This window comes from Mirounga angustirostris, unplaced genomic scaffold (genome assembly GCF_029215605.1).
Source record: "Mirounga angustirostris isolate CCGP_5_RB_7025 unplaced genomic scaffold, mMirAng1.0.hap1 SCAF_4, whole genome shotgun sequence".
Classification (NCBI taxonomy): domain Eukaryota; kingdom Metazoa; phylum Chordata; class Mammalia; order Carnivora; family Phocidae; genus Mirounga; species Mirounga angustirostris.
In genome coordinates this window covers 184,437,363-184,509,451 of record NW_026991712.1, presented here as the reverse complement: position 1 = coordinate 184,509,451, position 72,089 = coordinate 184,437,363, and the positions used below count along the sequence as shown (strand labels likewise).

Below are 72,089 nucleotides of genomic sequence, written 5' to 3'. Positions count from 1 at the left end.
AAATCAACATCTTGATTTTTTTCATTTTGAGGAAAAAACAGTTACAGTTGATATCTTACTGAATTCTGCTTACAATTATGTTCATGTAATATAGCTCTCTCAGCTGTGGCTGAATTACATGAATAGACTTTTACCCCACAAATCTTTTATCTAATAGTCTACTAGTGATATTTTGTAATAACATGGTCATGTCAATGATATTGTAGAATATTTTGGGAAGAGTTTAAAAGGAAAATGCTAAGCATTTGAAATAGTATTAGCATATGGTGTTCATCAAATGATCATTCATTGACTTTTAACGATTAGAACACTAGACTAGAGGTTTAGAGTAAAAATATTCTCTTTGTACCAAACCTAACTTGTTTTAAATTGTCTCCAGTAAGAGAGAAGGTTAAGGTCAATTTTTTTTTTTTTACATCTCTCACAGTCTATTTAATTTGGATGCACTTCCCAGGGAGTATAATTAGCTGATTAGTTTTTAATTTAAAAAAACTAAACATAATATCTAAAATGTTAGACTTATATCACATTGACCCAAATTGTCCCTTTGCACTTGCCCATTTTTCTGTGTAAGAAGAAGCTGTCCTTGGAATAAGAACAAGGAGAGGCTCTGGCTCAGAAACTGTAGAATCACAGACACTGCTTCTCTAAAGACATTGTTCCTTTTCCTCCTGTCTAACAATACCACAAGTTGTGTGTAAGCAGGAACATGCTGGACAAGGGCCTTACAGCCTTCCCAAATTTATGTTTGAATATTATTGAATCCTGCAGAGGAGGATACACATTTTGGTGTTTATTCTTCTTGATTATAGATGCTTTTGCGTTTCTATGTTGTTTATAAAGAAATACTTTTAAGTGAGACACTTTCTGAATCACCCTCTTAGTTCTAGAGCATTTACTTTTGTCTATTCATGATATAAATGTGACTATGCACTTTTTTTTTTTTATAGCTAAGTGTGCAATAAAGAATACACGACAATGGAAGAATTGCATTTCTTAGAGGTCATTTGTTAGTATGCCACTTTATGATTTGGAACCATCCAGGCACAGATATATATTTATATATCCAATAGCCTTTGTGGGTTACTGCAAAATATCCATGCTGGTGAGAGCTGAGATTCATTCATGAAGGGCACCACAGCCCAAGGGACTCTCTCTCCATTGAGCTTCCAACTGTAGCAGCCATTTGAAAAATTGCACAGAAAAAGATTTCTTTACAACTTCCATTTTTCCCTTCTGTAGTTAGGGATACTCCTCTCCCTTCCTAGATTTTCCCCTTAAAAAAAAAAAAGAGAGAGAGAGATAAAAGAAAAAACATATGTGCAGTATACTCAGCCTGTGAGGCTACCTTTTTCTTAGTACGAGTCTTAGAGAGGCTATTTGTATAGTTGCTTATTTTTAAATTGAACCACTTTTCATTGATCTCATTCTCCCTTAAGAAACTTTGATGCTATTTGGTGATTATTGTATTTCCATCAATATAATAGCATCAATAGCCCATTTCTGGAACTTAGAACTATTAGAAACTTTTTAGTGTCCAATAGGCGCATTAACTGAATACGTGGATGTTTGCAAGACAGTGTTTTTCAGGTTTCTTTTAAACGTGAATCTGATTTTATCTTCAAAGTTTAGCATTACGTTCCCCTCCCAGTAAATGCTGTATTTCCTATTAGTTGGCCAGTAGGGTGCGCTCTAGTCCCTTGCCAGATAAATAAATTAATAAATTAATAAATTAATCAAAATATTAATGTAAACCCTTCATTAAGAGATTTCATAAATCTATTCCATTCCTTCACTGCCACCAACACAGATGAGGTCTGTTGATATAGACACAAGCGAATCGCTCAGCACACATAGCATATATGGAGAGCAAAACTGTACCATTAAAAGAAAAATTTGAGAGGTTTACTTCTTTGGATTTAGTTCCGAAATAATTTGCTATTATCTTACCAGATCGATCCCTCGGTGACAGGTTTTTTCTTTTATTCTGGGTAGAATGAGAATAGGAAATCTGATGCAGTGAAGAAGAGCCCAGGCTCTGGGCTTACGTCCTAACTTTCTCACCAGCTGAGTGATTCAAGCACTTACTTCACCTTTTGTAAGACAGTGATAATAATGGTACTTACTCCACAAGGTCCTGGACCAGAGAAATGAGATTGTACGTGGGAAAGTGTTTAGGACATAGCCTGGCCCCAGTCGGGGTTCAAGAACAATATCTGTTTTTGTCATTATTGCAATGTTCTCACTGTGATTGCCGGTAATATACTCGTTGAGAGATTTTTGAACACCTTTCTTTGCAAGATTCCAAAATTCTCTACTGCTTATTAGTATGCATGATTTAATTTGTCTGGGAGGTTTTTTCGTTAAATTCCAGGAGCATAAACGATTTATAAGATAAAATGTCTTACTTGATCAGTATTTCCATTTAACAGGCTATAAAACCTTAAGCCAAAGAAGAGGATCTGCCATAGTGAAATTTCAGGCACTAGTAATCCTTGGGGAAATACGCTAGGGGTGGGAAGAATCTCAGCATCTCTGAAGGGAAGGTAACAAGTAGCCACAAATCTATGAGTACCTTCTTGTAAACCCATACTCATAAACATCCATAGGCATGTATCCTTTTTTTTAAAAAGATTTTATTTATTTGAGAGAGAATGAGCATACGAGTGGGGGGCGGGGCAGAGGGAGAGGGAGAAGCAGACTCCCCACTGAGCAGGGAGGCAGATGTGGGGCTCCATCCTAGGATCCTGAGATCATGACCTGAGCTGAAGGCAGACGCTTAACCATCTAAGCCACCCAGGTGCCCTGGCATGTGTCCTTTTGAAAAATAGATTTAGTTTGTACATAAACTTAAAGTCCCTGCAGAACTTCTAAATATGAACGGCTTTACTGTTTTCTCTGTAATGCAAGGACAAGGGGATATACCCAGTGATTAGGTATAGTAGCATTGTGAGAACTCAGTGAATGCCAACACTTCTCGCGGTTCTACCTTTATTCATTCATTCACCAATCAATATTTATTGAACTACTATGTGCCAATCCATGCTAAGTACTGGATAGTGAGCCAGAGAAATGTTCAGAGAATGTGGGGTGGTGGGGATTATAGACAAGCACACAGGAAACCTAATTGATATAAAAATGCAAAAGAGTCTTCATAGCAAGACTGTAGATTCTTCCTCCTTAAAAAATTTCGAGACTCGGGGCACCTGGGTGGCTCAGTCGTTGGGCATCTGCCTTCGGCTCAGGTCATGGTCCCAGGGTCCTGGGATCGAGCCCCACATCGGGCTCCCTGCTCCGCAGGAAGCCTGCTTCTCCCTCTCCCACTCCCCCTGCTTGTGTTCCCTCTCTCGCTGTGTCTCTCTCTGTCAAATAAATTAAAAAAAAAAAAAAACAAAAAACTTCGAGACTCAAATAGACTCTTTGAACCCATATTTTCACTAGCTCTACACTAAGGAAATAAGTAAAGCTTTCCACTCAAGTTGTTTGATGCGGTGTCGTTCATAATAGTGAACAACTGACCTGTTAATAGGATGATCAGCACGTAAAATATCGAGTATCTATTCAGCTATTAAAAATGACGCTTATGCAGATTTTGTAATTAGGAATAATAATCACTAATAACAGCTAAAGCTTTTATAGCATTTACTAGGAAGTGGGCTCTGTTCTAGGGCTTTACCTATATGAGTTAATTAAACCTTCACACAACCCTGTGAAGTCCATGCTGTTACTATGCCCAGTTTATGACTGAGGTGAAGTAATATGCCCAAGGTTACAAAGCTGGTCACTGTGGGTTTAAACTGAGGCAGTTACTTTCAAGCACCACAAATTCTTCCATTATCCTGCTTGGTGTAAAAAGTGGAATATGAAATTGAAAATATGGAATACCTATCCTCATGTTATCAGGACAGAAAAATCCAACTCAAATTCATTTAAAAAAAAAAAGGGAATTCAGTGCCTCAGTCATGGACAAGTCTAAGGGTGTGTGGCTCTATGCACTGCTTTATTCAGGTGCTCAATGTCATCCACATCAGGGCTTTCTCTCACTTTTGGCTTTGTTCTATTTTGTAGTGACTTCATCTTGAGGTTCTTCAGTGGCATCATGGCTGCCAGTGTCTCTGAGGCAAGATGGCTGCCAGCAAACTCTGGATCATTTAATTAAAAAAAAAAAAAAGAGCTTATTTAATGGTTCGAACAAAAACCCTGGGCCTGAGTCTCATTAGTTCAAACAGAGGGGCAGGGAATGAGTGTTCTGAGTGGCCAAGCCTGAGCGTGAGCCCCCCGTGGGAACCATGGGTAGAATCAGCTCCACCTGAAGAACATCAACTTGAGCCAGAGGAGGTGGTGGTCTCCTCCTGTCAGATTGGACAATTGACCAGGAGAAAAGGGAAATGGATGTTTTTGGTATACAGAGAGTCCGCAACAACAATTTTCTTGTCTATCAGATAAACATTTAGCACAGTAACTTACAAATACCTCGAAGTTTTCTGTTCTTTGACCTCGATGACTCTACACTGTCACACATTTTTGGCGTCCCTCCTCAGTCCTCCTCAGCCTTCTAGTCTTCTCTTCCTAAGATGCTTCCCTGCAGTCATCCTCTGGAGCTCTCTTTATTTGTTTCTAACTTAGCCATCTCATTCAATTCCTGAACTTTTATTATCACCTCTATATGAATTGTGCCAAAATCTACTTGTAGCCCTATCTTCTTTCCTGACTTTTAATTCCACACTTTTGGTTTCTTACAAATGCTTCCCCCTTGGATATTTGTTGCAGATTGGCTTCCTTGGGAGGCAGGCTTTGGGATGGAGGATAATTTATTAGAGTTTGCTTTTGGAATCTATTGAAGGGAGGAAGAAGGAGCAGATTTGGGCAGAAGGAGAAGTTGAGCTGTGAAGCAGGCCCAAGATAGGCCTTAGCTGATCTTGTGGAAAGCTTTGGAGCTGGACTGGCCCTCCAGAGGTGTCCCAACTTGGGCAAGGGAGCTGTGTCTTTATTCCTTCCACCCCCTTTGGCCAGTCATTGGATGTGGGTTGCCCTTGGGAGGAAGAGTAATTTTGGGCAAAGCAGGGTTTTTTTGTTCACCTGAGACACTCTCTAAGGAGGGTTGACAGGTAAGGACTATTTTCTGGCATCAATCATAGAAGTATGGGGTCTAATCCCAGAGGTAGGACTTTCAGCCCTCAAGGGGGATCTGGATAGCTCATTATAGCTTCCTTTGGTTCTCTCTGGCTGTTGGTTTATTCTCCTTCACTCTATTCTGGTAATTTTGTTGACATTTTTACTTAGCTATTTTGAGGCTATGTTATTAGGTGCATATAAGTTTAGAATTGTTAAACCTGTCTGGTAAATTGAACATTCTCTTAATATATAATGAGCCTCTACTAGTAATAGCTTTTGCTTTAAAGTTTGTTTTGTTTGGTATTGCTGTAGTCACACTGGCTTTATTTAGTTTGTACTTTGGTGAATCTTTTTTCAAAATTTTCTTTTTCATCTTTGAGTTTCCTTTAGTTTTAGGTGTGTCTTGTAAAAAGCACAGAGCTAGTTTTGTTTTGTTTTTTTTAATTTGTCTTCTAACTGGAGAGTTTAGTTCACTTTTATCTATTGTGATTACTGATATATTTACTGATAATTATCATTTTTTTAAAAAAATTTTATTTATTTATTTGACAGAGAGAGAGACAGTGAGAGAGGGAACACAAGCAGGGGGAGTGGGAGAGGGAGAAGCAGGCTCCCCGCTGAGCAGGGAGCCTGATGCGGGGCTTGATCCCAGGACCCTGAAGGCAGACACTTAATGACTGAGCCACCCAGGCGCCCCAATTATCATTTATTTTTATCACATAACTCTGTACCTTCTATTTGGCTCTAAGGAATTTCTTTTTTCTTCTTTCTTGTTTCTTGGGTAGTTGTTACATTATTATTATCTTTTCTTTCTGTTTTTAAAGGCTTTCTTTTTATTTTTAAAGATTTTACTCATTTATTTGAGAGAGAGAGAGAGCGAGTGAGCATGCACGAGCACGTGGAGGGAGGGGCAGAAGAAAATGGAGGGGGAGAAGCAGAGTCCCCGCTGAGCAGGGCTTGATCCCAGGACCCTGAGATCATGACATGAGCCAAAGGCAGATTTTTTTTTTTAAAGATTTTATTTATTTATTTGACAGAGAGATAGAGAGCACAAGTAGGCAGAGTGGCAGGCAGAGGGAGAGGGAGAAGCAGGCTCTCCGCTGAGCAGGGAGCCCGATGCAGGCTTTGATCCAGGACCCTGGGATCATGACCTGAGCCGAAGGCAGACGCTTAACTGACTGAGCCACCCAGGCACCCCTAAAGCCTTTCTTTTTGTTGGTGCATTGCAGTTTACTTATAATTGGTCTGTGGAAGTTCTTTCATTTATATCTGAGGATTGCTGTATTTCATTAGTTCTAGAAAATTGTCAGGTATTATTTCTGTTACCTCTATTGTACATTCCCTGTTCTTTTTTCTCCTTCTATAACTTTGATTAGATGAGTAATAGACCTTCTTACTTTGTCCTTTGTGTATCTTAACTCTTTTGTACTTTCTGTTTTTGTCTCTCTGTGTTGGATTTCGTGTAATTTTTTCATATCTATCTTCCAGTTTGTTATTACTTTCCATCTGTATCTGCTACTTTAACATTAATTGACTTTATAATATCAATTATTATATTTATCATTTTTCAATGTTTTCTTTGGTTGATCTTAAATATGGTTGGTCATTTTTGATAATCTCTTTTCTTTGGTGATATCTTCTTTTATTTCTTTATTTTTTAATATTTTTAAAATTTATTTGAGAGAGAGAGCATGAGAGGGGAAGGGTCAGAGGGAGAAGCAGACTCCCTGCTGAGCAGGGAGCCTGATGCGGGACTCGATCCTGGAGTCCCAGGATCATGACCTGAGCTGAAGGCAGTCACTTAACCGACTGAGCCACCCAGGCACCCTCTTCTTTTATTTTGTATAGTAAATATTATAGTAAACATAATATTTTATATTGGTACCTAATAATTCTAATATCTGCAGTTTTGTGGGTCTACTCCTGATGTTTGTTTTTTTCTGCTTAGTTTGACTTTTACTAACTTATTTACTCATGCATTTTGTGCTTTTTGATTTGAAGCTTATATTTTTTGAAGCTTTATCTGTGGGAATTCAAAGATTGGTCTTTGTTTATGCTAGACACCAAGAGGCACTACCGAGCCAGGATTACTTGAATAAACTGAATTTTTGGCTAAGGGTTTTTTGGACTCCCACACAGATAATGTGGGTTCTGACATGTATGAGGATGGGCTAATGGCAAAGAAATTTTCAGGGGAATTTTTTTTTTCTTTCCATCACAGCCAGATAGGCAAGTTAGTATCCTCTCCATCTCTCTCTTCAGAACAAACATTTTCCTAATCCATCTACTGGAAGTGTCACCTTTTAGGGTCCCAACTTCTTGTAGTCTTTTCTACGGCTTCCTGCTCTATGCAGATACCTGGCTTTGTCTCCCAAATCCCACAGACTCAACCCATTAAAACCCAAGGCCAGGAGTCAGCAAACTTTTTCTGCATAAATATTTCAGGCTTTGCAGGTCATCTGGTCTCTGTTGCAACTACTCATGTCTGCCATTATAGCCTGAAATCAGCCATTGACAATACATAAATGAATGGATGTGGCTGTGTTCCAATAAAACTTTATTTACAGAAGCAGATGGCTAGCTAGATGTGGCCCGTGGGCTGTAGTTTGCTGACCCCCTGCTCGTGGCCATCAGGAGTTGGCAGATGGCAACTTCATCATTTTCTTACCCATTTGGAGTCATGCTTTTTCCTATGTCAGGTCTCTGAGGATTTCACCTACTATTTTGCCAGTTCAGTCATGTATTTATAAAGATGTTTTCAAATATTTTGCTTGCAGTTGAGTTGCTCTGCAACTGGGAGAGTTTCTCTGGATATCTAGTCCACCTTATTCCTGCAATGAAAGTCAGATTCCTCTTGTCAGTACAAATTTTCTCAGATTTTCAAACTGCTCAGAGACCTTTAATAACCACAGTTGCCTAACATATTAAGTTTAGACTTCTCAGATGGATGTTTAAGGCTTTTTGGTCTTTGTCTTTAGCCTATCTTTTCCAGTTCTTAGCTCACCTTACTTCACACTTTCAGCCAAATTAGAAAACTCACACTTTCCTAGAGAAGCTTTCTGTTTATTGCTTCTCTTCCATGGTCATGCTGTTCCCTGCACTATCCTTACATGTTTCATTCCTGGTGTTCCCCATAGCAATAGTAACTGGTTAAAAGATGACTCCATTTCATCTCAGATACCATCTTCTCTGTTGTCATCTCAATTGGACACATTCCTTCCCTCATCCAGTGTTCTGCTTTATATTCCAGTTATTTGTAAAACTGTTTTGAGCACCCCTGCTAGACTGTAAGCTCATGGAAGACAGAGAGATTCCCTTATCCAGCTCTGTAGACTTCTCTCCTTTCCGTGCAGAGCACCTAGCATAATATTTTGAATATAGCGGGTACTTAAATATTTGCAAAATGAACGAATACATAACATTTTTTTGTCATTGGGAAAACTCAATATTTTATTGTAAAGTTCACATCATTTTTCAGAGGTGGATCCTTAGGCTTATCAATTGCTTATTGTAGCCGTTGCATTCCCTCAGAAATAGAATTACCACTGTGTTTATGTCCTACAACCCACGCAGAATCTCTTTCTATGGTGTCTGAGGTTATTGCCAACACAGTAATGACACCACCCAAAGATAAATACTGTTAACAGTGTATATATTGTTAACATTTCCCACTGTCAATAAGCACTCTTTCACGATATGATATTCTCACAGCTACTTAGTAATCCATCATACGGATATAGCATGATTCATGCCTGACCAGTTCCAATTGTTAAGCTTTTTACATAATATTACAAATAATGTTATAAGCAACTGCCTTGTATGTAATTTTTCTACCTCTCCCCTTATTTCCTCAGGATAAATGCTATCAAGTAGAGGAAATACTGAATCAAAGGGATCGAACGTCTTTAAAAACTTTTGACTCCTAAATTACAACCAGATTATAGGACCAGTTGGGACACCCACCAGCAGTACAGTGCTCATTTAATGATAACACTCTCCAACTTTGGAATTTTTGATTAGTTTTAGTGTTTTTTCTTTGTTTATTTGTTTTTGAGGGTCAATTTATTAGGCAAACTTTTTTTTTTTTAAAGATTTTATTTATTTATTTGAGAGAGAGAGAATGAGAGAGAACACATGAGAGGGGATAGGGTCAGAGGACGAAGCAGACTCCCTGCCGAGCAGGGAGCCCGATGCGGGACTCGATCCCGGGACTCCAGGATCATGACCTGAGCCGAAGGCAGTCGCTTAACCAACTGAGCCACCCAGGCGCCCAAGCAAACTTTTATTTTAGGAAAATGTACCTTTCTCTTATTGATACTGAAGTTGAGAATATATGTGTGTGTGTGTGTGTATGCACACATAAACATACATACATACACATGTTGATTGGCCCTTATACTTCTTTTGTGACTTACTTGTTTATTTATCTTTTCTCTTGTGGTATTGCCTTATTCTTATGACTTACATATGAAGGAATTAATTCATTGTCTATCACATACGTTACAAATATTTCCCCTACTTAGTATATGTCTCTTTTTGTTGTGGTGGTTTATGGCAATTCTTTGCCTTAATTTTTTTTACTTTGACATAGTTTCAGATTTACAGAAAAGTTTCAAGATTAGTATAAAGAATTCTCAGATACCTTCACCCAGAGTCCTCATATGTTAACATTTTTTTACATTTATCTTATTCTTTTCTTCCTGTTTTTCTCTATATAATTTTTATTTGAACCATTTACAGATAAGTTGCAGATGCGAAGCTGGCATTTTAAACAATAGCCATAAAGATTTTAAAAATAGACTTTATTTTTTAGGACAGTTTTAGATTTAGAGAAAAATTGAGAAAGCAGTCCATAATTCTTATATACTCTGCACCCAGTTTCTCCCATGTTGACATTACTTACAATTAATGAGCCCATATTGATACATTATTATCAGCTAAAGTCCATTGTTTATTTAGATTTCCTTAGTTTTTACCTGATGTCCTTTTTCTGTTCCAGGAGCCCATCCACGGAAGCAGATAACAGTAGTTGTCACGTCTCCCTTAGGCTCCTCTTGGCTCTGACAATTTCAGACTTCTCTTGTTATTGATGACCTTGACAGTTTTGAGGATGACTGACTGGTCAGGTATGTGGTCCAATGTCCCTGTGTTGGAATTTATCTAATGTCTTTCTCATGATGTTACTGGTTTGAAAGAGGAAGACCATACAGAGGTAAAGTGCCATTTTTATCACATCATATAAGGGTATATGCTATTAACATGATTTGTCACTGTTGATGTTGACCTTGACCTGAGGAATACAGAGTTATTTCAGGCCTCTATAAACATAATCAGTGGCACTTAGTTCAGGTCAACTCTTCTGAAAAAAATTTGGATGTTCAATTATTTTTGAATCATCGTGAAAATTGTACAATAGCCAGAAAGCTCATTGCAATTCATGGTCCTGACTATGTTGATTGGGAATTCCCTAACTGTAAGGTTAATTTTATACAGCATGTTTTTGGTGAAACTATGAACTAGGAGTTAATGTTACAGCAGAAAGTCTTAAGATCATTTCTTTAAACATTTAGCATATTTGGACGGCAGAGATTTTTGCACGCATCCATATGAAGCTAAGAACATCTGTATGTCTGTATTCCAGATGTAGCCTTTGATTTTCTAGAATTGTTTTTGCAAAGGAACATATCTTATCTAAGAAATGATTTAGCTGTCTTGTTTTCATTCTTTTTGTGTCCATTCACTGAATAAACCTTTTGAATATTTGAGCAGTTAAATTCCCCACATCCTACATTTCAACATTTCCAGGAGCCAATAAGAAAGCTTAGTAAAGTGAATTTGGATGATTTATTTGTACAAAAAGAATGAATTTCCTCTTAGTTGTACATCCGACACCCACACGATACCTCATCTATGATGCTGGGAAGGAACATTTTCAGAAGAAATTTGATGCCCAATTAGTGTGTTTTAATTCGGTCAGTGGAATTTCCATCTCGCTCTGATGTGTATTCTGGAGGGCAGAGCAGCACGAAGTTAGACAGTTTATTAGTTTGTGAGATGGGGCCAGTAGGTACAAAGAACATTTCACAGAAGCAGGATTTTATAGATTCTGAGTACCACCTCGTCCCCCTGCAAACCCCACCTCCTGTTTTTGGTAGCTACAGGATGAATGGGGCCAGAGAAAGCACGTGCTGCTTATTTTGGGATTGAACACACAAAAATAGATTGTAGATAGATGTCTTCTAAGGAAATCAGAAATTTACAGATACAATGATATCTAGCAGAGAGGTAGATGTTTCCTTGTTCTAAGATATAAGGCACAGTATTTCACTTCAGATAAACACGTTTTGCGAAAATAACAAGCATGCTTTTAAAGTTTTATTGTTCCATATATGTAGGGGCAGGAGGAGAGCGAGCGAGAGAGAGGACAAACTTGTTCACCTTTCACAGCTTCCCCGTGTTGGGTGCATTCAGATACTGACACCACCACAGAAAAGTCTAAGATAAAATCAGCCTGTTTTAAAAGTAAAGTTTTCACTGAAGGTTTTACTTCCTATTATCCTGGAAAACCAAGGAGATTCCAGATGTAAAGGATCCTGGCCAAAAAGCTCTATTTTTTATTTTTTGGAATGTATCTTTTTAGTCCATGTCAGGCAGGCACATAGTTGTTTTCTGCCCTTTGTTGTTCTATCTTATACACGTGAAAACGCTCTTAGCTGATAGTGTTCATGTTCTTTGCTCCTCTAAGAACCGTGCTCCCTTCCTGGGTCCTGTCCCTACAGGGTCATCACACTGTCGAGTAAGGTGCACACTTGGTTATCTCTCAATTATGCATTCTTTGTTTAGGCAACAAGTTAGCGCTTACTATTTAGATTTCCTATTTTTCATGAAGGTGTAATAATACAATCTCAAACGATTGTGGGATGTTACATTTGAATAGGAAGGTCTAAATGTGTTTCTAATGACCATTCTTGACTTCAGGTGATGAGGAATTAATTCATTATCCTTAGGAGAGAGGGGTAACTGTGTGCCCATAAAACTTAAATCTTGACTTCTGCTAATGCCCAATTCTGACTGTATTTCATCATGACTACTAAGATACAATCGAACAAGCCCTAGGCAGAGAGGTTTACTGTGAAAACATTCAGTCCTTCCAGGAACAGGACCAGAAATTTCTCCATATGTCTGTAGATTCTGAACCTCAGGATGTCTGTGAACATTTTACTGTCTTCCATTCTACCCTCGAGTTTGTTTCCCAGCCATGGAAAATGCCCATGAGAAAGAATTGTGCAATGCTAACTGTTAGTCACTTTATATTTCCTGAATATTCCCTATTTAATTTTCCTGGTAGCTGGCAATAACATCTAGGATTTAAATTGCTGAAGGGAATTCAGGAAAACCCACATAAATGTCTAAGATGAGGTTTGGCAAGCTCTGTGTCTTGGTGACATAACAATGTCATAACTAGAGATTTCATCCAACAGAAGAGGCAGGAAATCCCTGCTGCTGCTGGACACCCACTTAAGCTCTTGAGTCTGAGGATCATCGTTTGTTAAAAATGGATTCTACACAGTTTTTAATTTGATTATCAGGCTGTTGGAATAAAAATTTGGACCTGGAGTGTAGAGGCAATGAGATTTCTTTAAAAATGGGCAACTTGAAGGGACTTGTGAGAAAGACAAAAGAAAACGTAGTAGATTTTCTGTAAGTGGGGGCAACAGCTTCTTCATGAAAAGCCCAGCCTGCTCCCTCCGGGTGGGGCCTGAGCTCCGGGGAGGGCCCGCCAAGCCGACCCTGGCGATCAGACGGATGACGCCCTTCCCAGGCAGCCTTTTCTCACACCCTAGAACCCAAAGGACATGATTTTTAATTTAATATGGCATTTTACAAATTGAGGTATTATATTTATCTTGACCACTTCGAGGAGAATGGTCTGACATGTTCTGAATTTTATCCCATCCTCCTTGTTGTTTCATGCTTTATGAAGTTTTGATTACTTCAAGGTACCTTTGCCTTTTATTCATTTTTTTTGTTCTTGTGGTTTGGATCTATGAATGTGATCCAACGTCTGCTCTAAAATTTGATAACTTTTTATTGGGAAGACCCGTATACCTGCAAAGGAAGTTTATCGTTCTCCTCCTTACTGTTCTCCATTTATACCTGCTAATTCCATTGTACTTACTGTATCATCCTGGGCTACTTCCTTGTCTGTTCTTTGATACTTAATTCTGTATCTTTAAAAGTAAAGTTTTCACTCGGTAATTGTTGAGGTCACCAGTTACCATTACATATGGCTATTGGCTACATCTCACCATTTAAGACGTTTTTATTACATTTACTGGATCATGAATTGTGTGTTATGGTTTTATTGTTTAATGGTCTACCGTTATGTGGTGATTTTATCTGCCAATTGTTCTTGCTGTGGCATTGGTTTAATCCAACACTATGGCAATCCCCTCGGCTTTCTTAAATTTCTACAGGCGTCTTAGAATGTAGACCATCTGGTTCTTTCAAAGGCTGGCATCTGCTCATTCCTGTGGATGGCGGATTGTTGGATTTGGCTGTAGAGTGAAATCTAGCCTCTTTGCTCATCGTGTTATAATTATATCTTGTAATTTATGTCTTCGGCCCCAGATTCTCCCCTCAACTCCAGAACCTGGATGTCTAAAAGGCATCTGTATTTGTTTCCCAGGGCTGCCATTAAATGTACCACAAACCGGGAGGCTTAAAACAACATAAATCTATTGTCATCTAGCTTTGGAGGCCAGGAGTCCAAAGCCAAGGTGTTAGCAGGGCCACACCCCTTCTGAGACCCTAAGGAGAATCCTTCCTTGCCTCCTTTTGCTGGTGGTGGTGGCCACCCATCCTCGGCATTCCTGGACAGGAAGCTGCATCTCTCCAATCTATGCTCCATCTGCAAATGACCTTCTTGTAGGGACATTGGTCATATTGAATTCAGTATGTCAATGTATGCAGTAAGACCCTGCAAGACCCTTTCTCCAAGTAAGATCACATTGTAAGGTCCTGGGGGCTGGGATTTCAACCTATCTTTTGAGGGGGACACAAACTTTTAATATAGTTTTCATATCATTTTTTTAACAGCTTTGTTGAGATCTCTTCCTGTGTTTTTTTTTGACATAGTTTCTGCCTTAGGACCTTTGCATTTCTTGTATCTTTGCTCCAGTCTTTCATGGCTTACTTAGATCGTTTGGCTCTCTGCTCAAAACTTCTTCCAAGAGGCCTATTCTGACCACCCTCTCTCAAATAGAAACTCCCATCCACTTACACGGGGTCACTGTATAACATTTTCTTTTTTTTTTTTTTTAAAGATTTTATTTATTTATTTGACGGAGAGAGAGACACAGCGAGAGAGGGAACACAAGCAGGGGGAGTGGGAGAGGGAGAAGCAGGTTTCCCGCTGAGCAGGGAGCCCGATGTGGGGCTCGATCCCAGGACCCTGGGATCATGACCTGAGCCAAAGGCAGATGCTTAATGACTGAGCCACCCAGGCACCCTTTTTTTTTTTAAGATTTTATTTTGTATGACATTTTCTGCTTGTCATTTTCCCAAGTCCAATGTAAGACCTGCAAGAGCAAGAGATTCACCTTGCATCTAACCAGATATCCCTAGGGCCTAGAACAGTACCTGGCACACAGTAGGAGTTCAACCAACATGTGCTGAATTAATGTGAGAATGGATATAGTTCTAGCCTCATCCATTTCCCTATCCCTTTGTTGGGCAGAGATCTGAATCAGAGTGAATAGGAGGTACATGGGAATGTTTAAGTGGAGCATAGGATAACAGTACGTGCAAAGGGCCGGAGGCAGGAGCATGCTTGGCATGTTCAAGTAACAGCAGGGTTGGCCAGTGAGTGAAAGAGAGCAGTAGGAGAGGTGATCAGAGAAAGGAACCATATCGAGCCGCTCTCCCCTTTCCCACCATGTTCTGGTCACCTCATTTTCCTGGCTATTCTAATTGTTGTCTTCTCATTCTTGGGTGGTGGCTTAAATATCACCTCCTTCTCATTACTCTTTTGCCACAGCATCTCGTAGCATTTATCACCAGCAGTAAATCTATTTATTTCTTTATTGTCTTGTCCCACTGCCCCAGCTGGCATAGAAGTGCTGTTGCTGTGCGGGTCAAGACCATGTTTGTTTGATAACTGTTGTGTTCCTAGGATCCAAGATGGTGCACGTTCCCACAAACGTTGGTTTGTTCGGTTGAGTGAAATCTAGCCTCTTTGCTCATTATGGAGATGAATGGAGATGAACTTCTATTGGTAAATGTGTTCTGCTGGGTTGTTTAATTCAGTTTATAAGAACACATTTCTCTTTTCCTGGGAGGAGAGGAAGAGGAGAAGAAAGAGAAAAGGCAGCCATATCTAAATATGTCCCCACCTCCCGTATTTATCACCATATAATACAGCTATATTCGTGGCATTCTCCTGTGTGACATTTTTCTATTCCCATGACCTTAAAGCATATCCCTTATGAATTCTAAGGCTCTGTTTTCTCTCTTGCCACACATATCAAGTTTTTACCCAACATATTTTCCCAGTGTTTCTTGATTTTCTTTTCACATATTCTTCATAACATTAACCTTATAAGGCATATAAATATTTCTAGTCCGAGTTTAAATAAGAAAAAAGTGAAGCTAATTGTTTAGAGTTAGTAAGTCTATCAATGAACTTTTATTAAGTGGTTTGTTTACCAATTCCACATATATTTATTGTGTGCTTACTGGTTACGAGGCATTGGGCTAGACTCTGGGGGTCCTGGGATAAACTGGGCAGGAGAGACATGGTTCTTGCCTTCCAAAGCTTATATTCTGGTATGAAGCAGATACCAAACATTATTTGCATAAGAAATTATTGAATTACAATTTACATGTAAGTGACACAAAGAAGGAATATATGACGCTATGGAAGTATCTTACAGTAGGACCTGAGCTAGTCTTAGTGGTCAGGGAAAGCTTTGCTCGTTTTCTCTCCATTAAACATTCTTCCCCTTTTTGTTATGAACAGAACTCTGATTTTGTTTGGATTGGCAAAGTATCCATTTCTGTACTTCCCTTGCAATTAGGGATGGCCGCCTGACATTGCGTTGATTACTCACATGGTAGGAGTGGACAGCATGGTGCTCGCTGAGTAGGACTTTCCTGGTGTAGGCCCCGATTCTTCATCCTCAGTGTTTCCTTCTACTTCCTCCTTGATAGGGGATGTCTGCGGAGTGATATGAAGATTGAAGTCACACGCTAGAGATGGTAGAACCCAAAGAGCCTGGAGTACTGATGATATCTGGGACCTGCTGAGCCTGCCCTAGGGTGTCAATCCCCTGACTCCTTGTGAGGTGCTAACAAGGAGCCCTTATTTGATTAAAGCCACAGGAGATGGGTTTCTGCTATGGGCAGTTCCTATTTAACACAGCTTACTTGAGGATGTGGCATTTGAACTGGGCTTTGAAGGATATGAGTAGCAAGTAACTGAGAAAGGGGGCCAAGAAAGGAGCACTTCCCACGGGCTCTGCTTAGACCTAGGGCTTTTGAATATCAGGGCTCCATCATCTGGGTTAAAGGATATTGGACCACAATTTCCTAAATACCTCTACGTTGGACTTGAGGATGAACCTGCTGGAGGAGAAAAGTCTAATAGCAGCAGCTGGCCCTGCCAGTGTGCGAGGCACTGTTCTTTTTAATTTTTTTTAAAGATTTATTTATTTATTTGAGAGAGAGAGAGAGCATGAGCAGGAAGGGTAGAGGGAGAGGGAGAGAGAATATCAAGCAGACTCCCTGCTGAAGGCGGAGCCTGACTCGGAGTTCAATCCATGACCCTGAGATCACGACCTGAACCAAAATCAAGAGTTGGACGCTTAACTGACTGAGCCACCCAGGTGGCCCATTGAGGCACTGTTCTAAGGGGTTTACACCTGTGACCAAATTCAGTTCTTGAGACAACCCTTTGAGGGAGGCACAATTGTTGTCTCCAGTTAGTTGAGGAAGCTGAAGTGAAGAGAGATCAAGCCAGTGGCCCAAGATTGCATAGCTAGTAAATGGAGGAGCCAGGATTTGAAGCGTGGTAGCGTGGCTTGAGAGCCTGAGCTCATTAGCTCATGACAGGCAGGGCCTGACCCAAGCTTTGGACTCATTCCTGTCTCCTTCCCTTTGATGCCTAAAAGGACTGCTGAGGTGTGTGTGCAAACAGGAGATGTTGACTGTTCTTACCAAAGAGTGCACTTCTGGATTCAGTTCCTCAATAGCTGATAAGCCAATTAGGTGATAGTTTTAGCATACCTTCATGGAGGTCCTCTCCTTTATATTTTTTTGGGGACCTCTACTGAATGAACTGTTCCCTTGCATCATGAGATATAGAAGTTCTTGATGCTCTTTTCTAGACCCTGACCCAATGTCTATTGATTTGTTCCAAGTTGTGATAAAAATATTTATCCCAAGCACATGCAGGGCTTATTCTAGTTTCTGGGCGCTTGCTTTGTCTGTCCTCCACTGCTCCTCCTGGGATGCCCTTGGAAAAACGGAAACCCTACCCCAATAGGTCCAGCTCAGGATGACTCAAAAAGTAGTCCACAGGTTACTAGTTCAAAACTATTTTGAAAATTGTTACCGGTCTGTGACAAGACGAGTAGGGAAATGGAGAGACTTTGGGCAATTTGGCATTACCACAACGTCCAAGGATGTGGTCCGTGAGTTAGTCTTGGGGACGGGACATAGTCCCCTCTGGGTGCCGTCAGACTCAGATGATGAGTTGGATGCAGCATGAGCTGTGTTACAAGAATGGGCAATAGGACCCCCTGTTGGTTCACGATGGATTGGAAATGAAAACAAAAATGGTTCTTCACCACAGAGTTCGAGAATCCCACTTGACCCATCATGGCAAGTCAGTGTGTGTCATGTAATCTGGCACTGGACTTTATTTTTTAAACTTTATTCTAGTTGTTTCATCTGTGGAGGTCTCACCTCCTTGCTCATGTTGCAAGACCTAGGATGGCACAGCTTGTCCCTTCTTTTCTGTCGAATCTACCACAACACTTAGCAAGATGCTAGCCGCACACAGTAAAAAAACACAAGTGTTTTGTTTTGTTTTTGCCATGATTCAAATCATGAGATGAGGCAGGCAGGAGGAGAAGGGCCAACTTTGCCTCCCTTGGTGTAAAAAGGGGAAACAATCTCTCATAACTTATTTTTTAGAAACGCAAAGTCAAGGAAGAAGCTTCAGGTGTGCTATTGTAATAACCATTCATGGGAACCTGTCACAGACCAGGCACTGTGCTGGAGGCTGTATTTATTTCCCCATATTATTTCATTTAATCTTTTTGCCATCTTGTGAAAGTAGATGCCCTTACCACCATTTTGCAGATGAAGGAAATGAGGTGTCAGAGAGGTTGAGTAAATTGCATGAGGTCACACAGCTACGAATGGTGGTGGTCTGTCTAATTTCAGAGCCTGTGTACTTTTCTTATTCCCATTATTACTTAGCGACAGCATTTATTGCTCAGAGGGAATGTTACTGGGTTTAGAAAATACTTCAAATATACTTTAAATATCATTTGTCCAGAATAGCTTGTTTGGTCATTGTTGCAATGTCTCATATTTCCACTAACGCTTTTCCTTTGTATACTTTGCTTTTACTTCAGAGGGTGGTGCAAAGGCTACGCTCAGTCTAGGCTCTCCAGCAAATTACAATTCCAGCTTTACCTTTGCATCTCCTGGGAGAAGAAAGACAAAGCCTTCTTTTTAGGGTCTAATTAGGCTGTCATTTAGCGTCCTAGCCGCGGAGGTCGGGGCATGCAGCTTTCGCAGAGATCTGCGTCCTGTCTTTGGGGACAGGAGCGTGGTTACATGCCTGGGCGGTGTGTCATCCAAACTGCGTCCAGTATGGGCTTTTCAGATGCCTCTTTCTGGTTCTTTGGGGAGAATTGTTTTCTAGTGTTTTTAGTCATTTTCAAAGGCTTTTATTATTTAATTTAAATGTATAATTCTCAGCTCATAATGTAACCGGTCTTTGAAAATGGTTTCAACAACTTGCTACGCTCAGTTAGACTGAATTGCGGTGTAGACAAGACAAGGGCACATGTACTGCGGACTGAGATACTCAGCCTGGTTATCTAATTATCCTCCAGGCCATAGATTTATAATTGTATTCCTTTAGATGTATTTTAGAAAATGGAACTGACTATTTTTGGGGTAAAGTTTGAATGAGGTAGAGTGGAGACTTTTATGGTATTTGAATTTCTAAAGCAGAATCCGGGTCTATACTTCAAAAACGATTTTTATGTTTCAAAAAACAAGCGTTATTAAGAAGTGTCTTCATTCAATGGGAGTTTGTCGGTCCCTAACAAATTCAAAGGGAATTTGATTATGGAAAGGTGGCTGAGAAACTAACTCTGTTTATATTTTGTTTATTTTGAGGTGATCCAGTCATTAAAAGGGAAAATGGAATAATGGTGATTCAGGAAGCTCATATAAAGATGGGAGATAGAAGGAACAAAGAAAGTAAATTCCCCTTTCAGAACTCAAACGTCCACTGAAAAGTCATCTACCCAGCATGGTTCCTCTAAAATCTATGTGCATGGGCTTAAGTAATTTTTCCTTAGCCAATTATCTCTGTCACATCACTGTTCCTTTAATCCCTCCCATCTAATTGGTGATCAAAGCCCGAATTCCATCTGCTAAATGAAGCTCTTAATCTGTACCTTCCTCTCCAATCCTGCTGCCCTGCAGCTACTTTACCTCTGGTTCTTGAATTGGTCTTCCTTGACCTCAGGATCTTCCGTTCTCTGATCTGACTTTTGCCCTGCTGCCATGGTGGTGGCTCTTTCGAAAATATGTACCTGATCATATCACTCTGCCACGGAGAATCCTTCATTTCTCACAGGAAGAAGGAGGAGGAGGAGGAGGGGGAGGAGGAAGGAGAAAAAGACAAGTAGAACGTGGAGACAAAGAAAAACAAAGACAAGATGAAGCACAGAAACTTTGCTTCATAATCCTTGTCCACCTTGCCTTCATCATCCCTGGTATTCTAGCCTGGGGACAAGCCAGTGACTCCTAGGTCTGTCCTTTGATCTAGAATGTTCTTCACCAGCCTGCCTCCCATTCCCAGGCTCAGTGAAGGTTTTGGCATCATCACCTTCTTGACAAGCCTTCCAACAATCTCTTCCTGCTCTCCTCTCCTTCTATTTAACAAAAATCCCAATGTGTTTCCAATATTAATCTGGGTGCCATACATTTTAATTATTACATTTTAATCTAATTATTGTATTTTAATACCAGTGTGCATGGTAGTTGAGACCTTGGCCTCTAAATGCTGACCACCGAGATTTGGATTCTAATTTTGCCTTTCCTAGCTGGGTTATGTGGGCGAATTGCTTGAGCTCTCTGTACTTCGGTTTACTCATCTGTGAAATGGGGATAATAACAGCCCCTACTTCTTGGGATTGTAGTGGAGATTCAGTGAATTAATGTGTGTAAAGTGCTTGGAACACTGGCTGGGGCAAGCTGAATGCTTCACTCATTCCACGAAGAAGCCATTATGTGAATTGCATAGATTTTACTTGAGAAAATACTTTAAAAACATTTTATTTTTGTTGTTGTTGTGTTTATTTGCAAGATAACTAATCGGATCATGTTAAAATCCATTGTAACAAATCGCTTTTTGTTGTTAGACTTCTTAGAAAAATGAAAATCTTTTAAAATAAAGGAGTGTCGTACTCCTGGGCTGAGAAGTTTACTGCAGTTCTTGGATTTTAGTAATCTTAGTCAGAGCCTTGGCTGATTGGTAGCTTATCTGCAATTTACTCAGCTCATTTACTCGGTTTCTGAAGAATCAAGTGGGTAGATTAAGTGCCTCATGTGGAGTTACCTTAACCACACAGCAGAACTGTGAGTAAGAAGTAAAGATGTCTGGTATTTGTTCCTTGACCATGTGATTCAGGGAATGGCTGTGTGGTTCCTCAGTTCACCATGGGTGACTCCATTTTTCACTATTATAAATGATGCTGAAATGAACATCCTTTACCCCAAAATTCTTGTGCACCTTTAATTATTTCCTTAGAATAAGTTGATCAAAGTAAAATGATTGAATCAAAGGAAATAATTAAGTCTTTGGATATTAATTGCTAGCTTACCTTCCAAACAGGTTTTATTCGGTTGTATTCCTACCAGCAGTGCTTAGAAATGTCCATTTCCCCCACACTTTTGCTATTGCTCAGTATTTATCTTGTTTTTCATCTTTCCTACCTTCATAAACTAAAGGAAAGAAAAAACAAATGAAGAAGGTGCCTTGCTTGTGTAGGGGAGGAAATCTTCACCCTCATTTGCTCTTCCTTATTTTTTTTTTTAATATTTATTTATTTATTTGAGAGAGAGAGAGCATATGTGTGCTCAGCGGGGGCGGGGGGGGGGGCGGGAGAGGGAGAGGGAGAATCTCAAGCAGACTCTGAAGTGAGCGCGGAACCCCATGCAGGGGTCATGAAATCCAGCTCGATCTCTCCCTGAGATAAGACCTGAGCTGAAGTCAAGAGTTGGGCGCTTAACCAACTGAGCCACCCGGGTGCCCCTCTTTATTCATTTTTAATAAAAGATTTATGCTTCAGATTCCACTATTTTTCTGATCACAGGAATTTTTAATAATCAAAACTTTTCATACCCAGTAAGTTGCTTTTAAACCTTCATAAATTAAACACAAGAGAACAAAAAGTCTGCTAATATTGCCATTGTGTGTATTAAGTATGATTAAGAAGAATCCCAAAGACTTTAAACTCCAGAATCCAAAGACTGGCTTTTAAAAAAGTACAACAGGAATACCAACAATTGTATTCAAAGAAACTCAGCCTGGAATGGGACCCAAAATCTCTTGGTGACATTGTTTGAAAAATGATCAGAACTGTTCATTTCATTCTCTTTTTATCCAAAAAGGTATATGAATTAGAAAGATTGATGCATAATTTTGTGATGATTGGTGGTACTATTATTTATTGCCCTCTAGTTTTCTTGTTAGGTACTCTTTGGAATGATTATGTATATATATTTATAAAGGAATGTTAATGCAAATTTATAGCTAAAAAGTAGACATGAAAAATGTGTGTGTGTATATATATATATATTTTTTAAATCAAATAACCTTCATGATATTTGAAAGTAAAATTCTGGGGATCTGTGGGAGGGAAGGAAGGGGTTAAACATGGCAGGAGGGTGCTGGGACAGGCCTCTGGGCTGACTTCTCATTAGGAAATCTGGTATTTCAGGTTGGACTGGGCTTTGGGAATGGCTGCTCCTTTGTTCAAGAAAAAAAGTGCATTAGATCTGGCTGCAGTCTCAGACTTGTAGAAAATGAATTCCAGAACTTTCTAGCATAGGAAAGTGAGGCAGCCCTCCAGTACCCTGAACAGAATTCACCCGTGAAGCCGAGAGGGTGTTCCTGATTCCCTCGGGTTATACGCCCTGACAGCCACGGTAACTGACCCTGCAGGGCCTGATGCCACGGGGCACCCATGGTGGTGATTAACTCTACAAATCCTTGCTCAGAGCCCTTGATTCCCTTCACATTTATTGTGAGATTAGCTCTTTAGTAAAAGTGACCTCGACACTGCCTTTTTTATTTCAGGTGGTTTTGTTTTCCTACTTTTCATCGTTCGGAGAACATTTATTTCTATTTCTATTTCTCTAATGACCAGTATCTGTGTGTGGATTCCTTCTTGCGCCATTTTTTCAAAAAGTTGCTTCATCTAACCTGTGACTAATTGGTTAAATAAAACCAACACATACTCCTGGAATTTAGGAGTACATTTCATTCCAGACCTGATAAAAGGGAGTAAATTGCACTGTTCATTCCTGTCATCCTTTATCTCTCCCTTTCCTGCAAAACTATCATCAAAAGTCATGCTGGAAAGTTTTTCATGAATCTAGCACAGGATCTTTCATTCGTTGTACATTATTCTGGAAATTTCCCCCCAGCCAGCTCCTGGACTCCTTGAATCCTCCTGTCCATGCACAGCTCATGAAGGGAAGCCATGGGTAGGAGAAGAAACCTGTCAGGAAGAAGAGAAAGAGTAGAGAGGTTGGAATGTAAACTAAACGAGAAATTTGTGATTTGGCGGAAAGAGCTATGGACCGGAAGTCTAACTCTTGGGCTCTAGGCTTAGCTCCCCTCTTATCGGTTGTGTGAAAAGGCACCATTTCATGGAACCTCTTGAATCCCCACTTCCTTCACTTGTAAAATGGGAATTCTAACACCCATGTGGCCCGCTTCCCTAGGACAGTGGTGGGAATCAGATGGGATACTGTATACTCCATAAACACTCAAGCTCTTTCTGAAAGCACTAAGCCATTATTATTTTGGAAGGAGAATATGAGCCAAGCAGGAAAGGGCATCCACGCTGGGAATTCACTCTGGAGCGAGGTTTTGGTGGTCGTTGGAGAGAGTCTTCCTTGGGTAATTTAATATTTATTTATTTATTTAAGTAATCTCTACATCCCACCGGGAGCTCGAACTCAGGATCCCGAGCTCAAGAGTCGCTTGTTCTACAGACTGTGCCAGCCAGGTGCCCCATCCCTTGGGTAATTTCAATGACAATTCATCAAGGAAGTTTTCCCTGGCCCTACCCCTCCCCAAATCCAGGTCCATGCCCCTGACAGGTGCCCCTGACACTCTGTAATTTTTGTCCAGTAGCATTTTGCAGGTGGTGTTATCATTGTCCATTTACAAGACTGTGAGCCTGATGAAGTCAGGACCTGGTCTTATCCATCGCTGTGTCCACAGAGCCTGGCACTGTGTACATAGGGACACTGAGGAGACAAGTGGAAGTATTTCTTATGAGCCAAGTCCTGAATGAGGCATTCAATCAGACAGGGTCACACATCAAAGGATTCTGCTGGACGCTTCTGCTATATGGGAAAGTCAGTGGATTGAAACCAGGTTAGGGGTCCAGAAGGCTAGGTGTTAAGTCCTAGTGGTATCGCTGCTTAGTTATGTGACTTCGCTAAGTGTGCGATCACTTCCCAGCTGGGGGGAGTGACCTACCCTCTCTGCACTTCAATGTCCTCATTTGTAAAATGGGGTAAAAACACCTTCAGGTGGTATCTTCTTCAGTGGTATCCTTAAGACGCCATTTTTTGTTCTTTGTTAAGGGCACCTTTAATCTGGCAAACGCTCTGAAATGTTTTGTTTCAATAATTCCTGAAAAACGGTATCATTCAACTACTTTGCAATGTTTCTAAAATAACTGGTGAAATTGTAAGGCTAATGGTTTTATATGAACCCATCCTTCATTCCTAGAACACACTTTCCATGACCAATACCTTCATCAAGCTCCTGTCCTCTCTGGCCTCCTAACGTACCTCCCTGTGCCCCTTCTTGCCTGCCTCCAACTCACTTTTCACAGCACAGAGCAAATGTCCAGTGGACACAGATCTGATCATATCCCTACTGACTGAGTATCCCTTCAGGATCCTCCCCTGCCTGCCCAGGGCTGTTTCTCAGTATCCTTCTCTTCTCTCTTTGTCTCTCTCTCTCTCTCTGCCACTGTCCTCTCTTTGAGTTCCTCCAACCTGCTGGACTCAGTTCTCTCAATCCCAGACCTAGTTCTGCCCTTCCCTCTGCCTGGAATATTCTTTTCTTTCTTTGCCTGGCCCACTCTACTGTCACTTGGGGGGGGTGTCTCACTTTTAAGGTCACTTCTTGGTGGTGGGCCTTTCCTGAGCCCCTAGACCAAACTGAGCATCCTTGTGACGTGCTTCCTGGACATCTCTGTTCCCAATTCTTCTACTGTTCTGTCTCCTCCTCTAGACTTGTCTGGAAGCGCCATGAAGGCAGGGGCATGCCTCTCCTATTCATCTCTGCACCCCCGGAGCCTGCCAAGTGCCGTGCACCTCATGTAGGAGTGTGCCTGTTATGTGTTCATTTTACTAAAAAGGATAGTGACACCTAGCCAAAGATGTACCATTTACCCTCCTATGATTATACTCATTCATTCAGTTGTTGATCCCCTACTCTGTGCCTGCACTGTTCTGGGTGCAGGGGACACAGAAGTGAACCACACAGCCATAGATTCTTGCCATCATGGGGTTTACATCCTAGTAGGGAGAGACTGATAATAAATTAAGTAAAATATGTAGCAATGCTACATGATGGAGAATAAGAAAGCAGGAGAGGAGGATAAGACACGCTGGGTGAGGTGGTGGATGTGTTTCAGTTTTTAGTGGGTTAGTAGGGAAAGCTTCACAGAGGTGGCATTTGAGCCAAAGCCTGCAGGAAGTGAGGGAGTGAGCTGGAGGGACATTTGGGGAAGAACATTTCAGGCAGAGGGAAAGCCTGCAGAGCAGGTGTTTTCAAGGAACAGCCCGGAGGCCTGGAGGCCAGGAGCACGGTGAGCTGGGGGAGAAACGGGGGTGGGGGGGAGTGAGGACTTCGAACTCCGCAGGCCAAGGGGGTCTGAGCAGAGGAGGTGGGGGAAATCCGACTTACGTTTTAAAAGGATCCCTCTGACCTCTGTATAGATAATTGACTCGAGGGAGGCAAGGCGGGAAGCCAGGAGGCTAGTTAAGCTTTGAGAGAATCCGGGCGGAAGGACAGTGGTGACTTGACTTCGTAGCGCGTAGTGGGGGTGGTGAGAAATGGTTAGATTCTAGATGTGTTCTGAAGGAAGGGCCAAGAGGATTTGCTGATGGGCTGGATGTGGGATGTGAGGGAAAGCAGGGAGTCAAGGATGATGCCCAGGGCTTTGGCCTCGGTAACCAGAGGATGGAGCTGCCAGGAAGGGGATGGGCAGGTGGCTGGTAGAGCAGGTTTCGGGGGACAGAGGAGGAGCTGAGCTTCCACATACTTGAGATGCCTGTTAGTTACCCAGCGTGTGTTTGAGTTCTAAAGTAATGAATCTCAGAGAGCAATTTTCTTTAATCTGTACATGGGAGTAAAGAAATATCATACATTGCCCCCAAAGAATGAAGACTAACACTGCCCTCTTGTATAGGATTCTACACCTGGCCATTTCCTGTGGAGGCACACCAGGATTCCATTTCTCTTAGAGTAGATGTCAACCCGGATTCTGTTTTAGAACTAACAGAACTGTTGTCCACAGTTGATGTTTGCTTCATTATATAAAGAAACTTATTTTTATAGTAAGCTTGTTGGGAAAAAAAGTAAAACGTCACTCTACTTTTAGCCATACCTGAGTAAAACCACATTACGTACCATTTCTCTAATGACTGAGGTCTTGGGTCAGCACAGAATAAGCAGCTGTCCATCATGCACGCTGAAGGCTTGCTGTCTGCTGGTGGTTCTTCTGGTCCATTACGGTTGTGCAAGGACTCTGGAGCATGTTGGAGTTTTTGCCACGGCCCTGGTTAATTCTACCTTTCCCACTTCTTTTCCTTGCGTCCGCTCCTCCCTAGATGATATTCAGTGCACCTGCTTTGTCCCTTTTGTTCTGACCGTTGAAATAACTTTTCCTTTTCCTTTCCCTTCTCTTGTCTTTCTTAGCAGAGTTCCAACTAGCTGAGATTGCCCTGTAAGTGATTCTCGGATAAGTGAGCTCTTACTCATTTTGCATTTTCCTTTCGGCAACTTTTTTTTTTTTTAATTTTTTTTTTTTTTTTTATTTGACAGAGAGAGAGATAGCGAGAGCAGGAACACAAGCAGGGGAAGTGGGAGAGGGAGAAGCAGGCTTCCTGCCGAGCAAGGAGCCCGATGTGGGGCTCGATCCCAGAACCCTGGGATCATGACCTGAGCCGAAGGCAGACGCTCAACGACTGAGCCACCCAGGCGCCCTCCTTTCGGCAACTTTAAACTACACTTTGCATAAGCTCCTGGGGGTCATTTTAACATGCTTACAGGCCAGAAAGGCTGAAGGGCCAGGCTGATGCTGAAAAGCTACTAGTCGATCAGACCCTAGGCAGGTAGATAATCGAAGGCAGATAATCAAAAGTATATTCATTACTATGTTTATGCATTACTGGTTTGTATCCTTTTCCTCAACTAGATAGTTTCATATACTCTCCCCAAGAAGAGTACTCTTTACATAGGATGCCCCAATTCTGTTGCTGATAACTAACACCTAGCAGGAAGAGTCAGGTCGGAGGAAGTGTTCTTGAAACTAAAAGACTGCGCATTTCATGAAAATTAATGTTAATAAAGTAGGATATATTGTGGGGCTCCTGGGTACCTCAGTCAGTTAAGCATCTGATTCTCGGTTTCAGCTCAGGTCATGATCTCGCGGTCATGGGATCAAGCCCTGCTTTGGGCTCTGCACTCAGTGCAGAGTCTGCTTAAGATTCTCTTTCCCTCTCCCTCCTGCTCTCTCTCTCTAATAAATAAATAAATAAAATCTTTTTTTAAAGTAAGCTATGTTGCTAGATATTTGTATCCAGAAAAATGGATTTATCCCTGAGCTAACTTAAAAAAATATCGCCTGGTCAAAAAATTACTTTTAATTCTAAGCATTGAATGATAAACCATAGTTCCTAAAATGGATGCACTCTTCCCACAGCAGGTTTACTCTGTTTGGGTTTTTGCTGGAATCCAAGTGGTTTTTCAAGAGAACTGATTGTTTTCTGATGAAGCTGTTTACTTGCTTTTGAAGCCAAGAGAAGGGGTGATTGATTCGCATTCTCTTAGGGGCGCCTGCCTTTGGCTCAGGTCATGATCTCAGGGTCCTGGGATCAAGCCCCCGCCCCCCCACCACTCAGCATGGAGTCTGCTAGGGATTCTCTCTCTCCCTCTGCCCCTCCCCCCGCTTGTGCGCGCGCGCACACACACTCTCTCTCTAATAAATAAATAAAATCTTTTTAAAAAATTGCATTCTCTTAGGCTATAGAATTCTCTCTCAGGCCAGTAGTGTTGGATGAGGTCTGAATTTTCATTTCTGCTGTACAGACAAGACTGTGTGAAGTTATGAAATTGTCTTGGTAGGACGAGGTGCCGCCATGCAAACACATGGCCCGTATCCGGAATCTCAAAGTCACTGAATACGCAGCGTTTGAAAGGATAAAAGAAGTACATTAAAAAGATTTTTTTTTTTTTAGCTGCTTCTCCAGTGATATATTTCTGCCATCCTTCATGTTACAAAACAGAGCTGAAGGGCGCCTGGGTGGCTCAGATGGTTAAGCGTCTGCCTTCGGCTCAGGTCATGATCCCAGGGTCCTGGGATCGAGTCCCACATCGGGCTCCTGACTCAGCGGGGAGTCTGCTTCCTCTCCCTCTGCCTCTCCCACTGCTCATGCTCTCTCTCTCTCTCTGTATCTCTGTGTCTCAAATGAATAAATAAAATCTTAAAAAAAATAAAAAATAAAAAAACAGAGCTGAAGCTCAGTATCATTTTAAGCATGGGACGGAAAGTGACACGTGAGGCTGGGGGAAAGGCAAAAGAAATGAACTTGAGGGACCAAAAAAAAAGAGAAAAGCACGCATCCTTCGAAGACCTCCCCTGTCTCGAGGACAGAAAATGCCTTGGCAGTAGCGATTTTCGTGCAGTCAGAAGGGAATTGGTTTCCCAGCTGTTCTGGCGTATTTTCCTTACTGGTCTTTGCTCCCACGGTCTAGAAGCAAAGACCGGATCTTCGCGCCTACAGTGCTGGTCAAGAGCTGCAGCTTCCCTCGTGGGTGACTCACAGGCGGGAGCAAACCCCCTACTGTAACAGCCGGCGCAGACCCTGGCCGACGCCCCACGGCAGCTGCTTGGCCTGACCCCGCGCGCCCTTGCCGTTGACCGTTGCTCTCACCTTGACGGGATAGCGGAGGTGGGGTTTAGATGCATCGATGCTGTTACTCTTTCTTCCTAAACCGTATTTTTTCCGTTGCTACTACAAGATCTTGGAGGTCATCTTGAAGTCTCAGTTCAATTTAGGATTGCTAGAAGGCCAGTCATCATTCAAAATTCCACCGCATGAGGGACACCTGGGGGGCTCAGTCGTTGAGCGTCTGCCTTCGGCTCAGGTCGTGATCCCGGAGTCCTGGGATCGAGCCCCGAGAAGCCTGCTTCTCCCTCTCCCTCCGGCCTTCCCCCTGCTTATGCTCTTTCTCTCTCTGACAAATAAATAAATAAATAAAATCTTTAAAAAAAAATTCCACCACGTATGTTCTGCCGCTTAAGTGACCACTTTCTTGAAGAATAAAGGTTATGCTTAGTTTGAGGCTTGGTTATTCTTTGCTACGATTGCCATCAGTGTGAGGTGAGCCTGCTTCATAAGAACTTGTTTCTTAAACAGGATGACCTCTTGCTGCATTCCCTCTGCCCTCTGGCATACCTCTCCTCTGCACAAAGACCAGTTCTCGAGGCTTCCCTACAGACAGGGAGAGTAGGCGCCTGCCCTCAGAAAGCCTCCAAGCTGGTTGCCACTATAGATTAACATGTGAGAATCATGGGTTCACAAGGGAGTGCAAATAAGATGCCATTTCAGAGAAGGTGGAGATTATATTTTTGTTGTCAGTCTATACCCCAATGCCTGTGTCTTCCAGCCTCGCATTTTACTTGCTGTTAGCAGGGTTTCACAGAAGTTGTTCTGCCGAGTATCTCCTCCCTTATTCTAGTACATTCCGGCCCTCACGCAGTACACAGCACTTTACACAGAATGCATGCCGGGTCAGCGTTTGCTGACATCATTGTATGGGGGAAGGCTTTGTGGAAAAGGCAGAGCTCGGGCCCAGCTTGAGACAGAGAGAGGAGGTGGGGCGGGGACACACTGTCCATGGATGAGTCATTTGTTCCGGGCCTTGAGGAAGAACTTGCAAAGTCAAAACAGAGCGGAGACACATGCCAGGTAGAAGGAATGAGCTACAACAGAGCGGAGTGTTAGTTTGACGAAATACGGGGTCAGGGAGGAGGCCGGCCAAGACGCTCTGGATGGGATGTTGTGTGGCTAGCTCTAACAGCAGGCCCCTACAGAGGTGCTGTGGGTGGACGTACGCCCAAGCAAGAGCATGTCTTTCTCTCCCCATTTCATGCTAAGGACACGCTCTTCATTTGTACCTTAGCGCATTTATTATATTCTTGGTGGTGTTGGTGGGGAGGGTGAGCAGGGTGTGTTCGAAGGATTTCATAGGTCCTTTCTTCATGTTTTATTTGTTAATTAGTTTGTTCTGGAATTGGTTGGTTTTCAGGGAAGAGGTTGAATGCATTTGGAAAAGCTATTTGAAAACCGAAACCGAAAATGAAACCATTTTCATTTGAAAATGAAAGTTTCCCCTTTTTTTTCCCTCTTTTCTATTTTTCCTGGGACCCTGGATGACTTTATAGAGAAGCCACAGATGAAGAAAAGGAACCAGAAAGATATCTAGCTGGGGGCAACTGCTCGAGACAGGGAAAGCAGGAAGAAACAGCAGGTTTGGGGGAATAAGTGAGTTTCTCTGTTGGCGGTACCTGTGGGCCATCAAGGAAGAGCTGGAAATTGCGGCTTGGAATCAGGGCTCGAACTCGAGAGAAGTCAGAGCTGGAAAGAGATTTAGCCGCAAAGGTGGTAGTTAGAAGTGGGGGACAACGCCTGGGGAGAGCAGGTGGAATGGGGTCCTTTTTCTTTTTTTTAAAGATTTTACTTTGTTTATTTGTCAGAGAGAGAGAGAGTGAGAGAGCACAAGCAGAGGGAGTGGGCAGAGGGAGAAGCAGGCTCCCCGCCAAGCAGGGAGCCTGATGTGGGACTTGATCCCAGGACCCTGGGACCATGACCTGAGCCGAAGGCAGATGCTTAACCAACTAAGCCATCCAGGTGTCCCTGGAATGGGTCCTTAGCTGGGGTCCACGGTGACTCCAGTGACTGCAGTTCAAGGCTCTATACCCACCGGAAATTGTGAACAGTATTTTTTGTGAGTTTCCACCTGACGTGCTGGGATGGAGCGTGTCCGTAACTTTGGTCGGATTCTTAGAGGTATTCAAAGGTTAAGAAATCACTGCCGTAGAATGGGAAGATGAGAGTAAGAAGGTCAGAACGCTGAGGAGAAATCAGCATTTAAGGAGTTAGCAGAGAGGAGCCATGGAAAGAGGCCAAAGAGATTAGAAAGGCAGAAATCTATCCCGGAAGTCAGGAGGATGCGGAAGGCAAGAGGATGCGGAAGGCAATGGAACGTGTGGGAGTGTGGGCAGCAAGGTTCAATGGTATCTTAAAATCAGATAGGATGAAAAGAACACGTTCGATTGACTGCTAGAAGTCACTGGTGACTTTCAGGAGAGCAGTGTGAGTGGAAGGCACATTGTGATAAGCAGAGAATGGGAATCGGGGAGTGGGGAGTAAGCTTTCTCTTTCTGGAAGGTTAACATGTGACAAGAGTGAATATTTACGGAGTTCCTGAGAAGGGCTGGAACTTAGGCCATTCATTGTAGACATAAATGAGAGCAAGGTGACATGGGCTTTGTTCTCAAGGATCTTAGGGTCTCATGGGAGAGATAAGCGTTACACAGAGTAAGTGTATTGTCAAAAACTGGGTCCGTGCTTTGATGGGAAAAAACATGGTGCCCAGCACTGAAACATGACTCAATCTGGGGTCCAAGAAGGACCCCTGAGGACGTGATCTTTGAGCTCAGACCTGAAGGGGGAACAGGAGTGAAATGGTTGGGGGTGGAAAGAGGGCAGAACATTCTAGGCAATGAGGGAAGTCAGAGCGAAGTGTAGAGAAAGGAAGGCCAGTGACAGGCGCCCATGCTGGGTCTTTTAAATGACAATAAGGATCTGAGTCTAAGAACATTTAGGAAGCTGCTAACTTGTGGATGGTCAAACAGTTTTGTATTTCGATATAAAGTAGAAGCATCCAGGTGAGAAAGAATGGTAGCTTGGACCAACGTCCTGGCAATGAAGGTGAAGAGAAGCGGAAGGATTCAGGAATCATGCAGTCGCTGACATAGCCCCAGAAGTCAGGAGAGAGAACACCGTGATTCAGGGAGGACCCGCAAAAGGTCAAGTTTTTCTTCAGGGGCTGAACACTGAAGCTCCTTTGTAGGCAACAGGAAAGAGCAGAGGAGAGAGGGAGCTTGAAGAAATACTAACCACGGGAGGGAGACACGGGTCCTAGAATCAGAAATACTGTTCTCTAGATTGAAAAGACAGGGCGGGTGAATAAGCAGGTATGGTTATGGGTAGAAAGGAGGCAAATTGAGGCTTGAAGAACTGATCCACAAAAAGGGGTTCACATGTGTTTTGAGGTGAGGCTGTGTCCCCGCAAATAATAGGGTGGCCCTGGGCTGGGATGAACAGCAAGAAGCTCTGATATGGTTCATGGAAGGGGCACAGTTGCCCCTGTGTATGTATACAAACATCGCCTGATCCTCCTAGCACCTCACAGAGTCAGTACTTCAGTTTTATAATTGGAAACAGAGTCAGGGGGGTTTAATATGTCCAAATGTCAAGCAACTATCTTGAGCTGTATTAAGAAATCTTCTTTTCCCCCAAATCCATGAGATGGTTTGTTCGACAGCTGGGCTTGGGGTTGGGTGGGTGGGTGTGGTACAATGAGAAAGAGCTCAAATCTCAGACGCTCGAGTTATTACTCAGGAGAACTGGATCATTATGTTACAGATGAGGCAGCCGCACAAGTCTGAATTTCCAAAGGCACGTTCACTTGCATTTCATACTACCAGTGAAGTCCAGCTGTAGGAACACCAGTAGAATCAATCAATCTTTAAAAGTCAACGCTGATTTTCAGTTTACTGAGACAGATGCAGTGAGAAATCGTGTGTCAAATCTCTCCAAACAAATGTGCTTAGTTAATGTCCTAGCTCAGAAAAAGAATTAAGAGTTTTCAGTTGACTTTTTAAAAAATTATGAGGGATGAATGTGCATCTCCTCCGCCTCCCTTTTCTTGATACGGTTGTGGGAAAGTTGGACTCTTTTCAACACATCAGATCCTTGTGGTAGAATCTCTGAGTGGACCTATGAGTTTGTGGGGACTTGTCTTTTCCAGGCTCCATGAGCATAGCTTTGTCACAAAAATGGCTTTTCACTCTAAGATGGGTCTTCTCTGAAGGTCAGAGGGAGAAGCGTGGTACGAAGGCGCCATGTTGGATTAGAAATGAGCAGTGCAGTACCAGCTGCAGCAGCGGGCCTGCTTGGCAATCTCGAAATAAACGCAGCTGGAATAATTTTCGATTCAACCCTTGGCAAACCTTCAGTGTGCACAACCCTCCCCCCCCCACCCCCCAGACCTGTGGAGGAGGCTCAAAGGCTGGATGTACTCAGCGGTCATCATTCTGTCTCTTGGAATTGCCAGTAAACAATAGGTCAGCTCTGGGTCCTGTGGAGGTTCAGTTAGCACTCTGGGAAGAACTTATTCTTCCTGAGTGAGTTAATACATCTAATTGCTGAGCATAGCACTTTGTAGTGTTTGATGAATATTAGCTATTATTTTTAAACATGATGATTATTTGGGACTATTCACTTCCTAGGACTCGATTTGTACCCCCAAAGGGGTACAAATTATAGACCACATTTCCTTCTCCAAGCATATGGTCTCTCGGTTCTAGGGGCTCACATACCCAGGTTTTATACCACACGCGTTCCAAGGAGACCATTCACCGCTGGGAAAGTGCTTTTCAGTTCCACGGCGGCTCTGAAACTGGCTTCTGTATTTCAAGGTTTCAAGCACTCACAATTCGCTGGTAGAACCAGATAAGTTTAGCAGCCAACAGAATCTCCCCCTTCTGGGTCGATTCCTTTCTGAGTTCCCAGGAGAACTAGGTTTTGGAATTTTCCCTAAATGTCTATCCTCCTAGGGCTGAATCGAACCTTTGGCGTTTCCTGTTCTGTACTGGGAACCAGAAGCTTTCTGAATTATCTCATAGGACATTTCCTGATCTGTGAATCTTGAGAGCATGAAGATCGTGTTTTTCCCCTCATCATCTCCTGATCTCAGACTCCAAGGAACATGTGTGTGTTTCATTACAACTCCACCGTTTCCCGCGTTGGGTGATAAATATGTGGGTTACAGTGTGGACATTCATACACAGCACCAAAGGTTACCAGTACGGATTTATTGCTCATTACATCATTTTACTGTGGGGCTGATTCACTCGATCAGTTTATTTAGCAATTAAAGAATATTAAATAAGGCAACTGTACCAACTTATACCAGCCCTGGCTTCACTGGGTCCACCACCTCTGCCCTCTCCTAATCAGGGGTTTGATAAGGTCAATCTGCACTCGCAGGGATGGGCTCTCGGGGATGATGGAGCTCGATCCTCCCAACACACCCTCTCTCTACTCAGGGACTTGGAGAACGAGAAGATGCTGTGCATCTAAAAACAGAGGCAGTCTTCTTGTTAATGATTTCATTTTCACTTTTAAGGTCTTGAGTGTTCTCCTCTTGCTATTGTTTACTTGCTCCTTCGTTGTTTGGATGACACTGTTCTGACTGCCAGACCTGGAACGAGGTTCTCCTGTCCCGTGTCGTCGTGATCAAGATTTTATTCCACTCCATTGGTGTCAAATTACTGGTCACAAAACTCTTGATGTTCAATTAGGAATAAGTAAGCTACCACTTGCCAAAGAATCAAAGTTAAGTTGTGTTTATTAAAAATTGGGTGTTTCTGGGTGGGGGGTGGGGGAAATAGGAGATGGGGATTAAAGACTGCGCTTATCATGATGAGCGCTGAGTAACGTATAGAATTGTTGAATCCCTACATCGTACATCTGAAACTAATATAACACTGTACATCACACTGGAATTAAAATTTAAAAAACTTAATAAAAAAGGGATGTTTTATTTAATTTTTAAAAAAGATTTTATTTATTTATTTGACAGAGAGAGAGACAGCAGGGGGAGTGGGAGAGGGAGAAGCAGGCCTCTTGCTGAGCGGGGAGCCTGATGCAGGGCTCGATCCCAGGACCCTAGGATCATGACCTGAGCCGAAGGCAGACTTTTAACGACTGAGCCACACAGGCGCCCCTCAATGTTTTATTTTTTAAAAGCTTTAAATATGCAGAAATGTCGAAAGAACTGTAGAGTGAACACCCTTGTACCCATCGCTCAGAGTCTACAATGATCATTTTCATATATGCATTTATTATATAACCATCTATCCATCCATCAATCCACCTTATCTTTTTAGCTTTTTATTTTAAATGAATTTTTAATAAATTTTTAATAATTTTTAATTTAAATAACAGAAAGTTGCAAGAATAATACATAGAGTTCCCAAATACCCTTCAACAGCTTCCTTTGAGGTTAGCATCTTACAAAACCATAATACAATGACCAAATCAACATTACAATTAATTAACACAAAATTAACATTATTACACTAGTTTTTAAAACTTTCTTATAGTGAGTTTTTATATTTCTTTAAGATTTTATTTATTTATTTATTTATTTGAGAGAGAGAGAGAGAGAGAAGAAGAAGGAGCAGAGGGAGAAGGACAAGCAAACTCCATGCCGAGCTTGGAGCTGGAAGTGGGGCTCAATCCCACAACACTGAGATCATGACCTGAACTGAAACCAAGAGTCAGATGCTTAACCAACTGAGCCACATGGGTGCCCCGTGAGTTTTTATTTTTTTATTAAAAAATTGTTTTTCCAACTGGAATTTAAATAAAATTTGAAAAAAAAATACAACACAATTAACGAATCTACAGATCTTATTTGAAGTTCCTCAATTTTCCCACTAAGGTCCTTTTTCTTGCAGAACACAATCCTGGATCCCACCTTGCATCTGGTTGCTGCGTGTCCTTAGCCTCCAAATGATAAGAGCTCCTCTTTGTTTTTCTTACCCTTGACCCTTTTGATGTGTACTAGCCACTTATTTTGGTGAAGGTCCTTCGATTTGGGTTTCTCTGAAGTTTTCTCCTGATTAAATGGAGATTATGCATTTTTGCAAGAAGACCACAGAAATGAGCTTATGCCCTTCTCTGTTCATCACATGGCGGGGGGTGGGCATCATGTCACTCTATATAATTGCTACTGATGTATCTTTTATCCCTTGGTTAAGGGGTTGTGTGCCAGGCTTTTCCACTATAAATTTCCCTTTGTAAATAATAAGTGTCTTGGAGGAGATACTTTGAGACTATGCAAATATTCTGCTTCTCCTTAAATTTCACCTATTAATTTTAACAGCCACTGGGGGGGTGGTTTGCCTGTGCTCTCTGATGGTGATTTCCTATGTCCCTCGTTCTTTCTACATAGATTGGCTGGGATTCTACCTTAAGGAAAAGGTGTCTTCTCTCCCTTATTTATTTATCTATCTATCTATCTGTTCAATTATTTATTTATATCAAGATGGAGTCAAGGATCTTTCATTCTTTGGATTATAATCCAGTATTATCTCAATTTATTTTGTTGCTCCAATTGTCTATTGGGTCATTGGAAGCTCCCTTCAGGTGAACTCCTGCATCTTTTTGACCTGCCCCAACATTATCGAAGCACTTTCTTACTTTCTGGCAACACAAGATGTTGCAGGCTTATTTTGTGTTTTCCCTATTTTCTCCAAGGAGCCCTGGGTTCTTTTATGAGAGAATGCTGCTTAGAAACCAAGATCTGGGCACTAAGTGTGCTTAATGCTATGAGAGTCCCATTGCCCTCCCCGCGGATGCAGGTAGGAAGTGTATGTGTGTTATTAATGTAACATCTGTATTTCTGTATTTATCCATCTGTGTGTGTGAGTAGATATGTGCACATATGTATTTACAAATACATATTCCCATATAATTGACCAACCTCTAGCTCTGCAGGCGAAAAACATGGCTCTCATTGTCCACTGGTGTATTTACTTATTTGTCCAATCCTCATACACACATAAATTAGTTTCAGAATTGCTAATTCATGCCCTCTCCCACACCGTCCTGGCCCAGGGAGTCAAATTTACTAACCAGGCGCCTGGGTGGCTCAGTCGGTTAAGCGACTGCCTTCGGCTCAGGTCATGATCCTGGGGTCCTGGGATCGAGTCCCGCATCGGGCTCCCTGCTCTGCGGGGAGCCTGCTTCTCCCTCTCCCACTCCCCCTGCTTGTGTTCCCTCTCTCGCTGTGTCTCTCTCTGTCAAATAAATAAATAAAAAATCTTAAAAAAAAAAAATCTCCCTATTAAAAAAAAATTTACTAACCAGAGTCCAATATTTATACACAAATTTCTTCCTCTTTAGCATTATAGTTTGTAGCCAAAAGTTGCTTAACTTAGTTCTTTTCTTCCCTACCCCCTTCAGCATGGTTTTGTTATTCATTTGTAATGCAGTTAGGTTCACTTGTTACTGCTTGTGTTCTGCTTTGGATTTCTTCCACAGCTTGGTTGATTCAAAATATTTATACTTACTTTTTGGTGTGTGGGGGAACAATATTGCCATGATTCTAAAGTTGGAATGATAAGGAATGTCCAATCCAGGGAAGTGTTGCTTTTTCCCTATTCTTTCCTCCACTTTCCCATCGACTCCCCGCAGGTGCCGGATCTCATTTGTGCCTGGCTTATCCTTCCTATATTTCCTTTGCACACGTTAGCAGATTCATGAACACCTCCATGCATCCCTTTCTCTCTTTCGTGAATCCATCTTATTTATGACGCATTTCACAGTAAGTAGCAGCTGTCAGTATGTGTTTACCCTAAACGCTTTGGCATGCCTGTCATTAGCTAGGCTCCAATTTAGGTGTATTTTTTCCCTTTTTATTTCTTTTAAGGTAAAATTCATGTGCAATAAAACTCATGAATCTCAAGTGTACCACTGGATGCGTTTTGACAAATGTATACACTTGGGTGATGCAAATCCCTAACAAAACGTGGAACGTTAGTTACCATAACCTCATAAGGTTCCATCGTCCTCCTTCCCAGTTACTTCCTGCTCCAGCTCTGAGACAGCCAGTATTCTAATTTTTTCTACCATCGATTGCTTTGGTCTGTTCTAGACTTCATATAAACGGAATTATATAAGGTGTACTCTTTTGTATGAAGTTTCTTTCACTCGGCCTATCTTTGAAATACATCCATGATGTGTGCGTCCCTAATTCACTCCTTCTACTGCATTAGCATACTACTATAAACACACCAGAGTATGCAGGATGAACTGTGAAGATGTTCCCTTTGTATGGAGTGAGCCTTTTTCTATCTGATGCTTCAGAATCTTCTGGTGTTACAGTGCCGTGCTTCATATATTTTAAATTATTTTAAATGATTTAGCTTTAAACATATTGCCTTGTGCACATAGGCATAGTGCTTTTCTTTTCTTTTTTTTTTTTTTTTTAAGATTTTAGTTATTTATTTGAGAGAGAGAACAAGTTGAGGGGAGAGGCAGAGGGAGAGGGAGAAGCAGGCTCCCTGGAGCACAACTTGGGACTTGATCCCAGGGCCCTGGGATCATGACTTGATTCAAAGGCAGATGCCCAAGCAACCGAGCCACCCAGGTGTCTCGCATAGTGCTTTTCTTTCAAAAAGCTCAGTGTTCATACACGAGTAGAGGCTCTCTGTATAGACAGATAAATGTCCTTTAAGACATTTAACATTGAAAAATTCATCCAACAAAAGCCCTAATTCAGTACCTATTTCTTGAACTTTTATCACATGCAAGTTACTGTGTTAGATGTTTGGGAACACAGGCACGAGGAAGACAGAGGCTTGGTTATGGATGTTTTGGGGCATTCAAGGAACACTGGGACATCATCAGAGAGAGGATTTCCTGTGAAGAACCCCAATCATAATCCCATTTGTTTGCTCCAAATCGTGTGAGAAATGCAGTGATCTTCCAAACCAGTAGTCCTTGGAGAGAAGCTGGCCATGGTTTTTGCAGCTGTCGTGTGGGCTCAGGGTCGTGGAGAGGGATCAGCGGGAGCAGGGAATATGTGAGAAGACAATGGGAGCTACCACAGGCCCGGAACTCTGCTGCCAAATGGGGGATGGCATCAGGAAGCATTTCTGAAGCATGTGGGGCCAGCTCTCACCTCTGGCAACAGCCCTTGAAATGCAGGTGGGAGCAGGGCACAGCGTCTACCCGGGGCCACCAAGGACCGCATGGGCCTCCATCCTCCACCCCACAATGGCACTGTGTGGAGGGGGTACCTGCAGTCGGCATCTACAAAAGGCCGCAGGCCCCTTCACCCCTTATCATGCACAAAATGAGGCAAAGTGTGGCTCAATAATTTGCTCCAAGACACACCTTGGAAGGCACTTGATGAATGCTAATTTAGTTGGAAAGAGGTAGCCATTTAAAATCTCTCTAGGGACACCTGGGTGGCTCAGTCGGTTAAGCGTCTGCCTTCAGCTCAGGTCATGATCCCGGGGTCCTGGGATCGAGTCCCACATCAGGCTCCTTGCTCAGCTGGGAGCCTGCTTCTCCCTCTCCCTCTGCCGCTCCCCCTGCTTGTGTTCTCTCTTTCTATCAAATAAACAAATAAAAATCTTTTTTACAAAACAAAATCTCTCTCACATACACCCACAAATAAATACAAAACAATAAAAAACAAAATCTCTCTCTCTCTCTTTTTTAAAAAGTCTGACTGAGTAACCTGTAGGAAACTTTTTGGTAGAAAGTCAGTAACTTCTAGACTTGGAAATGATAAATGCTTTTCTTTTTTTTTTTTTTTTAAACAAAAATACGAGCTGGAATGGAAATGACTTTCTTCCAAAACACTTTAAAGAAACAAATTATCATGTGGAATCTCATTTTGAATGAATCAGAGTACAGTAAATCTCAAAATATCCACCGAACTGCTTGCTGTGGTTTTGCTAAACAGGAAAATGACTTCAGCAGGATGGTCTTTTTTTCCCTAGATCCACAGCAGGCGGCCCTTTGTGCTGTTCTGAAAACATCTTAATTCTTCCCCAAGTACCATGTTTCTTGGAATTGTTCACCGGAAATTAATAGTATTCTGAGTTTTCAAGTAATTCAAACCACCAGTGACTTTGCCATAGTGCTTTGCAGTAACCTAAAGAGCCAGGGAGCCAGAACCATTTATGACAATGTATGCAGTCCCCCACACAAAGACGTGTGTTTCTGTCCCAACTGCATTCACTGGGCTGCTGTAGTGGGTGGCGACAACAAACAAGAACAATGAGTTAAAATATGTGGGATAATGTCAAGTGCTAGGGGAAAAAAAAAACTGGGCAAAGGCAGAGCTTGAACATGCTAGGGTAGAGGCAGAAGAGTGGCTGAAAATGATAGATCGGGTGGCCAGGGAAGGCGTCGCTGGGGAGGTGATATTTGTGTAAAGTGCTCAATGGCGTCTGAGTCATCCCGGGAAGCACATTCCAGGTAAAGGGAAGAGCATGTGCAAAGGCCCTGAGGCCAGAGTGTGCCTGAGGAACAGAAGGGCAGAGCTGGGATGTAGTGAATGAGGGGGAGAGGAGTGAGCGATGAGGATAGAGAGGGAACAGGGGCCACATCATGAAAAGCTTCATGATAAGGACTTTGGTTTTTACTCTGAAGGATGGGAGAAACAATTGGAAGTTTTGAGCTTAGAAGGGAACTGACCTGAACTGCGCCTCAGCACCCAAAGCAGAAAGAGCAGTTGAGAGGCTCTGTTGAACCAAGGACTGAAGCACAGAAACTCTTGTGAAGAAGGGAAAGACCATTTCCAGTGTTTATAGACAGGCTAGGTCTCTCCAGACAAGGAAAAATAGGAGCGCAGAGCACTTGTTCAGATAACTGAGCAGTTGGGGATTAAATGTGTGATGTTATTTTTAGAAGATAGCTTTTTTTTTTTTTTTTAATGCTCTGCTACTGGTTTCTTGTATCTTTTAGAGTACACCATGGGGGAAGATAAGGAAGCAGGATCTTCCAAGTATAGCACCAATTAGGAGGCCTTGTTTTCAGTTCGGGCCCTGATTTTGACCTTGTAATATCCTCAGGTTGGTTACGTAAATCTTCCTGAGCTTTAGTTTCCTCAGTGGGAGCATAATTGTTAATTACTTTATGGAATTATTTTGTCAATTAATAACATGTTAAAAGTGCGACGGTCATAAAGTACTCAGAGTGTCTTTGAAACAGGCATGACACAGAACCACGGTCGTGACCAATTAGTGTTGCTATTATAGGAAACACATAGAATTTAGGCCCGAAAAGGCTCATGGACAGGAAAAACTGTGGGCGATGGGGGTGACTGGTGTGAAGCTGGAAAGAGATGAGTGGTGAGGAGAATGACATTTAATTTCAGGACCTTCTGATATTTTCAGGCCGGGATTTTGCAATGCTGCTAACAAGGGATGGTCACTGAGCAGGATGCAGAACAGAGAGAGTGCATGTTGAGGTGAATCGCGTCCTGGGCCCGGGATCTGGCACCTGGTGTGTGTGTCACCTTTCTACCTTATTCATACTCAGTTGTTGTATTTGACTTGAATAATTTGTGGTTTTGAGCAGTGTATTCGAAAGGCTGGCAGGGTTGACCTCTAACAGATACACCGTGGGTCATTGTAGGCAAATTGAGATACATGATACTTATTTTCCTTATTACATATGAATTTATCACACAAAACTGTGAAATCTCAAATAAGTTGGCACAACTTCTGATGAAGAACGAGGTGGACCACGTGGATCTTCCTTAAAGATGCAGGATGATTAGAACAACGTTGCCTAGAAGATGGGACTAAAGGACCTCTGTCCATTAGGGTCAAGATGTCTGTTGCTTTGATAAGGTCCTTTAAAGGCTTTCTTTATTCATTCAACAGGTATTTTTCGATAATATACTGTGTTGGGTGCTGCAGGGCATAAAAGTATGAGTAAGACTTGGTGCCTATTGTCAATGAGCTTATAATCTAACAGGGAAATAACTATAAAATCAGGCAGTTTGTGACATGTGTCATGAGCAGCCATGAGGGTGCCATGGAGGTGACAGCAGGGGGACTCCTTCTGGCTCAGAGATCAGGAATGCTTTGTGGAGGAGCTGATGACTGGGGACGGGGGCGGACAGCAGTGCATTCAAGTAGAGGAAATAAAAAAGCCAAGTGATGCCTGGTAAGGCTCCTAGGGAGGGCTTTGCGGGCACAGGGGAGACAAGAGGAGGACATTATGCGGCCAAGGGCCCACCTGAAATCCGTTGGGTGTGTTACGGAAGGGTGGCCAGTTAGACAGGAGCGAGGTGGCTCTGGGAGAAAACCCTGGTGAAGCAGATTTGGGCCAGATTTTATATTTGAAAGTCAGGCTGAGACATTTGCAGGCAGTGGAGGGGTGATCTCTGAGCTCAGCTGTGACCTTTGCAAAGGGCATTTTAGGGACACAAATCTGCAATGATGTAGAGGATGAACTGAAGGGTGGAGGAAGTTAGAGGTGAGGGGAGAGGATCATCGGGAATAGGAAATAACAGGAGAGATGGGCGAGGATGAGATTTTAAGGGGAAAAGACTAACACGACTTGGGGACCGGGGACCGTGAACCATGAAAAGGCATCCAAAGATCAAGGATTATTGAGGGGAAGGAAGAGGCAAAGATTCCTCTAAAGGGTTGATGGTGCAGGAAACTGGAAGATGGTGACACGGAATAGGGAAGTTCAGAGATGCCGTGTCAGTCTGGCCAACTATTATCAACTCAAGCCAGCAGAGTCTCGGAGACCAGCCGCCGTCAGTTGGGCACCTTGACCTCTGGAGGTGTGTGATTAATGTATGCGTGGTATTTCTCAACGCCTCATCCGCTCAGCGCCATCTAATCTCCTGGAACGTGATCAGATGTTGTACGCCTGCTGTTTGAATTTATTTCCATCGGTTGTCTGTGTCAGCATGGAAGCGGACGTTTGTGCAGCTTTGGTGGAGAATAAAGGTCATGTACATACGTGCTTATTTCTAAATGAGCTGTAATTATATGCACAACTCAGGACTCCATGACTCACCTCTGCCCTCATTAACTCCACCCAATGAACTGCCTCTTTCATTCAAACATGAAGTCACTTCGTCTACTTCACTTTTTAAGTCTTGGCAGAGATTTAATGACTTTTTTTTTTTAAGGAACCCAAAAGTTTGGATACCACACTCTCATGAGAGCCACCAAGGACTTGTAGGGAGACACATCCATTCTCCAAGCGCAAGCGGGTTCTGTGTTTCTCACTGAGATGCGGTGACCTCCTCCACCCCATCCACTGGAGGTAAGAGCAAGGCAAGGTGTCCGTAGCTAGTGAGCATGTTTCACCCATTACACTTCCACCAAAGATCAAAAAGCATGGTGGACATTTTGGTTTCTTAATCCAAGTTGATTTAAATGCCTGGTGAGTGGGGAGAAGTAAAACAAATATGAGCGTAACATCCTGCTTTTAGCTCTGAGAGAACAGTTCACAGGAAAAGGCTATAAATCAGGACAGGGTGGTGGCTGGTCCTGTGGTCCAGCAGAGGGACACTTTCCACGGGGCAGTGAACTGGAGGGGTAGAAGAAAACACTGGAATCCCTTCAAATTCCTGTGTATACTCATCTCAACATGTGTTTGTTGAGTAGTGACTATGGTTAGAAGATTGTTTTCAGCACAAAGGAGAGAGTTTCTGTTCTTTGCTGTAATAAATTTACTTATTGACATAGAATAGTTTCTAAGGTCATTAGAGGGATTTGCAGGAGAGAATTCAGAATCCTTTGTAGGCATGCGATGCAGCCTTCACAAAACCAGTCCTGGAAACCAGTATCCTTGGTTGGTAATGACACTGAAAGTATTCCCCCTCCTTCCATAACTGCGATTCTTAAAATACTTTTAACCAGGAAATACTACAAACATAAAATAAGGATTCCCATGAGCTTTAAGATTTACTCTGGCTGAACCTTCTTGGGGTGCCCACATCTCAAGGTCCCAAATCTTACCGAATTCAGTGACCACAACAACCTTGTGAGGCCGTTTTATCAGCCCCATTTTAGAGATGAGGACACTGAGGCTCTGATAGGTTGAGTAACTTCCCCAACCTCATACTAGTGAGTGGCAGAACAGGGACTGAAGTCGGGTGCTCAGATTGTAAATTCTTCTCTCTTCTACCCTACCAAGACTGCTCTAGGAGAAGAGACGCCAGAAACAGACTCATCGGGGCCTATGGAAACAAAGAACCTATACCCCGAAGTGAAGGGAATTAAAAATCCTCTTGATAAGCAGACTTCAGAGCTGAGGGCTGTTTGGTTTCAGAATCCCTTGTCACCTATCCATCCTCTCCATTTTGGGGTTTAATGTTCAACGAGGTTATCACATGGAAATCCAGCAGGCAAATCTTAGGAGATTTTCAGGCCAAATTGTAAAACCCATTAGGTTTACATCGTCTAGATAAATTTTTATTGTCTATTTATATTTCAATTTCCTAAATGCTGATAGCAAAACTGCCCTTATATAATAAACACGAGAAGAAATTCCCAACACTCAAATATTATTTTCATCTACCTTCAACATCTTGAAGCTTCTAGTCAGTTAGAAAATATGTCATCTTTCTGACCACCATCCTTCTGCACCTGCTCCTGAAGCTGGACGTAAGTCTAAGGTTGCTCTGAAGTTAATGATTAAAATCTTCGAGTGGACATTATTCATCATTTCTTGGGAGCATTCTAGGGTCATCCATTAGTCTGCAGTTCTGAAACAGAATAAGGTAGATTCTTAAATGGCACAGTATGGATTCTGATCTCGAGAGAATTCCACCTATTGTTAATGGTTTTTATATAAAGAACCACCTGTAGATCTCCACTTTTGAACATTTCCCCTCTTAACTGGTAGTCATGATTGTCAAGGTCACTTCCTCCTTTATCAGGTTGTTATTCAACTAGAGTCTTTTTTTTCAAGGGAACACTCTTCTGAAGAAGGGTTCAGAAATACATAGATTTCTACCAAAAGAAATTTCTATATTTTTATCCAATGCCTGTTTTGAATACATTTTCCTAAACATAATCCTTTTTATCATCCAGACTCCTATGATTCATTCAAAAGAAATCCAGAGCCAAATCAAGGTTTTTAAACAATTATTTCTAAGGAGTGTGTTGTACAAGTTGACATATTTTAACTTTCTCCAGAGGTTATTTCAGGTCAGTGAATAAGGATATGTTCACGAACAACAGAGAGTACATTTGTTGATTCTTAAAAGAAAACTCAGATTTGGTGAGACTTTAAGTTTTTCTCTGGTGATTCATAATCAGTTTTGCAATTTGAAAGCAGTTGATGAATCATTCAGTTTATGAATCTGCTGTCACTTCCTTAGAGAGAAGGTTTCCCTTTTCCTTATGGTTTTCTAAAGTTTGATTCAGTTATCTGAAAGCTGTCAAGGTCGATTCATGTTTCCTACTTCTCAAAGAAAGAGGATGTTATATACCAATCTCGCCTTTATTGCCAGGTAAGAGGCTGGGGGCTAGTGGTGTAAACTGTATGAGACGTCACTGCTCTGGGCTTCTCAGTCACTGCAGAATGGAGAGTTGTATTGGAAAAAACAAACAAACAACAAACCCTATGGAAATAGCAGTCCTGGTTTTCTAAGTTCTAAATACGAAGTCTCTTTTCAGTTATCTTGTTTCTGCTTCCCAGTGCAATAAACTCAAGCCACCTGGACAACCGCTGGGCGATATGACCTTTCACGAGGATAGAATGGCAGCTTTAACTGTAATTCTTCAAAACAAGACAAAACACCTTCAGCTAGTCGAGGAATAAATGTGGTATATTTACATTGACAAAGCCTTTGGGAAGAGAAAAGTGGCCTGCTTTCAGGGCCAGGCAGATCATTTACTGTGTTTCTGGATTCCTTCTTTTGATCAGGAAATCAGATCAATATCCTTATAGGGAAAGGTTCATTTGGGTCACAGGTGGGGCGCTTTAGTTAAAGTGTCTACTTCTTAGTCCATATTAGGCAACAGGAACTGCCTGAAAGTCATTTATTTTTCATTCTGTGTCATTCAACCATAAATGACTCAGTTCTGATATTATTTACCAAGCTCCACTGGACTCCTAGGAGAGGCAGCTCTACAACACATGTAATGCTAATCTTATACACTCAGCAGGGAAGGCAAATGAGTGAGTAGTAAAAGGGATGCTTTTTCCTTAAGATCATAATTAATTTAATAGCTGACTCACATCCCAGGGACTTGACAGAGTCCTCAAAATGCTTCATTTCTAAAATAATATAGCTTAACCTAAATTATTTTACTGTAAAATGGTCAAGCTTATTAAAGCTTAAGGGGGATTTTTAAAAGTTATCCTTGAAATCATATGGGATTCGAGACTCTAATCCAGTAGCAGTAACAAAGGTGAAAACATTATGAAACATTAACCTAATATTCAGCATGTCACAAGATCTTATGACTATTTTAAAAAATAGACTTTATTTTTATTTTAGAACAGTTTTAGATTTGCAGCAATATTGAGTAGAAAGTACAGAATTCCCCTCTGTCCCCTGCCCCCCCCCCAGCCTCCTCCACTGTCAGTGTCCTACACCAGAAGGTACCTTTGTCACAATCGATGAACCCACACTGACACATCATAATCACCCAAAGTCCAGAGTTTACATTAGGGTTCACGCCTGGCGTTGTACATTCTATGGGTTTTAACGAATGGATAAAGACCTGTATCCACCAGTATAGCAGCATCCAGGGTGGTTTCATGGCCCTAAAAACCTCTGTGCTCTGCCTATTCAGACTTCTTATTTTTTTAGTTTCAAATTAAGTGATCTAAATATGAGTGAAAATCCAGAAGTTTAAAAAAGTACAAGAACCCAAGTGTTGAGCTTAAAATTAATGGTTGTTTAAAGTCATGAATATTTTTTGCTTAAAGTATACAATATCAAGTATTAAATGTCAACATTAGGATTTCATTAATTCAGAACGTGTGTCTGACATTTACCTTTTCAGGAGCCATAGGAAAAAAATTGTTGGTTAAGTAAATTAAACAGTTTAAGTGTCTGAGAAGCTTTCAGCCAAGGGACAGCACCAACTTTCACCAATCCCCTGCCACCTGGGACTTGGCTAAAATTAAGGAATTAAACAACAAAGGACAGAAAAATCTCTGAAAAGTCTCCAAATAATTAGGAAAATAAACAACATCTTTCTAAATAACCCATGACTCTAAGAAGAAATCACTGTGGAAATTAGAAAATATTTTGAACTGAAGGTAAGTGAAAACACAATATATAAAAATTTCTGACATTTAGCTAAAGCAGGGCTCAGAGGGAAGTTTATAGCATTAAATACATATATCGGGGGAAAAAGCATCTAAAATGAATAAGTTTCCAACTTAAGAAGCTAAAAGAGAAAAAGACAAATTATACCAAACATTTGCATAAGTAACATTAAAGTGGAAACTAATGAAATAGAAATCGCAGAGAAATATCAATGGAAGCAATAGTCAGGGATTTGAAAAGAATAATAAAAGTGATAAAACTCTAGCCAGAATCATCAAGAAGAAAAGAGGGAAAGCACAAATTATCAATATCAGGAATGAAAGAACAACATCACCATAAATCCTACAGATATTAAAAGGATTATGAAGGAATATTTTGAATAATTAATGCCAACAAATTTGACAACTTAAATGAGACAAATTCTTTGAAAGATTCAAATACTGAAACTGACTCAAGAAGAAATAGAAAATCTTAATAGGCCTATGTCTATTAAAGATATTAAATTTGTAATTTTAAAACAGCTGACAACACCAGTCCCAGATGGCTCCATTAGAGAATTCTATCATGTATTTAAGAAAGAATTAGTACTATTCTTACACAAACTTTCAGAAAATAGGAGAGGTAACACTTTCCAACTCATTTCATGAGGCTCATTTACTCTGATACCTAAACCAGACAAAATTATTATAAATAAGGTAAGTTATAGGCCAATATCCCTTATTAATAAGAGGCAAATTCCTTAACAACATATTAGCAAATCAAATCTAATTTTATATCCAGGAATTCAAGATTGGTTTAATTTTTAAAATCAATTAATATAATTCACAGAATAAAGGAGAAAAACTATATATTTGTGTAGGTGATCCCCAAGCCACCTTCAGATTCTGTGATTTTGAGGACTCAAGAGTATTCAGCATATAGTCATACTCATGACAGATTTATCACAGTGACAGGATATACAGCAAAATCAGCAACGAGGTGAAGTCTGGAAGACAATAAGTTTAGCCTTCCAGGGGTCCTCTCTGTGCTTAATTCTTCCAGCAACACCTTATGACAGCACCTGTGAGTTGCTGTCCTCCAAGGAAGCTCATTAGAGACTCTGCCCAGGTTTTTATTGGGAACTGGTCACATAGGCACCATGTGGCATATACCAAGATTCCAGACTCCAAGTTAAGAAAGCAGGTGTTTAGCATAAACCACATTGCTTGTACAAACAGTTCAGGCACAGCAAGCCACCCTTACCAGTTCTGGGAATGGTGGGAACCCTCCTGAAATCTAAGTCCCTAGATGGCAGCTAAAGGCCAACCTTGTAAACAGGTCTTTCAAAGTGTAGCGGGCTCAGACCTCCATTGATGCACTCCCTTCCCACTAAACAAAACAAAACAAAAACACCCAAAACTGTTGGCAAAAATACATAGTTATAAACTGCTGACAAGTTAGGAATAGAAAAGACCTATCTCACCCTGCTAAAGGATATCAACAACCTTAGCACTGACAATGCCCTTAATGGCAAAACACTGAATACTTTTTCCCTAAGACTAGGAACCAAACAAGGATGTCCATTCTCACTTTTCCTATTCAACATTGTACTGGAGGTCCTAGCCTGTGCAATAAATCATGAAAAGGAAATAAAAGGTATACAAATTGGAAAGATGTAAAACTGTTTTTATTCATGGACAACATGATCTTGTATATAGAAAATCCTAAGGATCTACAAAAAATGTTATTAGGTATAATTGAGTCTAGTAATGTTGCAAGATATAAGGTCAATATACAAAAATCAATTGAATTTCCATATATTAACAATGAACAACTGAAAATTCAAATAAAAGTACCATTTATGATAGCTTCTAAAATCATAAAGTACTCAGGGATAACCTTAACAAAGTATATATAAAACCTGTACACAGAAAATTCCAAAATGTTGTGGAGAGAAATTTTAAAAGATATAAATTAGTAGATAGTTAGATCATGTTCATGGATGGGAAGACTCAATTAAAAAAAAAAAAACAACTGTTAATTATCTCCAAACTGATTTGTAGATTCAATACAATCCCAGTTAAAAATTCCAGCAGGTTTTTTTTTTTTTGCAGAAATTGGCAAAATGATCCTAAAATTTATATGGAAATGCAAAGAGCCTACAAAAAGCAAAAGTGATTTTGAAAATGAAGAACAAAATTAGAAGACTCACATTATCTGGTTTCAGGATTTAATATTTAGCTACAGTAATCAAGACAGTGTGTGGGGTTATTCCTAGAAAGTGTATTGTAAGCCCTAAGGGGTGACTGTGGAAGCAGCTGAAACATCAGCAGCGTTCCTGTTCTCAGGCTGTTGAATGCAATGGCCCGGAAGGAACAGGATCCCATCATCTCCTGGGGCAGGGCATAGATAAGGAGCTATGAAATAAAATAACCCTCAATTCCCCTTCCTGCCTCGGGTGATTGCTAACTCGAACATCCCATTCCTCCCTTAGTCCTTAACCCCCTCCCTGCATGCCTGAGCATAGGGGAGGTACAGGCCTGCTTTCCAGCTTCAAGATAACTGTCATCTCTTTGTATTCCTTCGCCATGCTTTGATACATCTGTCCTTGCTTTGCTGATTCAAAACAACAACAACAAAATAAAAGCTATGTGCAGAATTCAGCTGCTGCTGTTCTCCCTTGCAGAGGCAGCCCTGCACGGCTGCCCGGATTGGTGTCTGAGAACTTTATTTCAGTGCACGATGACACAGTGTAGTATTGGCATAAAGACAGACTTATAGATCAGTGAAACAATTTAGAGGATACTAGAAATAGACCCATGTATATATAGTCAGTTGATTTTTGACAAAGTGGCCAGGATAATTCAGTTGGGGGCAAGGAGAGGCTCTTTAACAAATTTGTAGTAAAAACTGGATATCCACATGAAAAATAAGAGCCTTGATGTTTACCTTACACCCTAAACAAAATTAACTTGAAATAGATCGTATCTTATAATATAAACTAAAGACACAAAAAATAATGAACCATAAAAAGTTGAAAAATGGACTTCATCAAAGTTAAAAACTTTTGCTCTTGGCAAGCCGCTGTTAAGAAAAGAAAAGGCAAGTCACAGACTGGGAGACACTTTTCGCAATATATAAACACATGAACATCAACATCATCAGGCATCAGGGAAACACAAACTAAATCCACACATACCCACTAGAATGGCTAAAATTTAAGAACATGACAATACCAACTGTTGATAAGAATGTGGAACAACTGGAATTCTCATACATACCTGGTAGTAATATAACATGGCACAACCACTTTGAAAAACAGTTTGGTAGTTTCTTTTTTTTTTTTTTTTTTTTAAAGATTTTATTTATTTATTAGAGAGAGAATGAGAGAGAGAGCACATGAGAGGGGGGAGGGTCAGAGGGAGAAGCAGACTCCCCGCCGAGCAGGGAGCCCGATGCGGGACTCGATCCAGGGACTCCAGGATCATGACCTGAGCCGAAGGCAGTCGCTTAACCAACTGAGCCACCCAGGCGCCCCAGTTTGGTAGCTTCTTATAAAGTTATATACATGATTCAATTCCACTGGTAGGTATTTATCCAAGGTAAATAAAAACATAGGTCTGCATAATAACTTGGGCACGAATGTCCATAGTATCTTTGTTCATAATTGCCAAAGAACTAGAAACAACCAAAATGTCCATCCACAGGTGAATGGATAAATAAATCATGATACATCTTTGCAATGAAATATTATTTTACCATACAAAGGAACCATCTGATGATTCACACAGTTAAATTCTAAAAACATGTTGAGTGACAGAAGCCAGATACAAAAGCGTATGTACACTACAAGTTCAAATCTCCAGAGCTCTTTTCATCTTGCCAAACTGAAACTCAATACTCATTAAACATCTTCCCATTCTCCCCTCCTCCTGGCCCCTGGAAATCACCGTTCTACTTTCTGTCTCTATGAATTTGGCTATTCTAGGTACTTGATGGAAGTAGAATCACACAGTGTTTCTCTTTTTGTGACTGTCTCATTTCACTGAGCGTAATGTCCTCAAGTTTCACCCATTCAAATATAATTTTTGAGGAGACATTAGAGTGATGTCCTGCAGTGCACAGTAGCCTTCCTCTTGGCCCCGTCGCCCTGTCTCTCACCCCACGTTCCAGTTCCTGCACTGACATCACTTTTCGTAGTACCTGCGATCACTGCTGTTATTTCTTGCTTTTCACCGTCACAACTCTACTGTCTTGCAGTGGAGATCTTTTCTTGCCCCCTCCCCCCACCCCACTGGGTTTAAAACTGACAGCAGAATAATGAAGTGCAAGGGCTGGGAGGAAAGAGCATATTAGGTAAGGAGAATTTCTATTAGACAGAAAGGAGAAGTGAAAGTCCTTTCACTAGGGGAAGAGAATAAGTCAAAGGGAATGAGACTGGGATCAGGACATTGCCTGAGGCCCCAGGGACACTGACTTCCTGTGCCAGTAGATCTGCCTTTACAGACAAACCCTGATAAGCCTGAATTCACAGCGTGACGTGCAGCTAAGACACAGGTTCCAAATCAGCCAATTTCATATTGTTGTTGGCAGAGCGATTTCATAGCAGCAAGTAATTACAGTTTGTGTTGAATATATTGAGATACAAAGGCCACTGCCTAGTTAATTTTGTGAAGTCAGTGGTTATCAAGGATGGAATCTGTTATTATTTCAATGTTTATTGAGGACCTTAATGTGCTAAACACTTAACTACGATTACCAAATAAAGGAACAGCACAAAGACACCATGCAGCCACAGCTCCTTAAAATTTCAAGGTAATGGAGACCAGTTGTGTGGGCAGCGTGAGTGATTGGACAAATAGTAGATGAACATCATGTGGATAAGTATGTAGTACATATGTTTAAGGAAATATAACCTAAACTATATTTAGAAGGAAGATGCAATTCAAGGTGTTGATTATAACCCAGGAAGGAGATCTATAAATCATAGTTATCAAGTCAAACAGAATGCTGGGGGTCATTTGTAGGGATGTTGGAGACAAATAAATTATATTATCATGCCATTAAATGAATACATAGTGAACGGATGGATGAATTAATGAATGAATGAACAAATTTAGTGAATTACTTGTCTTCCTGGCTCTTGGGACAAACCCCAAAATAGCTTTTCTACTTAAAATGTATACCTTTTCTTATTCCTTGAACCAAGATTCTCGGGCATGTAGAGTCTATCTTTTTAAATTTGGTTTCCAATGTGAGGCCTCTTGATTGCAAGGCCACAATTGACTAATAAATGGATTATTTAGTCCAACAGTGAGAACCCATTTTGTGTGAGGTCAGGTCAGGAAAAAGGAAAATGTTTTGGGGGGATTTCCCCCCCATTTAAAATCAAAATAGATTTGAGATCCATAGAATATATGTAGACTTCTAAAATTTAGGTTATCTTCTTAGTATTTAGTAGTACTTAGTATTACTTACTAATACTTAGTATTTAGTAATACATGTATTCAGTAACTGTAAAAAATGGAATTGTATCATCAAGATCCAGTCAAAGTTGGTATGTAGTAAAATGAAAGACTTTTCTAGTCTTTTATCCAGAAATTAGATCTTGGCCCATGTGGTGACAAGAATTGGTCTGCAGGCTCTGTATCACTGATATGGTCCTTTGTGGCTAGGTTATTGGCTTTGACTATCACCAGGAAGATGTGCCAATCCTCCCTCCCTCCCACCTTCTGCCCAAACAGCAGTGTAGCTTAATGACTGGTACGAGATATAATAATACATTAGCCATATTGTATATAACATAGCTAACCATAATGTATATAACATGCTGTAATAGGAGAATTGTTCATTATTTTTCCAAGCACTATACATGCCCTGTGCCAAGCACACACCCCAATAAAGTTGATCAGGGCAAATAAACAGTACCAAGACTGGATAAGGACACATAAACACAGATGGGGCAGAGGATATTATAAACATCTTTAAGGACTACAAGTTGATCAATTCCTAGGAAGATAGAACTTACCAACAGTGACTCAGGAAGAAACAGAAAACCTGACTGGATGTAAACCCATTAAAGAAATTGAAACACAAGTTAAAACCTTCTTTTGAGGAAATGTCAAGCCAAATGATTCTGCAGGGAAGTTTTACCAAACAGTCAAGGAAGAAATAATTCCAACATCGCACAAACTCTTTCAAGTAATAGGGATGATGTGAATACACCTTAACTAACTGATTGAAACTCAAATCAATTTGTGTAACCATGACACCAAAACCAGCAAGAATGGTACAAGGAAGGAGAATTCCTAACAAACTTCACTCATGAATATAGTTGTAAGTATCCTAAACAAAATATTAACAAACAAAATCAAGAAGTTCGATTCTAGGAAAATCTACTGTAATCTGCCGTCTCAATTGATTAAAGGATGAAAACCATGGATTGCCTCAATCAATGCAGAAAAGCAAATTATAATATTTAACATTCATCCATGACCAAAAAAAAAATCTTAGCAGACTACAAGTAGGCGAGAATATCCTTAACATAATAAAGATGGTTTAAACAAACAAACGAAACTACAGCAAACCTTAAACTTAAGGCTGGAACACTAAAAACATTCTCTTTAAAATTCAGAACAACCCAAAGACACCAAGTTCTACGTCTGCTAGTCCACATGGTGATGGAGGTGCTAGTCAGCCCAGCAAGAGAGCAGAAAAGGAAAACTTACAGAATTGAAAAGGAAAAAGTAAAACAGAAACCATTCGAGATGTATTTGGCTTCTTAGAAAATCCTAAAGAGTGTACACAGACATTAATAGAGGGTTTTGGAAAGGTTGCTGCAGGGGCACCTGGGGGGCTCAGTAGGTTAGGTCTCTGATTCTTGGTTTCCGCTCAGGTCGTGATCTCATGGTTCATGAGATCGAGCCCTGCCTGGGTCCCCCGCTCAGTGGGGAGTCTGCTTGAAGATTTTCTCCTTCTGCCCCTCCCCCCCACTCATGTTCTCTCTCTAAAATCAATCAATTTTTGGGAAGAAAAAAGAAAGGTTGCTGCAAAATCAAAATACAAAACTCAATTACATTTCTACAGTGTTGCTAAACCAACAACAATCAGTGAAAAATAGGTCATAAAAACAATACCATTTGCAATAAGGCTTCAGGATAAGCGTAATGAAAATGAGCAAGACTTTTAGAGAGAAGATTATAAAATTCGCCCCACAGACATTAAAGACCTAAATAAATGGAGAGTTACCTCACTGAAGACATAATCTCTTTTGCATCCCCCAACTTTGTGGAGATATAAGTGACGTATGTTATTGCGTAACTTTAAAGCTACAACGTGTTGATTTGTTACACATACATCTTGGAATATGATTACCATTTATTCTTTGTGGCCAGAACATTTAAGATCTCCTCTCTTAGCTACTTACCAGTGTGTCTAGCCCAATATTGTTATCTGTAATCACAGTGCTATCATTAGATCCCCAGACCTTGTTCACTTTTTTTTTTTAAGATTTTATTTATTTATTTGAGAGAGAGAATGAGACAGAGAGAGAGAGCATGAGATGCGGGAGGATCAGAGGGAGAAGCAGACTCCCTGCTGAGCAGGAAGCCCGATGCGGGACTCGATCCCGGGACTCCAGGATTATGACCTGAGCCGAAGGCAGTCGCTTAACCAACTGAGCCACCCAGGCGCCCGACCTTGTTCACTTTTTAACTAGAAGTTTGTACTCTTTGACCAACATCTCCCCCATCTCCCCCATCCCTTGGCAACCTCCCATTTTCTGTTTCTATGAGTTTGGCTTTTTTAGATTCCACGTATAAGAGATATCATACAGTATTTGTCTTTCTCTCTCTGACTTATTTCCATAACCTCCTAAACATGTCAGTTGTCTTCTAACTGATTTATTGGTTCACTGTTATTCCAGTGAAAATGTCAACAAATTGCTTGTGTTTTCTTTGGTTTTGGTGGAAACTGGCAAACTGAATCTTTAATTATCTGGTTATCAAATACCATATACAATAAGATTTCATTTTGTAAAAGGAAAATATGCACATTCACTGCATGCATAAATGCTCTGGAAAAAATGTGGATGGAGGGATTGTTTTCTATTGCTATGTAACAAATTAGCACAAACATAGCAGTTTCAAACAACACCTGTTTATTAGCTCACAGTTCTGTAGGTCAGAAGTCTGGCATGGATGGTGTGGCTGAGTTTTCTGTTCAGAATAGCACAAGGCTGAAATTAATGTGCGGACTGGGTTTAGTTCTTGTTTGGAGGTTCAGCAGGAAAATGTGCTCCTAAGTTCATTCTTGTTGGTGAAATTCAGCTCTGGGGTTGGAGGACTGAGGTCCTGTTTCCTTGCTGGTTGTCAGCTGGGGGCTGTTCTCAGCACATAGAAGCTGCCCACATTCCTTCCAACAGGGTCTACTTTATCTTCAAGGCAGCAATCGAGTGCTGAATTCCCCTCTTGCCTGGAATCTCTGATTCTTTTTCTGTGACCAGTCAGAGAAAACTCTGCTTTCAGAGGGCTTACACGTGGGGGGTGCCTGGCTGGCTTAGTGGACAGAGCACACGACTCTACCCACTCCATGTTGGGTAAAGAGAAAACACTTTAAAAAGGGGGTGGGGGAGGGGCTTGTGTGATGAGATCAGGTCCGACTCAATACTTTCCCTACTTTAGGCTGATTTGGTACCTTAATTAATCTGCAAATCCACTGCAGGGCAGCACCTAGATTAGTGCTTAATTGAATAAGGGAAAGAAGGTGTTACTGCACCAAGGGCCTGGAGCTTTGGTGGGGCGATTGCATCTTAGAATTCTGACAACTACAGTGAGACTATGGGTGTGTGTGTGTTTTATATATTTTACAATTTTTCCTTTAAAACTGTAATTCACAATTGTTCTTTTTTTTTTTAAAGATTTTATTTTTATTTATTTGACAGAGAGAGACACAGCGAGAGAGGGAACACAAGCAGGGGGAGTGGGAGAGGGAGACGCAGGCTCCCCGCCGAGCAGGGAGCCCGATGCGGGACTCGATCCCAGGACCCTGGGATCGTGACCTGAGCCGAAGGCAGACGCTTAACGACTGAGCCACCCAGGTGCCCCCACAATTGTTCTTACAATTGATCTTTTTTTATATCTAAAATTTCTTTATTAAGCATAATATTTGTTTTATATTCTTGGTGTACAGCCTCACTAAATAAATGTTGACCGTTATCAGATGTTTTCTCTGTATCTATTAAAATAATATAATTTTTCTCTATTAAATCATCAATGTAGTGAGTTACATTTGTGGATTTTCTGATGTTAATCCACCCGTACATTTATGGAACATGGTGTTTTAGTATGTAACTATTATTAAAATTATTTAAAATTAAATAAAATTTAAATATTCTCTATTTATCTGACTGCTAGTGAATCTTCTTCTATAATTCCCATATCCATCTCCACTGCCAAATTTTTCATCTCTGTTTATAAGTGAAATTGGCCTTTTTGTTTTTTCTTTTAATGTTCTCATCCAGTCTGCAGTTTGGGAATCAGAGTTATATTTTTCTCATTAAACCAGTTGGGCAATTTTTTCCTCAATTTTTCTTGTTCCTTTCTTTTCTTCTCTCATTCTCTCTTTCTTCCTTTCTTTCTCTCTCTCTCTCTTTCTTAATTCTGAAACAATCTGCATAAGAGGGATTTTCTGTCATTGGATGTTTGTTAAAAACTCATCCATGGTACTGTATGGAATAGAAGCTTGGGTTGGAGGTAAGGAGGTAAGGAGGCATTTTGACTTTAGAGAGGAGAGATTTAAAAATTATTAAGAAGAAGTTGTCAAGGAGAGATGTGTAGACCACTCTTGAGGACTTGTCTATGAAAGGGGGCAGAGGGAGAAGGTCATGAAGGAGGGTGTAGGACCCAGGACATCTTGTTGGGTTATTTGCTTCTCATCTTCTTGTTGGAGGATGGGAGACAGTGGAGAAGGTTGGAGCCGTGACAAGTATGATCCCACAGAGAGGAAGAGTTTGAGGAAAAGGCAGAAGAGAGATGGAAAAATCAAAGACCAGGGGAAGAGCACGTCTACTTGGACACATAGGAAGAGGGGCATGGCAGGGAGGAGAGAGAAACTTGATGGGACTGGGTTTGTGGATCTGGTGGTGCCAGGGAGGAAATCCCTTCACAGTCCCTACTTCCGAAACAGGAGATGAGCTCAGATGGCATGGTCCATAAGGATGATGAGTCGGAGGGATGTCATGAATTCTACGTGATGACTGACGTTTTGAAGTAAGGCAGTCTGTCCCCTATCTTAGAATATGAAAAAAAAAAAAAAAAAAAGAACCCCAGAGAAAGATAGATATGTGTAGATTTTATAAATCCAAAAGATATTATGGTTTAAAAGTGCACAGAAAGGATGTAAAATGGTACAGCCCCTCTGGATGACACTTTGGTAGTTTTTTCCCAAACTAAACATACTCTTCACACATGATGCAGCAATCGCACTCCCTGGCATTTACCCAAATGAGCTGAAAACTTACATCCACACAAAATCCTGCACATGGATGCTCACAGAAGCTCCATCGTAATTGCCAGAACTTGGAAGCAACCAAGATGTTCCTCAGTAGGCAAATGAATAAGCAAACTGGTATACCTATACAATGGAATTTTCTTCAGTGATAAAAAGAAATGAGCCATCAAACCAGCAAAAGACATGGAGGAATCTTAAATGCATATTACTAAGTGGAAGAGGCCAATCTGAAGAGTGTTCATACCAGATGACTTCTAACTCCATGATATTCTGGAAAAGGCAAAACTACGGAGACAGTACAAAGTTCAATGGCTGCCAGGGCCCTGGGAGTGGGAGGGATGAGTGCGAGGATTTTTAGGGCACAGAAACTGCTCTGCGTGATACCAGGATGGGAGGTGCGTGTCATTATGTACCCATAGTATGTACAACACCAGAAGTGACCCCCTAATGCAAATGGGCTCTAGCTAAAAACAATGTGTCTCATTGACTCATCAACCGTTAACAAATATACACTATCAGAGACGTTAATAAGAGGGTAAATTGGAAGGGCCAAGGGGGTATATGGAAACTCTGCACCCTTCCCTCGATTTTTTCTATAAACCAAAAGCTGCTTGAAAAAATAAGGTCTATTCATTTAAAAATAAATAAATATAAAATTAAAAATAAAAAACCCACAGAAACCATAAATAGTGGTATGCATTTTAGACCACTGCTCGGCACTGAGGTTATTCAGGGTTGCAGTCTTCATTTTTCAGGATGTATAACATATCCCAGAGCTTGACTGAAGCCAGCGTGGCCCCAGCAGGTGAGCCAGGGAAGGCAGGAGGTGCAGACAGGGACCAGGGACAGCTGTGTCTTCATGTTTTTCATGTAGCCCAAATGTTTGGCGTTTGCTCTCCTGTGATGTCATCCTTTCTTTAGTGATGGAATTACAGTCAGCCTCCTTCTGACTTACCTGATTGCAGGAGATTGTTGGTTATCAGGTCCTTCTCCCCAAGGCTACTTACTCGTCTACAAATCTACTTGAGCAAGCCGTTGTCCTACGATTCCAGACTCCACCTGCTAGAGACAGAAGAGAGACAGAATAATCAAAGACCAGAGGAAGACCACGTCTAGGTGGACACCTATGCCGTGGTGGATGTTTATGCCTGCTGCCACTATGACTTGCTAGGGTGAGCAAAGACGATTACTTCAAAAAAAAACCACAAAAAACAAAACAAAAGCTGAAGCTTTGGTATAACAGAAAATGACCCTAGGAGCTTCAAACCGGATGCTGCATGCACTGACTTACAAAGCCCAAGTTCAAACCTTGAGATTTGGGTGCTCTGGAGTGTTTTCCAATACCAACCACCAATCCTCTGATTCTCTGACACGAACTGGGTGTCCAACAATTCAATTTAATTCAGACACTAACTGCCTCGAGTTAGTGCGGATCCTGCTGGTAGGCGCTCAGTCCAAGCCTGTCCCCACCCAGATGGCGGTCGCAAGTTGTGGGCCACCGTACTTCTCATGGACTGGCTATAGATAGGGGGTTCCCAGGACCCCCTGCTAAGGTTCCATCATTTGCTAACATGGCTCACAGGACTCATAGGGAGGCACTTACGTTTACCAGTTAAGTATAAGGGACACAAGTCAGGAAAAGCTGGATGGAAGAAAGGTATAGGGCACAGTCTGGGGGTGTGGTGGGTTGCTGGGAGCTTCTGTGCCCTCTCCGGATACACTATTCTGGCCCCTCGAAGTGTTCACCAACTTGTTCAAGGGTTTTCATGGAGCTTAATCCACAGCTCCTCCTTCTTCCCAGAGGTTGGTGGGTGGGGCTGAAAGTTCCAACCTTCTAATCTCTTGGGTCTTTCTGGGGACCAGCCCATCAGAAGCCATGTAGGGGCCCTAGCCTGTCACCTCATTAGCATAAACTCAGGTGTGATCAAAGGGGACTCATTATGAATAACGAGACACTCCCATCACTCAGGAAATTCCAAGGGTTTTAGGAGCTATACGTGCCAGGAACTGGGGAAAAGACCGAGTAGTTCACATTAGTCCATAGGTGCCCTTCTGGTGCCGGCCCCATGGGGATAAAGCAGCTGACACACAGGCTGGCTACCAAAGCATTCTTTGAAGAAACTTTGTATTTGAGATTTCAGGAAAAGTAACTAAGAAGTCGTCATGAGATCAGAACTCTGTTGGTCATCTTTGTGCTCTTTCAGTGTTGGCACTGAAAGCCTTTTAAATTTTAATGAGTTGGCAATATTAAAAGCTTGGAGATTTCTGATTTCTCTTTAAAAATCAGAAGGGACTGCCAAAATGATATATTGCCAGCAAGTGTCTGGAGGTGAACAGGGCTGTCTTTTGGGGCAGACGTGTCGTCTCCAGCTCACCAAGGTCCCCTCCACACCCACAGGCTTACCGACACCAGGAGGCTGACGCCATTGACACATGGTCTGCACAACTCGAGGTTCATCGAATGTTCCCTAAACTGAAGAGGGTGGAAGGCAAAGGTGAGTTCAAGTTCCCACATTCTGACACACACAGAACTGCTTCTAGTCCCCAGATGCCTCGGGCTTCCCTTATCCTGTGATGATCCATTTAAGGATTCCCCCTCCTCAAACTTGTGGATGGCTTGGGGATCAGTGGAAGGTTTAGGAATCTCTTTTTGAACACAAGCCACAGCTTCTCCCCAGGTATATGTGCCCGTGACAAACTGGGCAGTTTACATATTTTTAATACATGACATTCTGCCTTCTTGCCATCTTTGTCTGTCATTAATCAGTTCCATTTTCAGGGTATTGGGTGTTTCCACTGCAGCAGGCCACGCCGGTGGCCAGAAATATTTCTCAATCACACGCAGTGTGTCCGAGTTCTTTCCATGTGGATGGCTGCATAAAAGCAACCCCTACACTCTGATCATTTAGACTCTTCTTTTGTGCCCTTTTTGCCTGAGGGTCTTGGAATGTGAAACTCTTTTGTGAATGGCCGTAAATATACAGCGTTGAAACTTTTCACCATCAATAATGTGCACATAGCGATAAAAAAAGGTGTCTTTTCTGTGGATGTTTCAGAGTTAACAACAACAATAACAAAATACGAATTCTAATTCCTTAGGGAATTGGTTGCGTTGAAATATTTACAGAAGGTCAAGGAGTTTCCCCTCCCGCCTGGAGTGGCAAAGCAAAGCTGTGGACGGTGGTTAAGCAAGGCCTGCCTTTCAAGCCTTGTTTATTCTGGAAATAACTCTGGAAAATGCCTCATATGGTTCCCCAGAGACCTGGAGGTGGGCCTGTGTTAGACATGATGAATGAAAACAAACCGTTCCTTTGCAGCGTTGAGCAAAATCTATAAAAAAGGTCTTTCTTAGAACGTCCAGACGGACCTGAGGGAGCAGAAATGAACTTAAAAGTGTGAGGAAGTCAAAGTGCAGAGCGAGACAAAAAAAAAAAAAAATTTTCACCCAACTTTATAACTGATTTAGATAGTGGAAATTATATAAACATGAAGTCCACGGAACTCGGGCAGTTTGAAGTGGATCTGAAACACTCGCTTGTTTTCATCAATTCCCAGTTTAGTAATGAAGTCATTCCCCGGGGACCGGGTTAGCGGCTCCCTGGCTCTCGAGACTCACCCCCAGGGAGGGCAGGACTTGGTCCGTGTTCCTTCTGCCCAGGGCTTGTCCGGGGCCCCATGGGCGGGAAGCAGCCTGTTGTTGCATGAACAAAACATTACCTCCTGCGGGCCTCTCCGTGAATGATGAGTGGATGGATGGTCATGAAAGGTGGTGTCCCTGGGAGAGCCGAATCCACGCTGTAGACTCCAACTGTGATTTCCAGCTGGAAAGTCCGTTTAACCCATAGGCACTCTGATTCATAAAGCACTTATAAAAGTGGGCCTGGTTTCCTCTGAGAATCAGGGGATGTGGTGCTGAACATCCAATGGTTTTGTTTGCCTCCCTCTCTGCCATTATTTTGATCAATCTATCTTCCTCCTCTGCCCACCCACCTCACCCCCAAGGACCAGCTCTGGGATTTGGTGTAGGTTCCAGATGACGAAAGGTACACCAGTCAGAGTTCTTCTCAAGAGTTTTCAAGCTGGATCCGAGAGAGAGGAAACGCATCTTCCTTCATGCTCTCCGAGTCATTAAGGTATGGTGCTGGGTGCTGCCGGTGGCCAGGGCTACCCCATGTTGGGGGGGGACGGGTTCCTGCAGAAGGATGACCTTTAAGCGACTTCAAATCCAGGCAGCCTGAGTAATGCCAGTTGCAGTGTTTCGGTAGATGAGAGCGAGGGGACATTCAGGGGACATGGGTCTCATCTACCTCCTGATTCCAACTCGGTCCTTGCCTTTCCTGCAATGTACTTCTCTGCCCACCCACACTGTACCTCTTCTTGCCTAAGCTAGTTTGAATTCATTTTCAATGGAAAGAGACTTAATACAAGATGCACATCACTAGGAAGGCAGAAGTGAATTCCCTGTTGCCTGAAAAACCAGATCGAACTTTAATATTCACAAGAAGTTATTTGAGGTTTGAAAGTGCGAGTCTTTGCTCCGTGTGCAGATCTGTTCATTTTAGTTTCATTCTGCTTTACATATTCACGTTCTTTCTCAAATAGAAAATTCTTCAAACGTCATAGCAATACAATAATGATGAGTGTCAGCGTTTACTGGGTGTTCACTATGCGACGGGGACTACTTAATGTGGACTTAATGTTTTTCATCCTCACAAAAACCTATGAAACTCATCTTGTCATTCCCCCTCCCCCATTTTATAGACATGGAAACAGGCACAGAGAAGTTAAGCAGTTTCCCCCGGGTTGCACAACCAGTAAGTGGGAGAGACAGGATCTGAACCCCAACCTCCCAAGCTTAGAGACTGGGATTTGAATCCAGAAATGTATCAAAGTATTGAAAACCATGGGTTTCTAGTTATGACAATCTCGTTTGAGACTGAATTATGAATTTTTAATTTTGTTGAAATAACTTTCACTGTTTTTCAAGGCAATGAAAAAGCTGGGCATGCCCTCAAAGGTATTCTGCTCTACTGACTTGAACCTGCGTGTGAGAAGAGTTAGCCCAGAGAGGTTTCGCTCTGCTTTCCACTGTCCAAGCTGGTGCCAGCATCCCCATCTCTGATGCCCATTCTGGCTGGACCGTTCTGGGAATGCATCTTGAAGCAAACCCTGACCTTCCCAGAAGCCAAAGCGGGGTGGCAGTCTGGCCTGGAGGGACGGACCTGCCACGGAGGGCCGAGCACCCTGAAACCCTCAGAGCCCAAGCTCTGTCCAGCTTCTTATCTTGACTACGGATGGCATCCAGTCGACCAAACAGAAAGATGGTTAAAGTGCTCAGCCCTACTCTCTCAAGGTCCCCGAGGCACATGGAAAGTAGGAAAGGGGGACCAAGGCTCATTTCGATGTCATTCCTGGGAAGCGTTTCATGCAATAGCCGGAGAATTGGGTTGAAACCCAAAGTCGTGACCCAGAGTCTTTGGCCAAGTGCTAACTTCCTACCTGTTACTGTTTCCTTTTCGAGCAACTGGAAAAACAACCCACCGCCTTTATTCTTGACCAGAGGGCAATATGAGAATCAGAATTACCGGGCCCCTCACTTCCAGTGACGTTGTGAAACAAAAGGTAAACACTTCACGGGTTCGCAGCAGCTCCGAATAATTGCCCCTATTGTGGGGAGAACACAGGCTTCTCTTCCTCTTCACACCAAACTCTTTCTGGAGGAGAGGCTGAGCAGAAGAGAAAGTCAGCCCTGTCCCCGAGGGCTGGCCAGGCTGCCTGGATTTGCAGTGAGAAAATGCAGGGAGATTGGCTCTGTGGACAGCTTGTAGGCATTTTCAAGGTTTAGGCAGAAATGTCTGTCTTTGGGTTATTCAGCGGAGTTTTCTTTAAAGGGACTCATTCTGCATGTTTCCGAAGGCCCGCCACGATTCAGCGGTTTGGGTGGGGAGAGAGGGCTTGCAGCCTTGATAACCTTATTTATTAAGAGTCTGGAACTTGGTGTCTGGGCCGGAGCCCTTGACTCTGCTCAGGAGCTTTGGCAGTGCTCTGGTTTTCTTCCTTTTTAGGTTTCCCCACGGTGAGCCCTTCAGAGAACAAGGTCATGTTGATCTACGGCAGTGACTCACACCAGGCTTTGCCCTGTCTCCTCTGCAAAGACTCAAGAGTAAAACTTCGTAATAGTTCCACGATGGAAGGCAAAGGGCCCCGTCGGCACTGAGGAGCGTGCTAATCATTCAGCTGGATCACTTGGTCTTTGCCTTTTAATTATCGAATGAAAAATATTCTAAAACTACAGGAAAGACTTCTTTGGGGTCAGTATGAACTATTCTTCCCTTCATTCAGCAAGAAAAGAATATCTGTGTGATATAATAAGAAATATATATGTGTGTCTCTGTCCTCCGTTCTAATATTTGGTCTTTGACCCTAGTTCCTGACACAGAGTTCCTAAAACCCATGTAATTTCCAGGGTGATTGGAGTGTCTTCCATTCTGACGAGGACACTCCTGGATGGCTCCTGGATGGGGACTCATCACCAAAAAGTCCAAGCCATGATTAGAAGCTTGGAACTTTCAGCATTGCCCCCCCACCCTGCCCTCATTCTTGAGAGAAGGGCTAGAAATGGAGTTAATGGATGATCATGCCTATGTGATGAAGCCTCCCTAAAATTCCCAAAAGTACAGGGTTTGGAAAGTGTCCGGAGTGGAGAACACATCCACATGTCGGGAGGGTGACAGCTCCCTGGGACACAAGCCGCTGTGCTTGGGACCCTTCTTGCACCTTGCCTTAAACACCTCTTCATTTGGCTATTCATCCGTTTCCTCTCTTATATTATAAACTGGCAAGTGAGTGTTCTCCTGGTTCTGTAGGCTGTTCTAGTGTATGATGGAACCTCAGGAGGAGGTTGTGGGAAGCCTGCTTTATGGCCAGTCTGTCAGAAGCACAGGGGAGAACCTGGACAGGCAGTTGGCCTGTGACGTGGGCACAGAGTTGAGGGACTGAGCCCTTCCCCCGTGGGATCTGACGGTCCCTCCATGTGGATGGGGTCAGAAATAGTAGGACACCCAGTTGTTGTCTGCAGGAGGGTTGAAGAATTATTTGGTGTAGGAACCCCCCTCCCCACATCTGGGGTGAGAAGTGAAGTATTGAGAGGAGAAAAAATATGGTTTTCCTAGACAACCGATAAATTGTGCTGATCTTAAGGAATACCGTGGTGAACAAGTCAATGTCTCTAATCTCATGGAATTTATAGGTAAACGGGCAGTTACAATTATAGTATGATAAATGCTGTGATGGGCAAAGTCGAGGGTCAGGCAAAAACTGCTGAGGGTTTCTGCCTGGACTTTGAGTCAGGAAAGGGGAAATGGAGGGAATGATTCATCCAGACCAGGAGAGGTCTCCATCTTACTGTCTGTCTCCTTCAAGGCTGACTTCTGTGAGGTGGTGAATGATTCCCTTTGAGACATGTGTCTAAAAAAAAAAGAAAAAAGAATACAATGGCTTATTTAATTTTTTGTTCTATTTTTACTAACCACCACCAACCTACAGAAAAGCTGCAATTATGGTACAAAGAACTTTTTTTTCCCCCCTGAGCCAACCTGATGGTCCATCAAACCCAACACTTCCGTGTGCATTCTCTGCAAACAAGGACATTCTCCTATGTAACTGACACACGACTGTCAGCATCAGGAGATTGGCAGTGACTCATTCATACCCCCGAATCCTTGGACCCCACTCAAGTTTTGCCAGTCGTCCAAAGAATGGCCTTCATGGAGAAAAGATCCAGTTCATGGTCAACATTGCCTTTCCTTGACCCTGGTGATCAGGCCACTTTTGGAGAGACTAGGACAGTTGCTTTGGAAAGTGTCCCTCCGTTGTCATTTGTCTGAGGCTTCCTCACGACTGGATTTCAGTGCACATTTGTAGCAGGAACAGAGGTGGTGGTACGTTCTCACTGCCTCCTCGCATAAGTGCAGGATTTCGACCTCTCTCATTACCAATCATCTGACTAGGTGGCATCTGCTAGACTTCTTCACCATGAAGTGATTCTTTTGCCCTCTGTAATTAATGTGTATTTTGAGAGAGGTACTGAAAAACATCCCACTCCTCATCAGACTCTTGATTCAGTATGGACTCATGATTTCCTACTTTATTCACTGGGTTATAATCTGTCACCATCTTTTCACTGATGCCCACATCGTCCTATATTTGGTAGCCCCTATAGGTAGCCAACCCCCACAGGCTGACTTCTGTGTCCTTTTCGCACGTTCCAATCACCCTCCGAGCATTCCCATTTTTTTCTGGCACAGATGTATGTTCCAGGTTAATCTTCTACATTCTCTGTGTCGGCCCTGGCGTCAGCGACTTCTCCAAGGGGCTTCTCGTGGCAAATGGTATTTAGAAACCAAGATCTGGGCACAGATGTGCTCACTGCTATTGAGCTCTTGCTGCTCCAGGGCCCTCCTCACAGACCATGCTAGAAATACACGTACACAGACACACAGTTATTTCTACATTTTTATTGAAATCCCTGAGTTTATACCAACACCTTAAGCTCCGACCCCAAACCACAGGGTTCATTCTGGTTTTCTCCCTTTCTGTATTTGTAACTCCTTTCTCCAACAGGGAGAGGCCCAGCTCCCATTCTTCCAAGTATACTCACTTCTTTGATCGAGCCCCTGTGTGGAATCCAGCTCTGCCACCCCTTCCCCACGTGGACGCCCTCCTCGTGCCTGCCTGGCCTGCCTGGCCTGCCTGCCCAGCAGCATCTGCCACACGCACGGAGGCCTTCCCTGTTACCCTTCGGGACTTTAGGGCAGAATTGCTGAGGAAAGGAACAGGAGGAGAAGGGAAGCAGAAGGGGGGGAGGGGGAGGGGAGAGGGAAGGAAGTGGAGAGGCACATGAAGGAGAACAGGAAGGCCCAATTACATTTTTTTAACTTCTGTTTTCTCACCTTTAGAGCACTATATTATACATGGTCCTTTCAAAACTTATGCTTGGGGCGCCTGGGTGGCTCAGTTGTTTAAGCGACTGCCTTCGGCTCAGGTCATGATCCTGGAGTCCCGGGATCGAGTCCCGCATCAGGCTCCCTGCTTGGCAGGGAGTCTGCTTCTCCCTCTGACCCTCCTCCCTCTCATGCTCTCTGTCTCTCATTCTCTCTGTCTCAAATAAATAAATAAAATCTTTAAAAAAAAAAAAAAACTTATGCTTACGTGGCTCAGATGCCCCGATTTAGCCACTTCTGCGCCCCTCCCTCGACCTCTCTTTCTGTATCTGATGACCCATCTGTCCTGGTCTCAGCCATCTTGGAATCCGCTCCGGATTGTGCAGTTCCGGAACATCCAGTTTGTCAGCTTTACTGAGGAGCCTTTCATGTCGGAAAAGCATGAAGAATTTTAACGTCCCTCCAGAGGAGCACAAAGGACAGAGGTTCGGGACATCTGATATCTCAGAGGCAATTTCATGCAATTATGAGATCACATCTCTGAGAGGAAAAAAAATACAGATAAGTGTATCTTTTTAAAGGTTTTGTCCATTTTTAAAAATGGGAATTAGCACCATTGTTTATCTTTTATTCAGATAGTTTTTGTCAGGTTTTCATTCCTGAGTATTATATCAATTTAGCTTCCTTTTTTTTTTTTAAGATTTTATTTATTTATTTATTTATTTGAGAGAGAGCGAAAGTGAGAGAGATCACAGAGGGAGAGACAGACTCCCTGCTGAACAGAGAGCCCGACATGGGGGTCAACCCCAGGACCCCGGGATCATGACCTGAGCCACAGGCAGATGCTTAACTGACTGAGCCACCCAGGTGCCCCTCAATTAATTTTCTTAAAGCTAATTAGAAATGTCAGAAAAATGCTAAAGTTAATACTAAAAATTATTAGAAACTTTAAGTGTTAGGTGTACCCCCTACATTTAAGTGTAACATTTCAAAAGGGAGCTTGGGCCAGTATTATCTCGTTCCATTAGAATTAATTAATAAACAAACAAAACCAAAAAGCCCTCAGAACAACTGTAGCCGTAACATATTTCTGTTGAAATTTTAAGTTTACATTACACGTACCTCCTTCCCAAATATACCCATTTGGAAAGTGGCATATTTTAGGGATTTTTGAAATAGAAGCAAGACCAGGACAACCACAGAAAGTTCTACTCTAAACATTCAGATCCTTGTGTGGATTACAATGTCTCATTCCCAGTTTTTTATTCTGGGCTAACTATATAAGCACCTCGATCAAAGGTACCTTATTCATGAGATCCACTTTTGCTGGTATTACATCAAAATGACAATACTGATATTGTAGTGTTGTTCTCAAGTAATATCAAAATGCCATTTTTAATAACATCAGTATTCTATTTAAAACCTTTCAAATTCATGTAATGTGGAACTAGATCAAACCTAGCCTCCATAAAGACATTACATCTCCCAGAGTCTGGCTTCCCCTAACTTTGCTGCCTCCTTCCTACCCAGAACCCTCCTCAAGGCACCCTCAGGGCTACATGAGCTCACAGAGTAGCCACTGCCCCTGTGGGACGGAGCTAGAGGGTTTGGTGGGAGGTTCAGGAGGCAAGTGGTGATGACAGCTGGGAGGGTTTGGGGTAAGGGTGTCAGGCTTGGGAGGGTACACCGGGGAAAGGGATTGAAGAGAGATCCAGAAATCTAAGCAAATTGCCCATGAAAGTCTAAAACAAGGGTTTTACACCCACAAACATACTGCTATTTTGGTACCTAAAAGTACTATGGTATCAAAAGGGCATGAGAAAACTTTTAGGCAGTGACAGGTACATTCACTCTCTCTCTCTTTTTTTTAAGAGATTTGATTTATTTATTTGACAGAGAGAGACACAGCAAGAGAGGGAACACAAGTAGGGGGAGCGGGAGAGAGAGAAGCAGGCTTCCCGCGGAGCAAGGAGCCCGATGCGGGGCTCGATCCCAGAACCCTGGGATCATGACCTGAGCCGAAGGCAGAAGCTTACCAACTGAGCCACTCAGGCGCTCCTCTCTCTCTTTTTTTAAGCAGGCTCCGCACCCTGCGTGGAGCCCAATGTGGGGCTTGAACTCACGACCCTGAGAGAAAGGCCTGAGCTGGAATCAAAAGTCAGATGCTTAACCGACTGAGCCACCCAAGAATCCTGTTATGTTCACTATCTCGATGGTGGTGATGGTTTCATGGGTGTACACGTATGTCAAAACTTCTCTAACTGTACACTTTTAAATGTGCAGTTTATGTTTGTTTTATGTCTCAATAAAACCGTTTTTAAAAAATTATGGTGCAGGGGCGCCTGTACCTGCTCAGCGGGAAGCCTGCTTCTCCCTCTCCCACTCCCCCTGCTTGTGTTCCTGCTCTCGCTGTCTCTCTCTCTCTGTCAAATAAATAAATAAAATCTTAAAAAAAAAAATATGGTACAAATAATGCTCAAATGAGTACTATAATCACTAGCTGTGTCAAAATCTAAACAGGTCAACCTGGTATCAAATTTTTTCTTTCTTTTTTTTTTTTTTAAGATTTTATTAATTTATTTGAGAGAGTGCAAGAGAAAGAGCACAGAGGGAGAGGGAGAAGAGAGCCCCATACGGGGCTTGATCCCAGCACCCTGAGATCATGACCCAATTGAAAGGCAAATGCCTAACTGACTGAGCCACCCGGGTACCCTAGTATCAAATTTTCTGTTTGGGCTTGGGCCGGTCTTTCTACCTGCTGTCAGTAGGACATGGGTGGCCACAAGGACCTTAATTACCTTAGATGAATTGTTTTCATGGGGGCTGGTAATTAATCCAGCGGTCTCCATTTTGTATGTTTAACTAGTCCTTGCATACATTTGTCAAGGAAGAAAACTTTTCCTCTACCCTCTTTGGTTCAGTCCTGAGGGCCTGCAAATTAAACTAAAAAAAAATAAAGATGGCTTAACAGGAGAAAAGGCACACAATTCTTACTAACATTTCTGTACATGAGAGTTTAGAGAAAAAAAAAAGTGAAACTCTAAGAAGCAGTTGACTTGGGGGGCTTATATACCATTTTAACAAAGAAAAGGGAGTTTGGGTTTCAAGAGATGAGGAATAATGAGGAGGTTAACTAGAAAACATATGGGGGGACTAACGGAAGATCAGGGTTCTTTTAGTAAAGTCTGTTTCTGCAAACTTGTTTCTGTCTCTGGTGATAAGAGTTCTGTCCTCTTCCTGGTATGGGGGCGTGGGGTGGGGGAGGGATGGGATTTGGAGAGTTTGGATGGGGGGAGACACCTTCACAAAGGGAAATTTATACCCTGCTTTTAGACAGTTGACAGGAGAGCAGAGAACTCTCCCTGCCCTTGTTGATTCTCAATTGCTTTCAACTCAAAATAACACTTATGCCAAGGAGGCAGATGTGGAGGTGGAGTATTACGATCCCCTTCACAGGGAAAACCATCAGCAATTAAACCTTTTAGAAGACTTGGTGCCTCTGCTCCCCCCCGCCCCGACTGCCCTACCATTTTATTGGCACTTCATTGTGGGACGAGGAGATTGAGAGCCTGAAGTCAGTCCGCCGGGAGGACCGAGCAGGCTGTCCTCTCGGGGCTGGCGTTTTGCAGTCTCAGTCTCTCCTTGTTCTGACTGCGAGCCTCCATGCACCTGCCACTCTCTTGCCTTGGGCACCCCTCCTGCCGTCCACCTTTGCTACGTCCTCCCTCCCTGCTCTCTTATCCTGAGATAGAGCACTCGGAATAGCTTTTATCTCTTTTAGAACCTCGTGCAGTAGTTTTCCTCTTGACTTTGTTTCCATGGGGTTCACATTTTGTCTGAATTCACTGACCTTGCCCAGTGGATGCACACCGATCATTTATTTTTCCAACACAAAATATTCCCTTCTGCTTCATCCTGTCCCTATAACATTCCTCTACGTAAATAATCCCCATTTCGAAAGCGGTTCCCATTTTAAATAATCCTCACTGTTTTAAAAGAAGGAGTTTGGCTCAAAAGCCTGAAGGCGCCGTGTGACCACCAGCTGAGATCCTAAAGTGACCCAAAAGTGGAGCTGCGTGGGGAGTGGGGGAAGGGGGAGTAGTGTAAAAGAAATCCCTTTCCAGGAAGCTGAGCCTTGGAGAAGAAGATCCGTGCGCAGAAGTGCAGACCCCTTGCCACCTTCCTGGCTGCTGTGCTGGCCGGTCCTGGCCGGTCCTGCACCGTCTTCTCCTGCCCTGACCAAAACAATGCCCGAGAGAATGAGGATTTCTACATTTTTCCTGGAAAAAGAGCTTCTGTGTCTCAATTAAATATGTAAAAATTTCAATTTCGAAGGTACCTTTTAAAAAGTGCATCCTGGGGCGCCTGGGTGGCTCAGTCAGTTAAGCGTCTGCCTTCGGCTCAGGTCATGATCACAGGGTCCTGGGATCGAGCCCCGCATCGGGCTCCCTGCTCAGAGGGAAGCCTGCTTCTCCCTCTCCCACTCCCCCTGCTTGTGTTCCCTCTCTCGCTGTGTCTCTCTCTGTCAAATAAATAAATAAAATCTAAAAAAAAAAAAAAAAAGTGCATCCTTTGGTCTGAAACCCTGTCCTCCAAACATCATTTAAAAAAAACTCAATAACCCGACTGCATCTCAGGATCCCGAGGACACAGATGCTTTCTCCTTGTTTGGAAGAACCATAGGTCCAGCTCACACACATTAAAATGTATCCTTCCGGGTTGAAAATTGGTTCTCTTTTTTCTCCTGGGTGTGAGCATGTTAATCCGCCTCCTGCCACCTCTAGATTTTCCTCCCGACTTTTAACGCACATGCTCAAGGAGCACTGAAGGATTTTCCAGTCCCTCCTCCTCCCCCTCCCCTTATCTCACACTTAGGCCATTGTGCAAGTTTGCCAGGTGCTGGTTGGGATGGGGCTTTCTTTCTTTTCTTTCTTTCTTTCTTTCTTTCTTTCTTTCTTTCTTTCTTTCTTTCTTTCTTTCTTTCTCTCTTTTTCTTCTTTCTTTCTTTCTTCTTCTTCCTTCCTTCCTTAAAAATATTTTATTTATCTTTTTTTTCCCCTGAGAGCACGAGCGGGTGTGCACGTGCACGGGTGGGGCAGAGGGAGAAGCAGACTCCCCACTGAGCAGGGAGCGCTGTGCGGGACTCCATCCCAGGACCCTGGGATCATGACCTGTCATGACCTGAGCCAGACAGATGCTTAACCAACTGAGTCACCCAGGCGCCCTGGGGTGGGGGTTTCTTGAGGGAGCCTTGAGGATCTTTTCCGTTTCCTCAACTGCTTCCTGACTCCTCCATCCCCCACTCCAAGACACACAAACACAGCAGATGCACAGGGCAACTAAGGTAGCAGATACGGCCCCCCAGCCGCCCCAGTCATTCCCATCGCTTGGTGTGGTGCGTGCATCCTACACAACCCAACCTTTCTTCTTGTTTTCCAGCGCCATTGTACAGCCAATCCTACACAGAGCATAATCTTACCCCTAAGTACTTCAGTATGTACCTATAATAGATGAGGACTTTCTCTTTTTTCCAAAGCGAGTGCAACACCATTATCAACCTAACACAATTCACAAGAGTCCTTTCATATGGACTACTTGGGCCACAGTGGACCACA

The 72,089-nt window shown here is 42.3% G+C and overlaps 2 long non-coding RNA genes across 2 annotated transcripts; both read left to right on the top strand.

The window, feature by feature from the left end:
• The first annotated feature begins 43,838 nt into the window (after positions 1 to 43,838).
• On the top strand, positions 43,839 to 49,503 carry LOC135364022 (uncharacterized). Its single transcript, XR_010410452.1, has 3 exons — positions 43,839 to 45,271; positions 46,776 to 47,034; positions 49,138 to 49,503. It is a non-coding gene; the product is annotated as an uncharacterized LOC135364022 (long non-coding RNA).
• A 10,330-nt stretch (positions 49,504 to 59,833) lies between these two features.
• LOC135364021 (uncharacterized) lies at positions 59,834 to 64,113 on the top strand. The gene is made up of 4 exons (XR_010410451.1): positions 59,834 to 60,027; positions 61,535 to 61,665; positions 62,520 to 63,154; positions 63,598 to 64,113. It is a non-coding gene; the product is annotated as an uncharacterized LOC135364021 (long non-coding RNA).
• The last annotated feature ends 7,976 nt before the right edge of the window (positions 64,114 to 72,089 follow it).